The following is a 72,089-nucleotide window of genomic DNA, read 5'->3' as shown; positions in this document are numbered from 1 at the left end:
ATTATAGGGCTGGCTCTTGTGCTTATAACAGGATCAATTATTGTTCGGATCTTGCAAGGGCTGTTCAGGCGTCAGCCTAACACGCAAATGGTGGTTAAATAAGCCATGCTAACATTCAATAACCAGTACCCCATGCAAAATGGACAGATTCAGGTGTGGCTGAATCTGCTGGACTGGTAGTCAAAGACGGGTAAGTTCTGAGAGGTCTTCAAGGCAACCTAAGACAGGGCATGAACGCTCCCTCCACACCTCAAGTTCATGTGCCAATGACGGGAAAGCCCGATAGATGCTCTTGGTCACCTAAGACAGGCACAGTACCACTCCATTTTGCCAAGAAATAAGGGGGAGATGTCGGGGAATGGGACAGCCTGGCCAGCTGTGCCCCTCCCGACATGTACAAGCACAAGAAGTTTCGTGCTGGGCTTTTTCCACCCTGCCTGTTGCTAACCACAAGATCCTGTTTTGACTTTAAGCATCCTGTTATTGCATGTTTCCTACATTTACTAAGTTTTGTTTCTTGCTGATTTGGTAACATGTTTTCCATGAATCATATATAAACAGGTGGACAGTGGGAGGGGGATATATGAGGGTTGGAGGAGGCGAAGACAGTGGGCGTTCGTGACATGTAACCCGAGTCTGCTAAAAAATAAAGTGGAAGCTGAAAAGCCGATAAACGCGTCTGGTTTCTCCGAGGTCTCTCCGGCATTAACCTATCCGGAAGGTGCACGCCTGCAACTCATCTTTTTAAAAAAATTTTATTTCATGTTTCAGTTCTGATATTTCTGTCTTCTAACTCTGGGATTTTCTTGCTTTTTGCGGTCCTTGAGGTGCATTGTTGTGTTTGTTGCATTTCCATTTCTTAGGCCATCCTCTGCTACTTTCCCAGGTGCATCAGCAGGGAGCTGGATCAAAAGTGCAGCAGCTGGGATTTGAACTGGCACCCATATGGGATGCCGGTGGGGCAGGCAGAGGCTTAACTTGCTACACCATGGTTCTGGGCCCTCAAATCCATTTTTCAAAGTTCGTTCTGATGCGCCCTGACCTCTGCTGCTGCCTGGAGGTGCTCGCAGCCTGAGCCCTGAGGGGCTGTGTGGTGTCCTGGCCAGCCTCGAGCACCCTTGGTGTGGCTTTGGCTCACAGCTAGTTAAATGCCCTTGAACTTGTCCCCCATGTACATAGAAATTATCTAGGGGCTGGTGTTTGTGATGTAGCAGGTAATGCTGCTGCCTGTGATGCCAGCATCCCATATGGGCACCAGTTCAAGTCCTGGCTGCTCCACTTCCAGTCCAGCTCCTTGCTAATGCACCTGGCAAATTAGTGGAGGATGGCACAAGGGTTTGGGCCCCTGCAGCCATGTGAGATCTGGAAGAAGCTCCTGGCTCCTGGCTCTTGACTTTGGTCAGGGCCAGCTTCAGCCATGAGGCCATTTGGGTAGTGAACCAGTGGATAGAAGATCTGCCTCTCTCCCCCTCTCTCCCTGTAACTCTGCCTTTCAAATAAATAAAAATAAATCTCTAAAAGATTATCAAAAATATGTTGATACTGAGATCACATACAGCATCCTAAATATATAGCCCCTTAGTCTGAGTCGATGCCACCTACAATAGCATACACAAATTCTGCTCCTGTGTGCCTTGGTCCAATACTGCTTTTCTTGTTATTGATAACATAGTCATGCCTTGTGTGCACAAACTTGCCTGTGTATAATTAATTTTATGTAATTCCCTCCTAAGTGTTATAGGAGTAAAAGGTGGATTCCTGGGGCAGCAATAAGTCACCTCCTGGCGTCTACATCCCACATAGGATTTCCTGGGTTTACATCTGGTCCAGTCCTGATTTCAGCTTCCTCCTGATGTGCACTGTGGGAGACAGCAAGTCTCACAAGGGCCCAAAACGCAGCCCACAGTTCTTTGTGGGCTCCAGTGTTGGAGTGTGGGTGGGCGTGGATGATACGGGACTTTGCTTGTCATGGAATGGGAGCTGGAAACACATCTGCTTAGAAGCTGACAACCAAGGCACAGAGATGAGTCTGAATCCCATTGTTTCAAGCATGTGGGGGCAAAACCCCCAAGTTACTTCTGGGAATCTGTGCCACCACTGGGAGAAGTACTAGGCTAAGACTGTTGGGGGTGTGTTTGGGAATTTGTAATTTGCCAGAGGATACAGACATGCAGGCAGTTTACAATAGACCCTTTCCGGGCCATATTCAGGAGTGGGAGAGGTTAGTGATTTCCCACAGATGAGAGTGTGAGTTTTCTACATGAGTGCAGATTTGTGTTAGCCAATATAGTATATCTTCTCCTAGACAAGCCCTTGTTCACCCCTCATACACACTGCTCTGCACAAAGGTGCCTTGCCCAAGAACTCCTCACCACTATTCCTCCCTGTGAGAAGTAAACACTTGGTGCATTTTCAAAGTAAGAATGGTAGATTCTGTGCACCTGAGTTTTTAGGGACCCAGGAAGGTTGTGGCCAAACAGCTGAAGCAAATGCCAGGAAGATTGTCACGCTGTTGTTACTCAGCCAATGAGGAACTGGGGGAGGGATCTGCTTGCTAGGAAATAAATAGCTTTCTGGAACCTGCTCCTGGTGTGCTGGCACAAGGTGTTGCAAGATCGGAAGTCATGTCTCGCTCTTGTTGCACTCACTGAGTCGAGTCCATCGCTTGAGCGGATGGGTGAGGCTGTTTCTCACACAGACCAAGCTTTAGGAATCATCTGTCAGCCAATGGAGGGCTGCCCGTGGTGAGTGTGTGTGTTCCCTGAGAGGCAAACATGCGTGGCCTTGCCTTCATTACGTGCTTGTGGTTTCCTGGGCTGTTCTGAGCTTCAGAGACCCCCAGGGATGAGAGAAGGCAGGGACCTCAGTTTCCTTGCTGTGGGAACTGAGGTGCTGCCTGTGAAAGCATACACTTTGCCCACATGAGAGGGTTGTTTGGAGAAGGCTGTACATCTCTGCTAGCTGCTTCCTGAGTTCAGGAAACTTGGCCCTGGTTGCAGTGCTGGTCACGATGGGGTGAGGGTGAGGGACTGAGCTAGAGCTCAGGGCTCCACTTCAGGGGGCTGTGCTGTCTGAAGTTTTACTCTTTCTGCTGATGCCTTGTTTTTAATTAAAGATTTATTATGTATTTGAAAGAGTTACACAGAGAAGGAGAGGCAGAGAGAGGCAGAGACAGAGAGGCAGAGAGAGAGAGACAGAGACAGAGAGGCAGGCAGAGACAGAGAGGGAGATGTCAGTCTTCCATCCGCTGGTTCACTCCCCAGTTGGTCATAGTGGCCAGAACTGTGCTGATCTGAAGCCAGGAGTCAGGAGCTTCTTCTGAGTCTCCCATGCAGGTATAGGGGCCCAAGGACTTGGGCCAGCTTCTATTGCTTTCCCAGGCCTTAGCAGAGAGCTGGATAGGAAGTGGAGCAGCCAGGTCTTGAACTGGCACCCATATGGGATGCCGGCACTGCAGGTGGCGGCTTTACCTGCTATGCCACAGTGCTGTTCATCCTTATGACATTGTTGTGCCTTTTTTTTGAAGATTTATTTATTTGAAAGTCAGAGTTTTACACACACACACACACACACACACACAGGTCTTCCATCTGCAATTGGCCGCAACGGCTGGAGCTGTGCTGATCCTGAAGCCAGGAGCTTCCTCCAGGACTTGGGCCATCTTCCTCTGCTTTCCCAGGCCATAGCAGAGAGCTGGATTAGAAGTGGAGCAGGCGGGTCTTGAACCAGTGCCCATAGGGATGCTGGCTCTTCAGGCCAGGGCATTAAGCCGCTGCAGCACAGCGCTAGCCCCTGTCTTGTCTTCTGATTCCTGGTGTTTCCAAACTCTCCATCTTCCTGTCCTCCAGTGAGCCCCTCCCCTTGCCTGTTTTTTCACCCCTTCTCCCGTCCAGCCCTTCCTCCTCCTGTCTGCCTATGCATATCAACTGTTATGGCTGTGAATGTAAATGCCTGCCTTACTCCTGGTGTTTCATTTCATGTTTGATCCTAGTATGAAAGGTGATTTTATGTAATGACTGGACGGGGCCACCAAGTGCCCACACATTTGGCCAGGCATAAATTTGATGTTTCTGTGTGGGTACTTCTGGCTAGGTTTAACATCTGTAGACTTTGTCAGGGAAATCGCCCTTCCTGGTGAGGTTTGAGTGGAGCAAAAGGGCTACTCAGTCCGTGAGCAGGAGCAGACCCTCCTACCTTAGTGCCTTAGATAACTGACTAATACTCTGATAGTGTCCTAGAATTGAATGAATGGCTCTCCTGGGTCTCCAGATGGGGACATGGACATCTTGGTCCCTGGGATCCTCCCCAAATGACTCAGGAGTGTCAGCAGCTGTATAATGCATCTTTCTTTGCCAATACAGGCAAATGCCAGATACATAGAGGGATGAATGGATGGTTAAATAGATTCAACAGATGCATACCTGGAGATTTCTGCATTCTGTTGTGTCTACTTACATTGGCATTTCTGGTTAATTTCCACAGAAATCTTGAGGCTCTGAATTATGCTAAGGTGTCAGGCAGTGTGGTTTTGTAAAGATGAAAGAAACGGAAGTGTACCCTGAATGCACAAGCTTGCTGGGTAGATAAAGCAAACTCGCCTAAGAAGACAAAGAACAAATCAAAATAGAGCACAGGGAGATACTTTGTCTCACAGAACAGGAGCACAGTTGAAATGTGTGCCTGTGTAATCCACAATGGGGCCAATTGTGGTCAGAATGAAATTAACTCACCTGTTGCAGGGATCGGTAGGAGCAGTAAGACACCCTGGTTTTTCCTTAGATGAGCTGATTCCTCCACGTTGGCTGTCCATCAGCCACACCTGGGTAGACCCCTGAACGTGATGAGCCCAAGATCTCAACATGTTTCAGCCTTGCTTGAGCCTGTGGGTCTGGCCAGGCATTAGATTCCCTCCTTGCAAAATGCCCTGCACGGTGCTGAAATAGTTTGTCCAAGCTCTCTGTCTGATGGCTGAACTGCTAGTGGTGATGATGTACTAGTGTGTTCTCATCCCAGATTAGATCCATGGTCACAGCTTCAGTGACATACTCTTGGAATCGAGGAGCTAAATTGTTCATGCTCCCCTGGGACCTGTCTAACCAAATCTAGTTGCAAATGATACAGTAGCTTCTCTGGGGAAGGAAGATTGTTTCTTTGGTTTCTAGGAATAATCTATTGTTACACCTAGAAGAAGAGTCTTTGGGTGGAATCCAAAACTCCCCAGCCAGCTGTCTGGTGAGTGGCACACAGGGAGGTGCACAATGTACCATAGTGGTTCTTTTTTATGATTTAGTTATTTGATATAGGTAGAGACAGAGAGGTCTTCATCCACTGTCTCACCCCAAGATGGCCACAATAGCCAGAGCTGTGCTGATCTGAAGCCAGGAACCAGGAGCTTCCTTTGTGTCAGGATCTCCCCCTTCGGGAACTGGCCAGGTTACCACGAAGGAAGAGTCGAGGAGACTGAGGAAGGTCAAGCTAAACACACTTTATTTATACTCTAGGCGACTAGGAGAGATGGCTCAAGCCTACTCCTGTGGGCACTAGGCACTACGGACCAGGGAGAGAGGCTGAGCAACCTCTGGTTTACAGCGTCTGAGGGTTCCCTTATATACAGTTTCTAGAGGCTATCCCCGCCCACATTCCCACCCCCCAGGGTCCCATCATCATGGCAATGACAGTTTGTGGTTAGGCCCTCTAGGCCGTCCATTTTCAAATCTTACCAGCTAGGGTGGCTACTACTCTACTTTTCCTTCAAGCTGGGCGCGACTGCAACTGCTGTGGCTGTGCAGTTACTTTCTTTCAAAGGGTGCTACAGTTACTTTGTTTCAAACGGTGCTACAGTTACTTTCTCCATGAATGGTTCCCTAATAGTCCTCCCTTTTCTTTTCTTTAAATGCGCTCGTAGCCCTGCAAAGCCCATTGAGCCGCTGGGCCAAGGGGATGAACATTCTTGAGCATATTCCGAATTGATTTCCAGATTCGGGATCTTCCTTTTCCTCTTCTATTTCTGGTGGGCTGGGTTCCTTTCAGAGTGCTAGGTATCCCTTCGTGAAATTCTGTCCAATTGAGAAGAGGTGCTGTAAGGTAGGCAAGCATACAAGAACCATACAAAATATTGCTCCTATTTTAAACCATTTCCAGGATGAGAGCCGAGAGGAAACTGTGTCAGAGTATTTATTGTCTGTTCCACTGTTTTGACCTGACCTATCTTAAATGCCGCTATATGTTGAAGCTGTATTATCTGTAGAGCACTCTCAGTAATGTTAGCCTCAAGATGAGCTGTTGCATTTACCCACTCTAGCCAGGTAGAATGGTTGTGTTTGAACATATCAGCTAGTTGCGTTGCATTAGGAATGGATAGATTGTTCCATGGAATGGTCGTAATTTCAAACTCTTCCAATCACTTCACACTTGAGTTCTCTTTCCAAAGCTAGTATAGTAATTATCTGTTCTATTTGTACCATGCGTGCTTCGAGCATCTGGAGCCCCATAGCATGCGTCTTAAGCAGTGCTGACTGGTCACCTAGCTGAACCTGCTGCTCCTGAATTACCTTCAGGAGGGATTCCAAAGCATCTCCCTGTAGTTGGGTAGTGCTTAGAGCCAGTGCTCCAGTCACAGCGCCAGCTACTGCGGCTGCTGACACCGCTATAGTGACAATAGCTGCTGTTACTCCAAAGTCTCTTTTTTTGCGCATAGGTTTTATTGGTATAGTCAAATCAGACATATTTACTGGTACATATGTGAAGGGAGTTGCCTTTACCACCATATATGGAGCCAAGAATGTTATCATTCTCTCTTCCCATTTCAGGCCTCTTATATAGCAACCAAGCTCCTTTTTAGAATCTAATGAGTGTGTGCATCTAGCATACAATACTTCCCCTTCTGTTCTACCTGTCCAATTTCCTGGGTCTTCCCTTAGTGGAATTTTTACAAAATGTTTGTGAAACATTTCATATCCTGCCTGCCAAAAACAATGTGTTGACTGATTGCTACTTGGAGGTCTACCTATAATATATCTATGCTCTGAGCCATTTTTACAAATAAAAGCAAATTATTAATATCAGGGTATGTATAGGCTGGTGGGTTTTCTACTAGGCCTAACACTTGTTCTGTTTTATCCTTGGCAATATAATTAAGAAGATTCCCACAATCTCATTAAATTACCTAATATTTTAAATTGTTTAAGCGTTTGCTTACCTTCAATTAACTTACCTTTATCTGGGTCCCCTCTCCGTTTGCTGCTGCTGCTGCCATTTCTGGAGTTCTTTAGTTCTAGCTCTGGAATATGAAATCCCTAATTCTTTCTGTAAAAAGCTTCTTACAAACATATGAGTTCTTTTGACAGGATAATTGCAATTGATATTCCATTAGTGCCTAATTGGAAATTCCCAAGTCTTGAGGTCCTGGGGCTGGAACCATCCTAACATGTCTTTGGGGCAAGCTAATAATCCCCTTTTCAGGTGTGTCAATCACTACTGCTCCTTCTCCTTTCCAAAGGATGGTAGTGAGCCCTTTCCAGTCTTTACTGTTTGGTAATCTATAAAAGCAAGAGTTTTTTATCTTTAAATTTCTGGAGTTGGAGCGTTTGCTCTAGTTTTGCCATCTCTGATGAATATATCTTTCAGTAGGGGTATAGCCCCCTATTCCTCCCCTTTTCTTTTGATTAAGGGCGATAAGAGCCAATTGTAGCCGTGCTTCAACGGTTTGAACTACATCAGCAAATTTATCCATTTCTTGTTTTAAGGATTGATTGGCTCTCTCAACCATTCCTTGTGACTGTGGATTATAGGGTGTGCCTGTGGTATGATCAAAATTTAAATATCGGCACAATCCTGTGACCCTTTCTGCTGTGAAGTTAGGGCCATTATCTGTATGGAGTGCTTGGATATGAAATAGATTCTGTAGTTCTAATATTCCCCATACTGTTTCCTGAGCAGTCTCCTTAGGAATTAGCTTAGCCCATAGAAGGCCAGTAGATGTCTCAATGGCTACCAGAATTAGCTGGGCCTCACAGTGGGTCACATCCATTTGCCACAGTCCTAGCCCTGATCTACTAATATGAGGAGTAGTTCCTCTTTTATATACACACTTGGGGCAGTTCTTTATTATTTGTTCTGCTACAATTTTTGGTAAGCTGAATTGTTGTCTCAAGTATGACACATCACTATGCCATTTAGCATGATCATCCGTGGCTGTCTCAATATGTTCTAGAAAAAAGATGTTTGGTGCCTTACTATGTCATGGAGGACTGGCATTAAAAATAACTGAGCTACTGTTGTCCTGCTTTTACATATACTATTTTTGGGGATAGGTTAACCAATCTTATCTTTAAAGGATTTTGATCTCCTGGGCTGATGAAACCTCCAACTACCCTTACTTTGGCCTCAGTCATCTCTGATGTTTCTGTTATCCACCCCCACTGTCCTGGGATTATGGTAATTTGTGTTTGAAGGTTAAGGGTCTCTATTACCTTTGGCATAAGTACCAGATCTTTTGGGGGCACTTATGGAGTATCCAATCTGTTCTGGTTCTTTTTCCTTAATGTGGCCACCTTGTACTACCAGGTTTATTTGAGTTGTATTTATTTGTGAAACTAATTTGTCAATATTTTCTTTGCCTGGGATTCCCTTATGTCCAGGCACCCATTGGATATAAATTTCTTCTTTACTTTCTAAGCTTCTAGTATGGTTCTAAGCAAGTGTTCTTCAATAGTTACAGGTAGGAGTCTGGCCTCAATTAATGTATATACATATTGGGAATCCGTAACTATATTCATTATCGGGGGTCCTTCTTGAAGGGCTAGTAGCATGGCTCTTTTTTCTAATTCTTGATTACTTCCCTCACTCTCCTTAACTAGTTTAACTCCATCTGATCTCCAAAAGCCATATTTTCCTTGCCCCTGTTTGCTTCCTCCATCAACATAGTAAGTAGGTCCTGGCACGGGATGACCTTGAAGACTGCTTAGCACCCTTCTAAGCATTAAAGGCACATGGATACATCCAATCTGTGGTACCCAATGCAAGTAGGGGTCTTCCTGAATCATAACATCTAAATCCTCTTTTTTAATAGGTAACCTATATATAGGTTCTTGCCCTATTTGAATAATGCATTCTTGTCTGATTTTATGTAGACATTTTAGGGCTCTAGTTAGAGGAGATGCTGTCAATACCTTTGGAAATTCCTGTCTACCTACCCAAAGGATATCAGATCCTTGGTGCACTTTATAATTTATGGTGTTACCTCTCATCATAACTGTACAGTAAACTTCCTTGCTGGGGTACCAGTAGCTTAAAGGTTTGTGTTCTTGTAATAGCCTCCTTATAGTCCCTAACTCCTGTCTTGCTTTGGGGGTCCATTCCCTGATACTATTTAACTCTTGGTTTCCCTTCATCATAAGAGTACAAGGTTTTGTCTTAATTCCGGGAACAGCTTGGATCATCCAATTAAGGAGTCCTACTAACTTTTGTAGTTCATTTAGGGTGGGCTTCTCTGAAGTTCTGGCAACTCTAGTTTTTGCAATGTCCATTTATTTGGGTGCAACAAGTACCCCATCCATGAATAGGGATATTGTTCTTGTAATTTCTTATTTGGTGTCTCGAATCCCTTTTCTAAAAGTATTTTTCTGAGTTTTTCTATGGAATGATCGGACCTAATATATATATCATCCATATATTGATAAAGATCTACTTCTGGGTGTTGTTGTCTCCAGGGCTCTAGTATGTCCCTTAGTATACTTTGGTAAATCAAGGGACTTAATACAAAACCTTATGGGAGGCAATTCCAAACATACCTGGGCCTTGATTATTAACCTCTGGGATGGTAAAGGCAGTGCACTGCCTGAAGTCCTTATCCAGAGGGATGGTAAAATAAGCATCCCCTATATCCAAAAGAGTAACCTGGTTTCTTCTTTGTAATCCTCCAGGGTGTGGAATACCTAATTGAACTTCTCTTCCCTTATCTACTAATTTATTAAGTTCTCTAAAATCTATTAACATTCATCATTTGCCTGATTTCTTCCTTATCACAAATATTGGGGTGTTCCAGGGATTATCTGGGTCTGCTGGAGATAGCTTCCCTTCCTCTAGTAGTCTTTTTGTTATTTCCTTAATTCCTTCTAATTTTTCTTTGGTTAAAGGCCATTGGGGAATCAAGGGACCTTTATTAGGATCTTTCATTTTTATCTTTATTGGGGTGATTTGGGTAGAGAGTTGTGCCATAATTAGGGCTACCCCTAACTTCGTTAATATATCCCTTCCAAATATATTGATGGGAATATCTGGGGATATTAGAATGGATGTCTTTGTCTTCCTTCCTTTTTCGTCTTTCAGTGTAATCTGTGATATTTTTTGTAATTTAGAGCACCCTCCCACCCCCTCTATATTTTTCCATCCTTCTGTTATCCCTTCTTTTATTCCTTTAGCCTCTTGTTCCCTTATTATAGTTAAATCAGCCCCTGTGTCTAACAGTCCTATTATATCTTCCCCCCCTAGGTTTACCTTTAAGGTAGGTCTTTGTTTTAATTCTATTTTGGTAGTTTTGGGTAGATCCCTGTCGCAGGGGTTTCCATCTGTGCTTCCCCCAGGGGTGTCGCAGATGGTGGGATAGATGACTAGATATTCTGGGAAGATGCCATCATGGTCTTGGGGGCATTGCCCCCACTTTCCCATTTCTTGGCTGTCTGCATACTTCTGCCATATGTCCTGTTCTCCCACAATCATAGCATTTTAGCGGAGTTTTTTCTCCACTCCTACAATTTCTTGCCATATGCCCCTTTTTTCCACATCTGTAACAAGTTCCCTGAAAACTTCTTGACCCTTGCTGTCTATCTCCAGCCTTTAAGACCTCTGCCAGCATGGCCATCTTATAGGAGGTGGACCCAAATTCTCTACAGGCATACATTTTTTCTTCTAATGAATCTCCTGGTCTTAAATTTCTAAGCAACTTTTTACATTCTTCATTAGCATTTTGAATGCTCATGGTGTCCTTTAAATATGTTCTCAAATCCTCTCTAGATGTTTCCATATCAATCTGAGTAAATAATCAATTAATAAACTCAGGGTAGGGTTCTTTGGGCCCTTGTCTGATGCTAACTGCTTTAGGGGCCCCACTGATATTTCTCTGGCATTCTTGAAGTGCCTCAAGAACCCATATTCTATAGAGGGTTCTGGCATCAGCAAATCTAGGGCCAGCTGCTTCTTCTGGTGATAATCCAATTCCCCTAATCTGATCTGATGTTAGTGGCACTAATCCTGCCACGTCAGCTGGGGAAGGGGGATGCATCTCATCCCATAGCATCACCTTCTCTTTTATCTTATCTATGATTAGCTGTTTCTCTGCTGCAAAGCCAGGAGTTACATTCAGTAGCATATTGATGTCTATCGATGTAAAGTTCACTGAAATTACCACAAAATAAGTGATGGTAGCTGGGTGTGTGAGACTGTGTTCCTGAACTTGTTGAAGTCAAGCGGCTATGAGTCCAGGTCCCACAGGCTCATATTCTCGCCTACCACCTCTTAACATTATCGGGTAAGCTGACTGTTCTTTTGCTTTTTCTTCCTTGCTTAACTCTCTGGGAACAACCTGAGGTTTTTGCCTACATTCTACTATGGCATCATAGAGCTTACAGGCGTCTCCTGTATTTTTTGGATTTAATGCCTTGCCACAACAAATTAACACCTTAAGGGTGTCTACTGCACATTTGTATTCTTTCCCTGTTGTGGCGCCTTCTCCTTTTTGAAGAAATTCCTCCAGGAGGTTTTCTACCTCTTCCAAGGTCTGCAGATCATGGAGGTCCCATCCTGTACAAGCTGCTGCCAGCTTACAAGCCCATGTTATATTTCCTGGGGAGTAGCACTTCACTTGCTTGCCTCTTGATGCCTGGCCTGGAAGGACCTTCATCGTCTCTATACTCACTAGTGCCTGTCTATATTCTTTTGACTGGGACATCCCACCCATCGTGGTCTCTTTCAACCACCACTACTCACCCTTTTGACGATTCCTCAAGGGCTCGTCTCCTCACCACCATCTGACTTCAGGTCCCTGTTCAGGCGCCAGCTGTCAGGATCTCCCCTCTTCAGGAACTGGCCAGGTTACCATGAAGGAAGAGTCAAGGAGACTGAGGAAGGTCAAGCTAAACACACTTTATGGATACTCTAGGCGACTAGGAGGAGAGATCACTCAAGCCTACTCCTGAGGGCACTAGGCACTAGGGACCAGGAGCTTCTCCCCACGGGCACTAGGCACTATGGACCAGGGAGAGAGGCTGAGCAACCTCTGGTTTACAGCGTCTGAGGGTCTCCTTATATACAGTTTCTAGAGGCTATCCCTGCCCACATTCCCACCCCCCAGGGTCCCATCATCATGGCAATGACAGTTTGTGGTTAGGCCATCTAGTTAGGCCATCCGTTTTCAAATCTTACCAGCTAGGGTGGCTACTACTCTACTTTTCCTTCAAGCTGCGTGCCACTGTGACTGCGCAGTTACTTTCTTTCAAAGGGCGCTACAGTTACTTTGTTTCAAACCGTGCTACAATTACTTTCTCTGTGAATGGTTCCCTAACAATATAGGAGTTACTGAAAAAAGTAAAATTGTAAACTTTGAGATAAAATGAAATCATAACTTATCAACATCTATGGGATACAGCCAAAGCAGTTTTAAAGGGAAGTTGATAGCATTAACTTATATTAAAATACAGAATGGTCTCAAAGATCCAGTGATGCATCTCAAAGACACAGAAACACAGGAGGAAACCAAATGCAAAACCAGAAAGAGGTGAGAAATTGTGATGTCCAAAGCAGAAACAAATGAAATTGAAACTTAAAGCAAATGATCAATAAAACAAAAAGATATTTGAGCTGATTAATGTAATAGATTTTCCTTTAGCCAGACTTGCAAAGAAAAAAAAAGAAACATTCAAATAAAATTAGAGATGAAAAATCAGACATTTGAACTGAAACAGAGGATGCTAAGAAACTACTATGAACAAGCATGTGCACATAAACTGACAAACATCGAGAAAGTGGATAAATGAAGATTCTTAGAGCCTATCAAGATTAAATCAAGATGATATAAATCTAACTACAAGAATAAAAAGAAACAAGATTGCAGCAGTAATTAAACATCTGCCTTCCAGTAAAAATCCAAAACATTTTGGATTTGCTACTGAATTCTATTAAACATTTGAAGAGGAACTTATTCCAGTAATAGTCAAACCATTTCAAAATATTAAACGGGATGGAAGCCTGCTAAACTGACTTTACAAGGCCAGTGTCACTCTTATCAAAAACAAAAAAGACAAAACAATAAGAAAACAGACCTATATCCTTTTTGAACAAAGATGCAGAGATTCCCAAAAAACTTAATTAAAAAACCATATAAAAATCAGACATCATGATCAACTTCAATTTATCCCAAGAATCAAGAGTGTTTCAACAATAGCAAGTCAATAAACAACATAAATCACAAGAAGAAATTAAAAAATAAAAAAGCATATGGCCACCTCAATAGAGGCAAAGACAATGTTGTATAAGATTCAACACCCCTTCATGTTTAAGAAAATACACAAATTAGATATAGAAGAAACATAGGGTCTGCGCAAGTCCTTGGGCCCCTGACCAGATGGGAGACCTGGAAGAAGCTCTTGGCTCCTGACTTTGGATCGGCACAGCTCCAGCTGTTGCAGCCATCTGGGGAGTGAGCCAGCGGATGGAAGACCTCTCTCTCTCTGTCTTTACCTCTCTGTAACTCTGTTTTTCAAATAAATAAAATAAATCTTTTAAAAGTTGAAAACACTTCCCATCAGATCTGGACGAAGATGATAATGTCCACTTACACCACACTTCTTCAATAGGGTACAGGAAGTATTAGCAAGACCATTTAGGGAGGAGAAAGAAATTAGCTTTTTTTATACACTAAGGATGAACTCCTTGAAAGAGAATTCAAGAAAAAAGATCATTCACAATATCTACAAAAATCAAATGGATAAGAATAAATTTAACCAAAGAAGTGGAAGATTCCTACAATGCAAACTGCAGATCACTCATGAAGGCAATCAACAAGGAAACAAAAACCTGGGAAGTTACCTCTGCTTATGGATCAGAAGAGTCAATATCATTAAAATACTTACACTACATAAAGCAGTCTACAGATTCAACACAGTAACTATCAAAATATCAAGAACATTATTTACAGAATTAAAAAGTGATCCTGAAATTCATGAGATAAAAAAAAAAGACCCAGATTAGCCAAAGGTGAATAAGGGGATTTGGGGGGCAGGGTCAGTCTACCTGCAGGCATCACAAGACCTGCCTACAAAACATATTACAAAGCCATATATATTAAAATTACACAGTATTGGTAAAGAAAATATATATAGCTCAATGGAGTGGAATACAGATCCCAGAAATTAATTGATGAATATATAGCATCTGCTTTTAGACTAAGATGACCAGCATCCCAAGTCACTGACGATAAAGCTGCATGAAGAGCCTAGAGGGAACCCTTCTTGGAGCTCCATGGGGAATAATATACCTGCAAAACTAGAGGAGAGGAAGAAAAAGGGAGGGCACGTTTTTCTCTCCCCACCACACTGCAACTGTGTCCTGTACAAGATGATAGAGCAGGCACCATTTCAGACATACCCAATAGCTGCACCAGCTTTTCAATGCCAGAACCAGCCAAGTAGAGACTCCCGAGTCTGGTGGGGAGAGCTAACAAGGAGCTGGGTGTTCGTGACTGTGGGAGGCTTGTGTGCTGAGATGTGTGCATGAGAGGGCTCAGGGTGTGGCTGGGACTTTGGGATGTCACTGTGGGAGAACCCACAGGCTTAGGACTCCCTGGTTACCTGGTGAGGGACATGCTGCAGAATCTGAGCTTACTCTGAGGACTGCACAGATCCTTTGTGTGGTCACTGTGGCAGAGTGGATGAATATAATACTCCCAGGGGCTAGCGCTCAGACACCAGTCTCCTTTGAGGAGAGGAGTTCAGCTAAATAGAATAAACCTCTCTCCTGATAAAGAGCAAATTTACCATGTCAAATCTAGGTGTGTCACCATAGACATGCCCTTCACCATGGAGAACTGACAGAGTTCCGTGGTCACACCTACAACATGCCTCTAGCTATTCATTGAAAGCAGATACTCCACTAATCTACAGAGGCATAATACAAAGACAAAAGCCACCACAGTGAAAAAAAAAAAAAGAAACCACTGGGCATCTCCACAAATGCCATTTAACAAATGCACCAAAGGAAACAGTAAGGAAGAAAACAACACACCTAAATGAAACAACACTTGAATACTAGATTGTGAAGATGATAATACTGAAGAAATGCCAGAAATGGAATTCAAAAATTGATTACTCTGAAAGAATCAGAAGCAAATGCATAAACTACTGAAATTCATACATGACATGAAAGAAAATTTCTCCCATGAAATTGATACCTTAAAAGAGAAATCAAAATGAAATTAAGAATTCAATAGAGCCAGCGCCATGGCTCACTAGGCTAATCCTCTGCCTGCGGTGCCGGCACTCTGGGTTCTAGTCTTGGTTGCTCCTCTTCCAGTCGAGCTCTCTGCTGTGGCCTGGGAAGGCAGTGGAGGATGGGCCAAGTGCTTGGGCACTGCACCTGCATGGGAGACCAGGAGGAAGCACCTGGCTCCTGGCTTTGGATCAGTGCAGCGCATCAGCCGTAGTGGCCATTTAGGGGGTGAACCAACAGAAGGAAAACCTGTCTCTCTCTCACTGTCTAGCTCTGCCTGTCAAAAAAAAGGAATTCAATAGAACAAATAAAAATGCAGTGGAGAGCTTTAACAGAATTGGAAAAGCAGAAGTAACAATAGCCAACTTAGAAGACAAATCACAAGAAATTATACAGTCAGACAAAAAAACAAGATAAAGTTAGAAAACTAAAAGACACTGTTGGAAATCTACAGGATGCTATCAAATGACCCAAAATATGAGTCCTAGGAGTTCCTGAAGGCATAGAAAGAAAGGATTGAAGACCTGTTTAGTGAAATAGTAACAGAAAACGTCCCTAATTAGGAGAAAGAAAGGGACTTCCAAGTACAGGAAGCACACAGAACTAATGTACATGACCAGAAAAGATCCTTACCATGGCATTGTAATCAAACTTTCCACAGTAAAATAAAGAAAATGTACTAAAATGTGCAAGAGAAATGCCAATATTACTTTCAGAGGATCTCTAGTTAGACTCACAGTGGACTTCTCATCAGAAACCCCAAAGGATAAGAGACAATGACAAGATATATTCCAAGTAATAAGAAAGCTGTCAACCCAGAACACTATACTCAGCAAAACTCTCTCATTTATGAATGAAGGTGCAATAAAGACCTTCCATAACAAGCAGAAACTGAAAGAATTTGTCACCAACCATCCAGCCCTGCAAAAGATGCTTAACAATGCACTGCACACAGAAACACAGAAACACGGTCATCTCTACAAGAGAAAATATCCCAGTAAATGTACAAAAAAAAAATCCAAAGTAAAAAGCAGGAATATTTTTGGGAAAATAGCAGGGCAAAGTTGTTACCTATCCATAATCACCTTGAATGTAAATGGCCTCAACTCTCCAGTTAAAAGACACACACTGGCTGAATGGATTAAAAAACAAAACTCATCTATTTGCTGCCTACAAGAAATACATCTCACCAACAAAGAGGCATGCAGACTGAAAGTGAAAGGATAGAAAAAGATATTCCATGTTAACAGAAACCAAAAAAGAGCTTGTGTAGGCATCCTAATATCAGACAAAATAGACCTTAACAAAAAAACTTAAGAGACAAAAAAGGGCACTGTGTAATGATTAAGGGATCAATTCAATAGGAAGATGTGACTATTATAAACGTATATGCACCCAATTTCAGGGTAGCTGGCTATTTAAATAAATGTTAAGGAATCTAAATGAGACATAGACTCAAATGCAATATTAATGGGGCACTTCACACCACACTTAAGCAATGGATAGATGAACCAGACAGAAAATCAGCAAGGAAACAGAAGAGGTTATTGATACTATAGACCAATGGACCTAACAGATCTCTCTCTCCAGTGTATGAAACTTTCTCTAGTATCAGCCACATGCTAGGCAATAAAGCAAGTCTCACCAGTTCCAAAGAGTCATCATCATACCATGCATCTTCTCGGACCATCATGGAATGAAACTGGAATTCAGCAACTCAGTAATCTCTAGAACATATGCAATCACATGGAGACTGAACACCATGCTCCTGAATGAGCAGTGGATCACAGAAGAAATCAAGAGATTTTGACTGAGCACCAAAAAGGAAACCTGTTGAAGTGAAATGGACACTATGAGAAACAGTGACTTGATCAGCCCTTGTCCTGACTGTTGGGGAACAACTTAATACTTTATCCCTTTTAGTTTTTTTTTTTTGGTTCTACTTAATACTTAATACTATTGGTTGAACTCTTTAACACACAATTCTTCTTAAGTGTTGAAACTTAACTGAAAAGTCATCCCTGTAAAATATAAGAGTGGGAACAAGAGAGGGAGAAGATGTACAATTTGGGACATGCACAAGCTGGCTTGCCCCAAATGGTGGAGTTAGAAACGTGCCAAGGGATTTCAACTCAATCCCATCAAGGTGGCATGTACCAATGCCATCTCACTAGTCAAAGTGATCAGTTTCAGTTCACAATCAATCATAATGATAGGATTAGAGTCAAAATGATCACATAAACAAGCCTAGTGTCTGCTAATACTAACTGATAACATTAAAAAGGAGAGAACGATCCAACATGGGAAGCAGGATACACAGCAGACTCATAGAATGGCAGATGTCCTAAATAGCACTCTGGCCTCAGAATCAGCCGTTAAGGCATTCAGATCTGGCTGAAGAGCCCATGAGAGTATTTTAGGCATGGAAAGCCAAGACACTCTGGCAAAAAAAAAAAAAACACCTAAATGAAAGATCTCTGCAAGTGAGATCCCAGCGGAAAGAACGGGCCATCAAAGAAGGAGGTACCTTTCTCTGAAGGGAGGCGAGAACTTCCACTTGGACTACGACCTTGTTTAAATAAGATCGAAGTCGACGAACTCAAAAGGCTTCCATAGCCTTGGCAACTCATGACAAGAGCCTAGAGTGATTACTGACACTATAAACAAGAGTGTCAATTTGTTAAGTCAACAACAGGAGTCACTGTGTACTTACTCTTCATGTAGGATCTCTTTCCTTAATGTGTTGTACAATGTGAATTAATGCTATAACTAGTACTCAAACAGTACTTTACACTTTGTGTTTCTGTGTGGGTACAAACTGTTGAAATCTTTACTTAGTATATACTAAATTGATCTTCTGTATATAAAGAGAATTGAAAATGAATCTTGATGTGAATGGAATGGGAGAGGGAGCAGGGGATGGGAGGGTTGCAGGTGGGAGGGAAGTTATGGGGGGAAAAAGCCACTGTAATCCAAAAGCTGTACTTTGAAAATTTATATCTGTTAAATAAAAGTTTAAAAAATAAGAAGTAAAAAAAATTCTGAAAGCAAATGATGATGACAATACAACATACCAAAACTTATGGGATTTAGCAAAAGAAGTGTTAAGAGGAAAGTTTATAGCAATTGGTGTGTACACCAAATAAATGAGCTGTCAATGCATCTCAAGTACCTAGAAAAACAGCAGGAAACCAAACTCAAAACTAATAGGAAAAAAAAATTAAAGTGAGAGGAAATCAATAAAATTCAAACAAAAAATACAAAAGGTAAGCAAAACAAAGAGCTGTTTTTTCATGCAATAAACAAAATTGGCAAAACATTTTTCCCACTAGCCATCAAGAGAGAGAGAAGACCCAAATCAATAAAATTAGAAGTGAAAAAGGAAGTGCAACAACAGACACCACAGGAAAAAAAATCAGAAATTACTCCAGAGAGCTCTATGCCAACAAACTGAGAAACCTACAAGAAATGGACAGATTCCAGGCCACATACAACCTTCCTGAGTTGAGTCAAGAAGACATAGGAAACCTAAACAAACCAATTACCCAGTCAGAAATTGAATCAATAATAAAGAGCCTCGCAAAAAAGAACAGCCTGAGACCAGATGGCCTCACTGCTGAATTCTACCAGACATTTAAAGAACTAACTGCAATTCTTCTCATGTTATTCAAAACAATTGAAAGGGAGGGAATCCTCCCAAATTCTATGAAGCCAGCCATCACCTTAATCTCTAAACCTGAAAAAGATGCAACTGAAACAACGAATTACAGATCAATTCCCCTGATGAACATAGATGCAACAATACTGAACAAAATTCTAGCCAATCAAATTCAACAACATATTAGAAAGATCATCCACCCAGATGGACCAAGTGGAATTTATCCTTGGTAAGCAGGGATAGTTCAACATTTGCAAATCAATCAATATGATACGCCACATTAACAAACTGCAGAACAAAAACCATGTGATTGTCTCAATAGATGCAGAGAAAAATTTGATAAAATACAACACCCTTTCATGATGAAAACTCTAAGCAAACTGGGTATAGAAGGAACATTCCTCAGCATAATCAAGGCAATTTATGACACAACCACGGCCAGCATCCTATTGAATGGGGAAGACTTGGAAGCATTCCCACTGAGATCCAGAACTGGACTAGGATGCCCACTTTCACCATTGATGTTTAATATATTCCTGGATGTTTTAGCCAGAGCCATTAGGCAAGAAAAAGAAATCAAATGGATACAAACTGGGAAGAAGGAATTCAAACTATCCTTATTAGCAGAAAATATTTCTATATAGGGGATCCAAAAGTCTCTACCAAGAGACTATTAGAACTCATAGAAGAGTGTGGGAAAGTAGCAGGAAATAAAATTAATACAAAAAATAGCCTTTGTATACACAGAGAATGCCAATACTGAGAAACAACCTCAAAAATGAATCCCATTCACAATAACTACAAAAAATCAAATACCTTGGAATAAATGTAACCAAGGTAGTCAAAGATCTGCACAATGAGAATTAACAAATATTAAAGAAAGAAATAGAAGCAGATACCAAAAAAATTGGAAAAATCTTCCATGTCCATGGATTGGAATTATCAATATCATCAAATGTCCATTCTCCTGAAAGCAATTTTCAGATTCATTGTGATACCAATCAAAATACCAAGGACTTTTTTTCAGATATAGAAAATATGATGCTGAAATTCACATGGAATCACAGGGGACTTTGAATAGCTAAAGCAATCTTTATAACACAAAGTCAGAGGCATCACAATAAAAGATTAAGACATACTACAAGGCAGTTATAATCAAAATAGCCTGGTACTGATACAAAAACAGATGGATAGACCAATACAACAGAATAAAAATCTAGAAATCAACCCAAGCATCTACATCCACCTTGTATTTGACAAAGGAGTTAAAACAATTCTTTGGAGCAAGGACAGTCTCTACAACAAATGGTGCTTGGAAAACTGGATTTCCACACGCAGAAGTATGAAGACCCATACGTTTCACATTACACAAAGATCTACTCAACATGAATTAAAAGATCTAAATCTATGACCTGGCACCAAATTATTAGAGAACATTTTGTAAAACACTGCAAGACATTGGCACAGGCAAAATGTTTTTGGAAAAGACCCCAGAGGCACAGGCAATCAAAGCCAAAATTAACAAATGAGGTTACATCAAATCAAGAAGTTTCTATACCACAAAAGAAACACTCAGGAAAGTGAAGAGGCACTGACAGAGTGGGAGAAATTATTTGCAAACTATGCGACCAATTAAGGATTAATAACCAGAATATACAAATACATCAAGGGACTCAACAGCAAGAAAACAAACACCCATATTAAGAAATGGGCAAAGGACTTAGACATTTTTCAAAAGAGGAAACCCAAATGGCCAATAGACACATGAAAAAATATTTAGGCTCACTAGCCACCATGGAAATGCAGATCAAAACCACAATGAGGTTTTACCTCACCCGAGTTAGAATGGCTTTCATACAGAAATCAACAAACCACAAATGCTGGTGAGGGTGTGGGGAAAAAGGTATCCTAATTCACTGTTGGTGGGAGTGTAAACTGGTAAAACCACTATGGAATACAGTATGGAAATACCTCAGAAATCTGAATTGAGACCTGCCGTATGGCCCGGCCACCCCCACTCCTGGGAATGTAGCCAAGGTAAATGAAATCAGTAAATTAAAGAATTATCTGCACCCCCATGTTTATTGCAGCTCAATTCTCAATAGCTACAACATGGAGTCAACCTCAATGCCTGTCAACCAAAGACTGGATAAAGAAATCATGGGATATGTACACTATGGAATACTTTTCTTTTCTTTTTTGAAAATTTTATTTTATTTAATGAATATAAATTTCCAAAGTACAGCTTATGGATTACAATAGCTTCCCCCCCATAACTTCCCTCCCACCCACAACACTCCCCTCTCCCACTCCCTCTCCCTTCCATTCACATCAAGATTAATTTTCAATTATCTTTATATACAGAAGATCAATTTAGCATATATTAAGTAAAGATTTCAACAGTTTGCACCCACACAGAAACACAAAGTATAAAATACTATTTGAGTACTAGTTATAGCATTAATTAAACACCTAAGAGTAATTGTGTATTAATTACAGAGTTCAACCAATAGTTTTAAGTAGAACATAAAAAATACTAAAAGGGTAAAGTATTAAGTTTTTTTGTTATATAGTTTTTTTTTTAATTTAATAAATGTGAATTTACAAAGTGCAACTTTTGTATTGTTGTGGCTTCCCCCGCCCCACCTCCCTCCCTCCCTCCCGTGGCCCTCCCTTCTCCCACTCCCTCTCCCATCCCGCCCTTCATCACATTTCATTTTCAATTACCTTCATATACTGAAGATCAACTTAGTATATACTAAGCAGAGATTTCAACAGGTTGCACTCACACAACCGCACAAGGTATAGGGTATTGTTCGACTAGTAGTGTTGTTTTTGAGTTTCATAGTTAAACATATTAAGGACAGAGATCCTGTGTGGGGAGCATGAACCCAGTGACTCCTGTTGATTTAACAATTGGCACTCTTATTTATGATGTCAGCAATCACCTGAGACTCTTGCTATGAGCTGTCTAGGCTATGGAAGCCCCTTGAGTTCACCAACTCTGAATTTGTTTAGTCAAGCCATATCACAGTGGAGGTTCCTTCCTCCCTTCAGAGAAAGGTGCCTCTCTCCTTGGCCATCTTCTACTACTTTCTCAGGCCATAGCAGAGAGCTGGATTGGAAGAGGAGCAGCCAGATCTCAAACCAGTGCCCATATGGGATGCTGGCACTTCAGGCCAGGGTGTTAACCCGCTGCGCCACAGCGCCAGCCCCATGTGCAAGATTTCTAAATGAGGAGAGATTGTTGAATTGTATCAAGTGATTTCTCTGTCGAGGTGATCATATGAGCTTTCTCCTTCCTTCTATTGAAGTGATTTGTGATAGGCTTCTTGGTGTGCACAGGTTGAATGTACCTGAATCCCTGTGATAAACCCCACTTGATCAGTATGAATGATTTCTTATTAAGTTCATTTTGCTAGAGTTGGTTGAGGATTTTGCAGCTGTGTCCACTGGGGACACTGACTTGTAGTTTTATTTTTTTGGTTGTATCCTTGCCTGGTTTTGAAGTAGAGGTAATGCTGTCCTCCTAGATTGAATTTGGAAGGTTTCCCTACCTTTGAATTTTTAGGGGCTACTTTGAGATTAATCAGTTTGGTTCTTACTGAGAGTCTGCTAAAATGAAGCCACAAAGCCATCTGGTCCTGGGCTTTTCCTTGCTGGGAGCTTTTTTCTTACTGCTTCCAACTCTCAGCTTTTGTTGGTCTCTCTTCATGCTGCAGGTGTGGTAAGTCACACCTACAGAATTTTATCTTTTTTTTTTTGATGGGCAGAGTTAGACAGTGAGAGAGAGACAGAGAGAAAGGTCTTCCTTTTTCCGTTGTTTCACCCCCCAAATGGCTGCTACGGCCAGCTCGTTGTGGCCAGCATGCTGCGCCGATCCAAAGCCAGAAGCCAGCTGCTTCCTCCTGGTCTCCCATGCGGGTGCAGGGCCCAAGCACTTGGGCCATTCTCCACTGCCTTCCCGGGCCACAGCAGAGAGCTGGCCTGGAAGAGGGGCAACCGGGACAGAATCTGGTACCCCGACTGGGACTAGAACCCGATGTGCCGGCGCTGCAGGCGGAGGATTAGCCTAGTGAGCCATGACGCCAGCCCTTATCTTTCTCTTAATGGTTCTCAAATTTGTTGGCATGTGGTTTTCACAGTCTATAATGGGCAGTGATGTTTCTGTGTTATCATACACGTTGTCACATTTTCATGTCTGCTATTGACTTGAGTCTTCTCTGTTTTTATTGTCTACCTAAAAATTTGTTCACAAGTGTATTTTTAAAAATATTTATTTCATTTATTTGAAAGAGTTACAGAGAGACAGAGGCAGAGAGGTCTTCTATCTGCTGGTTCACTCCCCAGTTGGCCATAATGGCTGAAGCAGTGCTGATCCAAACCAGGAGCCTCTTCCAGGTCTCCCACGTGGGTAAAGGGGCCCAAGGATTTGGGCCATCTTCCACTGCCTTCCCAGGCCACAGCAGAGAGCCGGGTCAGAAGTGGAGCGGCTAGGACTTGAACCTGCACCCTTACAGGATGCCCGCAATGTAGACTGGGGCTTTAACCTGCTGTGCCACAGCACCAGCCCCCACAACAGTATTTTTTCCTTCATACTACCTGAACTCTTAGTGTAGAGTTACCCTTAGGAGTATAAAGTAAACTAAAAATAGATTTTTGTAAAAATTAATGGAAATAGGAGAGGGAGGAGGAAGAAGGGTTGGAGCGTGGGTGGGAGGGAGGGAAGGATAGGGAATATCACTATGTTCCTAGGTCTGTATATAGGAAATACATGAAACTTGTATACCTTAAATAAAATTTAGCCTCCGAAGCGGTCAGCTGCTTCAAAATGAAGCTGAATACCTCCTTCCCAGCCACTGGCTGCCAGAAACTCATCCAAGTGCACAATGAAAGTAAACTTTGTACTTTCTATGAGAAGCGTATGGCCACAGAAGTTGCTGCCAATGCTCTGGGTGAAGAATGGGAGGGTTATGTGGTCCAGATCAGTGGTGGGAATGACAAACAAGGTTTTCCCATGAAGCAAGGTGTCTTGACCCATGGGCGGGTCCACCTTCTGCTGAATAAGGGGCATTCCTGTTACTGACCAAGGAGAACTGGAGAAAGAAAGCTCAAATCAGTTCGGGGCTGCATTGTTGATGCCAATTTGAGTGTTCTCAACTTGGTCATTGTAAAAAAAAGAGAGAGAGAGAGAGATATTCCTGGATTGACAGATACCACGGTGCCTCGTCGCCTGGGTCCTAAAAGAGCCAGCAGAATTTGTAAGCTTTTCAGTTTCTCTAAAGAAGATGATGTATGCCAGTATGTTGTAAGAAAAGCCCTTAAACAGGGTAAGAAACCTAGGACCAAAGCACCCAAGATTCAGCGTCTAGTTACTCCACGTGAACTGTGACACAGACGCCGGTGAATTGCTCTGAAGAAACAGTGTACTAAGGAGAACAAGGAGGAGGCTGCAGAATATGTTAAACTCTCAGCCAAGAGAATGGAGGAGGCCAAAGAAAAATGCCAGGAACGGATTTCCGGGAGATGTGGGCTGTCTTCTCTGAGAGCGTCTACTGCTAAATCTGAGTCCAGTCAAAACTAAGGTTTAATAACAACAAATGAATAAGATTGTGTTTCAGACCTCAAAAAATAAAAATAAATACAAATTTTGTTCACCTTTTCAAAAAACCTAATCCACTCATTGTTGGGGAATGGGACAGCCTGGCCAGCTGTGCCCCTCCCGACATGTACAAGCACAAGAAGTTTAGTGCTGGGCTTTTTCCATCCTGCCCGTTGCTAACCGCAAGATCCTGTTTTGACTTTAAGCATCCTGTTATTGCATGTTTCCCACATTTACTAAGTTTTGTTTCTTGCTGATTTGGTAACATGTTTTCCATGAATCATATATAAACAGGTGGACGGTGGGAGGGGGATATATAAGAGGGTTGGAGGAGGCGAAGACAGCGGGCGTTCACCACATGTAACCCGAGTCTGCTAAAAAATAAAGTGGAAGCTGAAAAGCCGATAAACGTGTCTGGTGTCTCTGAGGTCTCGCCGGTGTTAACCTATCTGGAAGGTGCATGCCTGCAACTGGTGCCATGACTTGGATCGCTGCGATGCAGAAAGAAGGTAAGAAAAAAAAGTCTATAGACGGGAGTCTAGGGGAAAAAGCCTAGGAATACCGCGGTACAATGGGGAACACACAGTCCACCACGAAAACGCACCTATTGATTAGCCGCCTTTTAAAGGCAACAGGTACGCCTGTAAAGAGTGTAGCTGTGTGCAATTTTACTAGGATACTATATAAAACTTGTCCTTGGTTTGTTGAAGGAGATTTATCACAGGTTTGGTGGAGACGGGTGGGACGTGAATTGCGAAACGCTGGAGTCGAGGAGGGAGTGATCCGCTTGTGGTATCTGATAGATACTGCCTTACGGTCGGAGGATGACCAGGTCGGGGAACTCTTAGATGAAGGCTCTGAACTACTGGAGGAGCTCAGCGAAGACTCCTGTGATAGTAGTGAAAAAGGAGACAATATAGAGGAACAAAGGATGGAAGCAAGCAGAGGAGCCCGACCAAAAGTGAAACATCCACAGACGCTGGAATTGCCTCCACTTTACCCAGAGTTGCCCTTAATGCCCTCCACTCCTCCTTACGAACTGCCCCCTCATCCTATGTGCTGCTGCTGTTTTGCCGGCAATGCTTCAAGTGAGATGAGGCCCATAGTTCTAGAGTCTGGGCCGGAGAAACAGACTAGAAGGCAAATACTTGAAAACAAAAGTGCTCATAATGACGATGAAGCCACTTTTCTTATAAATACTGGGGAATCAACTCCCCACCCACCGCGGCACCCGAAACCAAATTGGGCAGAGTTCTTTAATCCCCATCAGATCTTTCCAGTGACTGAAGACTGCCAAGGAAATCGCGGGTGGACTCCGGTCAACTTTACAGCATTAAAAGAGCTGCAAAAGGCAGTGACTCTCTACGGGCCACATGCTAACTTCACCAAAGCTATCCTAGGAACCTTAGGCACTCAGGGCCTAGTCCCTGAAGATTGGAGAAATGTCTGCAAGGCAGTCCTTTCAGGGGGAGATTATCTCTTATGGTCAGCCGCTTATAGGGAACTAGCTCGTACTCAGGCGGTGCAAAACTGAGCTGATGGACAACCTGCCTGGAATGAGGACATGTTAAACGGAGAGGGAGCATTCCATGCAGAAGTGGTGCAAGCTTGGTGTCCCTGGGAGGTATTACAACAAATAAGAGATATAGCCTTGAGGGCCTGGAAGGTAGTGCCAAAAAAAGGGGAAGTTAAACACAGTCTTACTAAGATAATACAAGGACCGACCGAGCCTTATGCAGATTTTATTAACCGCCTTTATGAAGCTGCGGGCAATCTGTTTGAGTCTCCTGAAGAGGCTGCACCCTTGCTGAGATGACTGGCATATGAAAATGCTAATAAGACTTGTCGCTCCACGCTAAGGCCTTGGCAACATAAGGACATCCCTACCTTTATGAAAATTTGCAGAGATGTCATGGATGATGTTGCCTCTGGGGCTCATGCTGCTATGGCAATGGCTAAGGCCAATAGAGTGAGTGACCACAAATGTTTCGCTTGCGGCCAACCCGGACATGTAAAAAAGGAATGTAGACAACATAAGCCCAACAAACGACAGCCGGGATTATGCCCTAAATGTGGGAAAGGTAATCATTGGGTCAGTGATTGTTATTCTAAGACTGATAAAGCAGGAAACCCCATTCCCCAAGAGTCAAAAAATGGGAGAGGGGCCCCACCACACCGGGGCCCGAAGCAAAATTGGGTGCGCCAGCAATCAAAAAAAGGGGATCAGGATCAGTAAGCTGTTTTGAATTGCGGCCAACAGAGTCTCAAATATTAACTCCAGCTATGGGTCTTCAAATCATTGATGTAGTCCCTACTAAAAATTCTCTTCCCAATACTGGCTTCGGACTAGTGATTGGATGAGCCACCAATTTTCAGCGTGGACTCCAAATTCAGCCAGCAATAGTAACTTTCCCCACATGCTAACCTAAAGTTATCGTTCAAGCCACCTTAGGTGCAGCTATCATAGATAATGACAGACCCCTAGCACAATTACTATGCTGGGAAAAAATTAGAGATCAGAGAGCTAAACAAGGAAGTAATTTTGCAGCACTCTCCTTATCATTGGAAAACAGACCACTTTGGCCTCTTGTCATTCAGGGAAAAACAATACAAGGCTTGTTAGATACTGGGGCTGATGTAAGTATTATAGACGCAGATGACTGGCCTCCCTCCTGGCCAACACAAGAGTCAGAGAATACACTGGTAGGGTTGGGTACTACCCATGCTCCACCTAGGAGTGCCAGCATCCTCACTTGGACCGACAATGAAGGCCATTCTGGACAGATCCAACCATATATCTGTAAGCTGCCAGTTACCCTTTGGGGACGAGACGTCCTACGGGAACTAAGACTTACCTTGACTAATGAAAAGGGAAAACAACAAGGATCGCAGGCTGCGTGGAACATCATGACGCGAATGGGATATAAAGGTGGAGGCCTGGGAGCTAGGGAACAGGGTATTACAACGCCCATTAGTCCAAAAGGAGAAAAGGACAGGCATGGACTGGGTTTCCAGGAGGGGCCACTGCACCGCAGCCAATCCCTGTAACTTGGCTCTCCTCTAAGCCAGTGTGGATTTCGCAGTGGCCCCTTACAGAAGAAAAATTGGCTGCTGTAAAAACCTTAGTAGAGGAACAATTAGGGGCAGGACATCTTCAGCCATCTACTTCTCCTTGGAATACTCCTATCTTTGTGATTAAAAAGAAATCAGGTAAATATCACCTACTTCATGATTTAAGAGCTATAAATAAACAAATGCAACCTATGGGGGCCACCCAACCCGGCCTCCCCATTTTAACCATGCTACCTAGATAATGGAAACTAATAGTAGTTGATATAAAGGATTGTTTTTTCTCTATCCCCCTAGCCAAGGAAGATAGACAACGTTTTGCCTTTACAATTCCCTCTATAAATCATATAGGACCCAATGCTCATTTTGAATGGACGGTATTGCCACAAGGAATGACTAATAGTCCCACATTATGTCAAATATATGTTGCTAAGGCTATTGCACCTGTAAGAAAATTATTTCCACAAATGACAATAGTACACTACATGGGTGATAGTCTATTGGCTGCTCTCAACCAGGAAGAATTAGATAAAGCCTTTTTTGCATTAGAGCAATCCCTAAACAATTATAATCTTATCTTATCCCCTGAAAAGATTCAATGAGTTCTTGCAGTACAATATTTAGGACTATGGATTACCCCTACCACAGTAAAGCCTCTTGATTTTAATATCTCCACTCATCATGTTAAAACCTTAAATGACTTACAAAAATTGTGTGGAAGTTTAAACTGGATTTGGCCTTATTGTAAAATGACTACTAAAGAAATGCGCCCTTTGTTCTGACTTCTGGAAGGCGATGCATGCCTAAATTCACCCAGACAATTTACAAAGGAGGCAAAAGCAGTATTAAAAATTTTTGAACAGCGCCTTAAGAGCACCACTATGCAGCGGTGTGACTCCACTATGCCCTTAAGTATTTTGGTGTTCATGCAAAGTCATTATCCCTATGCTTTACTCTGGCAAGAAGGACCGTTGTTGTCTATATACCCACATAACCATATGCCCAGATCTATTACCTCCTATGCGGAGGCTATGGGAAATTTAGTTTTACAAGCCATCCACCGAGTCATAGAAATTGCAGGGAGAAGACCACAGTCCTGCATTCTTCCGTTAGAATCTGTAGTCATTCAGGAGTGGGCTAAGGAAACTTGGCAATGGTCCCACATCACCATCACCCTTGACATAAGTGTAGATAACCATTATCCCAATCATCCCTTTATTAGATTTTGCAACACGGTACCCTTACACTATTTTAAAAGAGTTTATTCTAATCCCATTCCCAAAGCACCCACAGCTTTTACTGATGGAGCAAAAGGAGCTACCAGGGTGGCTATTTTACAAGGTCAGGTGCATCATGCAGTTACTGCGTCTCCCTCACCTCAACATGCAGAGCTAGCTGTAGTGGCTAAGTTATTAAATATGGTTGAGGGTCCTCTTAATATCGTTTCTGATAGCTTATATGTTGTTAATGCTGTTAAGAGGCTAGGCTCCCCTTCGTTAATATCCAAAAGTTCTACAGTGTTTCCTTATTTTGAGCTTGTTCAGCACGCTTTATTTAGGAGATCAGATCCCATTTTGATCACCCATATTAGCACATACCTCTCTGCCAGGTCCTCTCACTGTGGGAAACGCCCTTGTCGATCAACATTGCCGCTTCCTTTTAGCTTGCACTGCCATGGAACAGGCAACGGAATATCACAAACTTTGGCATGTTAATAGTAAGACCTTAAGTATGAGATTTAATATCCCTATTTGTAAAGCTAAATCTATGTCCAAAATTGTGAAAAATGTGTTATTCATCAGCCTGTTACTATGCCCACTGGAGCTAATCCCCTGGGCCTCATCCATGTCACATTTGGCAAATGGATGTAATGCATATCCCTGCCTTTGGCAAGCTATCCTGTGTCCATGTTACGGTGGATACTTACTCAGGAGTAGTTATGGCTACTGCTGCTGCCAAAGAGTCCGCCTCCCATGTAATGCAACATATGTTGCAATGTTTTGCTCTTGGGGAATTCCTAATATAATAAAAACTGATAATGGACCTGCTTATACTTCTAAGGCTTTTGCTGAGTTTTTAGCAACTTTTCATATTTCTCATTTAACCGGCATCCCATATAACCCTACTGGACAAGCCGTTGTGGAACGCACTAATCTGTATCTGAAAAATTTTGTATTAAAACAAAAAGGGGGAATAGGGGCACTATCCCGTTCCCCTTAAAGACATTCTCAACCTCGTACTTACCATAAATTTTTTAAATAAAAAAACTGATGGTCTCACCCCGGCAGAATGTCATGTAATCTCGGAACAGACCCCCAGTAGTAATAAACCCCATGAACTGACAGAAGCTCAGCCACCCGTTAGAAAAATGATTATGTGGAAAGACCCACAAGATAACAAATAGAAAGGCCCATACCCATTAATAAGACGGGTACGAGGCGCTGTTTGTTTTCTCCCACAGGAAGAAAAAAATCCAATCTGGACTCCAGAAAGACGGACAAGAACAATAGAGTGGCAAGATGATCATGATTCTACTCCTACTAGTAGTGACGCAACTGTCACTGATGATGGCCAAGCTGGATGAGTATTGGGGTCTCTTGAGAGCCCTACCTCTCCTTCTACCTGTTTCTAATTCTTCTAACCTTCTGCCAGTTGTGTATTTGCATAACTCTACCATAGGTGAAAGATTCGGAGTGCCTTACAACAGTCTTGTCAATTCTTCCCATCAGGGCCAGGTTAACTTACCCATCCACCTTTCGGGAGCGCTATGCTTCCATAAGCCTAAGTTTGGTGCAGATCTTTGTGGTTATAATTATAGCGGCTTTCCTACACCATGTATTAATTTGGCCACTTATTCCATGGGAGATGTTATCAACTGGAATGAGTCAGGTAGTTCTTACACAGCCAATATTACAGGGGAACTTATAGCCTTTCGATCTGAGTCGCTACCTCTCAGGTGCCAGGAGTGTCACAGACCATTTGCTCCTTACCCTCCTACCAATCCACTTCCTTCTTGCACTCCTCAGGCACCCCCAATTCTCCAGATGCCTGTCCACCTCTGATTGATTCCCTGTTGCTCCTTAATGTTAATTTCTTTGCACCTTCTTGATTTGCCTTTTCTTTCTTTTTTTTTTTTTTGACAGGCAGAGAGTGGACAGTGAGAGAGAGAGACAGAGAGAAAGGTCTTCCTTTTGCCATTGGTTCACCCTCCAATGGCCGCCGCGGCCAGCATGCTGTGGCCAGTGCACCGCGCTGATCCAAAGGCAGGAGCCAGGTGCTTCTCCTGGTCTCCCATGGGGTGCAGGGCCCAAGCACTTGGGCCATCCTCCACTGCACTCCCTGGCCACAGCAGAGAGCTGGCCTGGAAGATGGGCCACCGGGACAAAATCCAGCGCCCTGTCCGGGACTAGAACCCGGTGTGCTGGCACCGCAAGGTGGAGGATTAGCCTAGTGAGCTGCGGCGCTGGCTATGATTTGCCTTTTCATCACCCAATGAAACCCATGTATCATCCCGTTTGCCTTCAGCCTCCCTTCTTTTGGTGTCGCTGTAATGCTACTAATAATACTTGCACTACAGGAGTTATTTCCTCATGTGTTAAAGGAAAATTAAATGAAGTGGAAACACTGGTGGTTGTGCGGATTCCCATTTGGGTTCCTGTACCAGTTGCGGTGTCTGAGAAGGACTTCTCAATGGCTGTTTGACACAGGAGAGACTTTGGGGTCACCGCAGTCGTCGTTGCAGTAATTGCGGCGTTATCAGCTGGTGTGGCCACTATTGGCATGGCCATGAGCCAAACCTCCACACTGTCCACACTTGATAGCATCACAAGATCTACTGCCCAGGCACTTGATGATATACTGCTATTCAGCTGTTAACTCAATGAATGGATTTATTGCAAGATCAGGCCTGGCTGGCATACCCTGTGTTATTCGATCTACTGCAGTTTGTGTTACCACCTACCTCTGCAACCACTTTTCATTTGCCGCTAATCAGTCCCATCTTTTGGGTAGCATGTTAAATGGTAGTTGGAATCCAATTAAACAATGAGCCGCTATTATAGGGTTGGCTCTTGTGCTTATAACAGGATCAATTATTGTTCGGATCTTGCAAGGGCTGTTCAGGCGTCAGCGTAATACGCAAATGGTGGTTAAATAAGCCATGCTAACATTCAATAACCAGTACCCCATGCAAAATGGACAGATTCAGGTGTGGCTGAATCTGCTGGACCGGTAGTCAAAGACGGGTAAGTTCTGAGAGATCTTCAAGGCAACCTAAGACAGGGCATGAACGCTCCCTCCACACCTCATGTTCATGTGCCAATGACGGGTAAGCCCGATAGATGCTGTTGGTCACCTAAGACAGGCACAGTACCACTCCATTTTGCAAAGCAATAAGGGGGAGATGTCAGGGAATGGGACAGCCTGGCCAGCTGTGCCCCTCCCAACATGTACAAGCACAAGAAGTTTCGTGCTGGGCTTTTTCCACCCTGCCCGTTGCTAACCGCAAGATGCTGTTTTGACTTTAAGCATCCTGTTATTGCATGTTTCCCACATTTACTAAGTTTTGCTTCTTGCTGATTTGGTAACATGTTTTCTGTGAATCATATATAAACAGGTGGACGGTGGGCGGGATATATAAGAGGGTTGGAGGAGGTGAAGACAGTGGGCATTCGCGACATGTAACCCGAGTCTGCTAAAAAATAAAGTGGAAGCTGAAAAGCTGATAAACGCGTCTGGTGTCTCCGAGGTCTCTCTGGCATTAACCTATCTGGAAGGTGCACGCCTGCAACTCATCTTTTTAAAAAAATTTTATTTCATGTTTCAGTTCTGATATTATTTCTGTCTTCTAACTCTGGGATTTTCTTGCTTTTTGCGGTCCTTGAGGTGCATTGTTGTGTTTGTTGCATTTCCATTTCTTAGGCCATCCTCTGCTGCTTTCCCAGGTGCATCAGCAGGGAGCTGGATCAAAAGTGCAGCAGCTGGGATTTGAACTGGCGCCCATATGGGATGCCGGTGCTGCAGGCAGTGGCTTAACTTGCCACACCATGGTACTGGCCCCTCAAGTCCGTTTTTCAAAGTTTGTTCTGATGCGCCCTGACCTCTGCTGCTGCCTGGAGGTGCTCGCAGCCTGAGCCCTGAGGGGCCGTGTGGCGTCCTGGCCAGCCTCGAGCACCCTTGGTGCGGCTTTGGCTCACAGCTAGTTAAATGCCCTTGAACTTGTCCCCCATGTACATAGAAATTATCTAGGCGCTGGTGTTTGTGATGTAGCAGGTAATGCTGCTGCCTGTGATGCCAGCATCCCATATGGGCACCAGTTCAAGTCCTGGCTGCTCCACTTCCAGTCCAGCTCCTTGCTAATGCACCTGGCAAATTAGTGGAGGATGGCACAAGGGTTTGGGCCCCTGCAGCCATGTGAGATCTGGAAGAAGCTCCTGGTTCCTGGCTCTTGACTTTGGTCAGGGCCAGCTTCAGCCATGAGGCCATTTGGGTAGTGAACCAGTGGATAGAAGATCTGCCTCTCTCCCCCTCTCTCCCTGTAACTCTGCCTTTCAAATAAGTAAAAATAAATCTCTAAAAGATTATCAAAAATATGTTGATACTGAGATCACATACAGCATCCTAAGTATATAGCCCCTTAGTCTGAGTCGATGCCACCTACAATAGCATACACAAATTCTGCTCCTGTGTGCCTTGGTCCAATACTGCTTTTCTTGTTATTGATAACATAGTCATGCCTTGTGTGCACAAACTTGCCTGTGTATAATTAATTTTATGTAATTCCCTCTTAAGTGTTATAGGAGTAAAAGGTGGATTCCTGGGGCAGCAATAAGTCACCTCCTGGCGTCTACATCCCACATAGGATTTCCTGGGTTTACATCTGGTCCAGTCCTGATTTCAGCTTCCTCCTGATGTGCACTGTGGGAGACAGCAAGTCTCAAAAGGGCCCAAAACGCAGCCCACAGTTCTTTGTGGGCTCCAGTGTTGGAGTGTGGGTGGGCGTGGATGATACGGGACTTTGCTTGTCATGGAATGGGAGCTGGAAACACATCTGCTTAGAAGCTGACAACCAAGGCACAGAGATGAGCCTGAATCCCATTGTTTCAAGCATGTGGGGGCAAAACCCCCAAGTTATTTCTGGGAATCTGTGCCACCACTGGGAGAAGTACTAGGCTAAGACTGTCGGGGCGTGTGTTTGGGAATTTGTAATTTGCCAGAGGATACAGACATGCAGGCAGTTTACAATAGACCCTTTCCGGGCCATATTCAGGAGTGGGAGATGATTTCCCTCAGATGAGAGTGTGAGTTTTCTACATGAGTGCAGATTTGTGTTAGCCAATATAGTATATCTTCTCCTAGACAAGCCCTTGTTCACCCCTCATACACACTGCTCTGCACAAAGGTGCCTTGCCCAAGAACTCCTCACCACTATTCCTCCCTGTGAGAAGTAAACACTTGGTGCATTTTCAAAGTAAGAATGGTAGATTCCGTGCACATGAGAGTGCTTAGGGACCCAGGAAGTTAGTGGCCAAACAGCTGAAGCAAATGCCAGGAAGATTGTCACGCTGTTGTTACTCAGCCAATGAGGAACTGGGGGAGGGATCTGCTTGCTAGGAAATAAATAGCTTTCTGGAACCTGCTCCTGGTGTGCTAGCAAAAGGCGTTGCAAGATCGGAAGTTGGGTCTCGCTCTTCTTGCACTCACTGAGTCGAGTCCATCGCTTGAGTGAATGAGTGAGGCTGTTTCTCACGCAGACCAAGCTTTAGGAATCATCTGTCAGCCAATGGAGGGCTGCCCATGGTGAGTGTGTGTGTTCCCTGAGAGGCAAACATGCGTGGCCTTGCCTTCATTACGTGCCTGTGGTTTCCTGGGCTGTTCTGAGCTTCAGAGACCCCCAGGGATGAGAGAAGGCAGGGACCTCAGTTTCCTTGCTGTGGGAACTGAGGTGCTGCCTGTGAAAGCATACACTTTGCCCACATGAGAGGGTTGTTTGGAGAAGGCTGTACATCTCTGCTAGCTGCTTCCTGAGTTCAGGAAACTTGGCCCTGGTTGCAGTGCTGGTCACAATGGGGTGAGGGTGAGGGACTGAGCTAGAGCTCAGGGCTCCACTTCAGGGGGCTGTGCTTAGTCTGAAGTTTTACTCTTTCTGCTGATGCCTTTTTTTTAATTAAAGATCTATTATGTATTTGAAAGAGTTACACAGAGAAGGAGAGGCAGAGAGAGGCAGAGACAGAGAGGCAGAGACAGGCAGAGACAGAGAGGGAGATGTCAGTCTTCCATCTGCTGGTTCACTCCCCAGTTGGCCATAATGGCCAGAACTGTGCTGATCTGAAGCCAGGAGTCAGGAGCTTCTTCTGAGTCTCCCATGCAGGTATAGGGGCCCAAGGACTTGGGCCAGCTTCTACTGCTTTCCCAGGCCTTAGTAGAGAGCTGGATCGGAAGTGGAGCAGCCAGGTCTTGAACTGGCACCCATATGGGATGCCGGCACTGCAGGTGGCGGCTTTACCTGCTATGCCACAGTGCTGTTCATCCTTATGACATTGTTGTGCCTTTTTTTTGAAGATTTATTTATTTGAAAGTCAGAGTTTTACACACACACACACACACACACACACACAGGTCTTCCATCTGCAATTGGCCGCAACGGCTGGAGCTGTGCTGATCCTGAAGCCAGGAGCTTCCTCCAAGACTTGGGCCATCTTCCTCTGCTTTCCCAGGCCATAGCAGAGAGCTGGATCAGAAGTGGAGCAGGCGGGTCTTGAACCAGTGCCCATAGGGATCTGGCTCTTCAGGCCAGGGCATTAAGCCGCTGCAGCACAGCGCTAGCCCCTGTCTTGTCTTCTAATTCCTGGTGTTTCCAAACTCTCCATCTTCCTGTCCTCCAGTGAGCCCCTCCCCTTGCCTGTTTTTTCACCCCTTCTCCCGTCCAGCCCTTCCTCCTCCTGTCTGCCTATGCATATCAACTGTTATGGCTGTGAATGCAAAGGCCTGCTTTACTCCTGGTGTTTCATTTCATGTTTGATCCTAGTATGAAAGGTGATTTTATGTAATGACTGTACGGGGCCACCAAGTGCCCACACATTTGGCCAGGCATAAATTTGATGTTTCTGTGTGGGTACTTCTGGCTAGGTTTAACATCTGTAGACTTTGTCAGGGAAATCGCCCTTCCTGGTGAGGTTTGAGTGGAGCAAAAGGGCTACTCAGTCCGTGAGCAGGAGCAGACCCTCCTACCTTAGTGCCTTAGATAACTGACTAATACTCTGATAGTGTCCTAGAATTGAATGAATGGCTCTCCTGGGTCTCCAGATGGGGACATGGACATGTTGGTCCCTGGGATCCTCCCCAAATGGCTCAGGAGTGTCAGCAGCTGTATAATGCATCTTTCTTTGCCAATACAGGCAAATGCCAGATACATAGAGGGATGAATGGATGGTTAAATAGATTCAACAGATGCACATACATGGAGACTTCTGCATTCTGTTGTTTCTACTTACATTGGCATTTCTGGTTAATTTCCACAGAAATCTTGAGGATCTGAATTATGCTAAGGTGTCAGGCAGTGTGGTTTTGTAAAGATGAAAGAAACGGAAGTATACCCTGAACGCACAAGCTTGGTGGGTAGATAAAGCAAACTCACCTAAGAAGACAAAGAACAAATCAAAGTAGAGCACAGGGAGATGCTTTGTCTCGCAGAACAGGAGCACAGTTGAAATGTGTGCCTTTGTAATCTGCAATGAGGCCAATTGTGGTCAGAATGAAATTAACTCACCTGTTTCGGGGATTGGTAGAAGGAACACCCTGGTTTTTCCTTAGATGAGCTGATTCCTCCACGTTGGATGTCCATCAGCCACACCTGGGTAGACCCCTGAGCTGTGATGAGCCCAAGATCTCAACACGTTTCAGCCTTGCCTGAGCCTGTGGGTCTGGCCAGGCATTAGATTCCCTCCTTGCAAAATGCCCTGCACGGTGCTGAGATAGTTTGTCCAAGCTCTCTCTCTGATGGCTGAACTGCTAGTGGTGATGATGTACTAGTGTGTTCTCATCCCAGATTAGATCCATGGTCACAGCTTCAGTGAGATACTCTTGGAATGGAGGAGCTAAATTGTTCATGCTCCCCAGGGACCTGTCTAACCAAATCTAGTTGCAAATGATACAGTAGCTTCTCTGGGGAAGGAAGATTGTTTCTTTGGTTTCTAGGAATAATCTATTGTTACACCTAGAAGAAGAGTCTTTGGGTGGAATCCAAAACTCCCCAGCCAGCTGTCTGGTGAGTGGCACACAGGGAGGTGCACAATGTACCATAGTGATTCTTTTTTATGATTTATTTTATTTATTTGAAATAGGTAGAGACAGAGAGGTCTTCATCCGCTGTCTGACCCCCAGATGGCCACAATGGCCAGAGCTGTGCTGATCTGAAGCCAGGAACCAGGAGCTTCCTTTGTGTCAGGATCTCCCCCTTCGGGAACTGGCCAGGTTACCACGAAGGAAGAGTCGAGGAGACTGAGGAAGGTCAAGCTAAACACACTTTATTGATCCTCTAGGCGACTAGGAGGAGAGATTGCTCAAGCCTACTCCTGCGGGCACTAGGCACTATGGACCAGGAGCTTCTCTCCGCGGGCATTAGGCACTATGGACCAGAGAGAGAGGCTGAGCAACCTCTGGTTTACAGCAGCTGAGGGTCCCCTTATATTACAGTTTCTAGAGGCTATCCCCGCCCACATTCCCACCCCCCAGGGTCCCATCATCATGGCAATGACAGTTTGTGGTTAGGCCCTCTAGGCCGTCCATTTTCAAATCTTACCAGCTAGGGTGGCTACTACTCTACTTTTCCTTCAAGCTGGGCGCGACTGCAACTGCGGCTGCGCAGTTACTTTCTTTCAAAGGGTGCTACAGTTACTTTGTTTCAAACAGTGCTACAATTACTTTCTCCATGAATGGTTCCCTAATAGTCCTCCCTTTTCTTTTCTTTAAATGTGCTCGTAGCCCTGCAAAGCCCATTGAGCCGCTGGGCCAAGGGGATGAACATTCTTGAGCATATTCCGGATTGATTTCCAGATTCGGGATCTTCCTTTTCCTCTTCTATTTCTGGCGGGCTGGGTTCCTTAAAGATGGCTAGGTATCCCTTCATATAATTCTGTCCAATTGAGAAGAGGTGCTGTAAGGTAGGCAAGCATACAAGAACCATACAAAATATTGCTCCTATTTTAAACCATTTCCAGGATGGGAGCCAAGAGGAAACTGTGTCAGAGTATTTCTTGTCTGTTCCACTGTTCTGACTTGACCTATCTTAAATGCCACTATATGTTGAAGCTGTATTATCTGTAGAGCTCTCTTAGTAATGTTAGCCTCAAGATGAGCTGTTGCGTTTACCCACTCTAGCCAGGTAGAATGGTTGTGTTTGAACATATCAGCTAGTTGCGTTGCATTAGGAATGGATAGATTGTTCCACGGAATGGTGGTAATGCAAACTCTTCCAATCACTTCACACTTGAGTTCTCTTTCCAAAGCTAGTATAGTAATTATCTGTTCTATTTGTACCATGCGTGCTTCGAGCATCTGGAGCCCCATAACATGTGTCTTAAGCAGTGCTGACGGGTCACCTACTGAGCCTGCTGCTCCTGAATTACCTTCAGGAGGGACTCCAAAGCATCTCTCTGTAGTTGGGTAGTGCTTAGAGCCAGTGCTCCAGTCACAGCGCCAGCTACTGCGGCTGCTGACACTGCTATAGCGACAATAGCTGCTGTTACTCCAAAGTCTCTTTTTTTGTGCATAGGTTTTATTGGTATAGTCAAATCAGACATATTTACTGGTACATATGTGAAGGGAGTTGCCTTTACCACCATATATGGAGCCAAGAATGTTATCATTCTCTCTTCCCATTTCAGGCCTCTTATATAGCAACCAAGCTCCTTTTTAGAATCTAATGAGTGTGTGCATCTAGCATACAATACTTCCCCTTCTGTTCTACCTGTCCAATTTCCTGGGTCTTCCCTTAGTGGAATTTTTACAAAATGTTTGTGAAACATTTCATATCCTGCCTGCCAAAAACAATGTGTTGACTGATTGCTACTTGGAGGTCTACCTATAATATATCTATGCTCTGAGCCATTTTTACAAATAAAAGCAAATTATTAATATCAGGGTATGTATAGGCTGGTGTGTTTTCTACTAGGCCTAACACTTGTTCTGTTTTTATCCTTGGCAATATAATTAAGAAGATTCCCACAATCTCATTAAATTACCTAATATTTTAAATCATTTAAGCATTTTCTTACCTTCAATTAACTTACCTTTATCTGGGCCCCATCTCCGTTTGCTGCTGCTGCTGCCATTTCTGGAGTTCTTTAGTCCTAGCTCTGGAATAGGAAATCCCTAATTCTTTCTGTAAAAAGCTTCTTACAAACATATGAGTTCTTTTGACAGGATAATTGCAATTGATATTCCATTAGTGCCTAATTGGAAATTCCCAAGTCTTGAGGTCCTGGGGCTGGAACCATCCTAACATGTCTTTGGGGCAAGCTAATAATCCCCTTTTCAGGTGTGTCAATCACTACTGCTCCTTCACCTTTCCAAAGGATGGTAGTGGGCCCTTTCCAGTCTTTACTGTTTGGTAATCTATAAAAGCAAGAGTTTTTTATCTTTAAATTTCTGGAGTTGGAGCGTTTGCTCTAGTTCTTGCCATCTCTGATGAATATATCTTTCAGTAGGGGTATAGCCCCCTATTCCTCCCCTTTTCTTTTGAGTAAGGGTGATAAGAGCCAATTGTAGCCGTGCTTCAACGGTTTGAACTACATCAGCAAATTTATCCATTTCTTGTTTTAAGGATTGATTGGCTCTCTCAACCATTCCTTGTGACTGTGGATTATAGGGTGTGCCTGTGGTATGATCAAAATTTAAATATCGGCACAATCCTGTGACCCTTTCTGCTGTGAAGTTAGGGCCATTATCTGTAGGGAGTGCTTGGAAATGAACTAGATTCTGTAGTTCTAATATTCCCCATACTGTTTCCTGAGCAGTCTCCTTAGGAATTAGCTTAGCCCATAGAAGGCCAGTAGATGTCTCAATGGCTACCAGAATTAGCCGGGCCTCATAGTGGGTCACATCCATTTGCCACAGTCCTGACCCTGATCTACTAATAGGAGTAGTAGTTCCTCTTTTATGTACACACCTGGGGTAGTTCTTTATTGTTTGTTCTGCTACAATTTTTGGTAAGCTGAATTGTTGTCTCAAGTATGACACATCACTATGCCATTTAGCATGATCATCCGTGGCTGTCTCAATATGTTCTAGAAAAAAGATGTTTGGTGCCTTACTATGTCATGGAGGACTGGCATTAAAAATAACTGAGCTACTGTTGTCCTGCTTTTACATATACTATTTTTGGGGATAGGTTAACCAATCTTATCTTTAAAGGATTTTGATCTCCTGGGCTGATGAAACCTCCAACTACCCTTACTTTGGCCTCAGTCATCTCTGATGTTTCTGTTATCCACCCCCACTGTCCTGGGATTATGGTAATTTGTGTTTGAAGGTTAAGGGTCTCTATTACCTTTGGCATAAGTACCAGATCTTTTGGGGGCACTTATGAAGTATCCAATCTGTTCTGGTTCTTTTTCCTTAATGTGGCCACCTTGTACTACCAGGTTTATTTGAGTTGTATTTATTTGTGAAACTAATTTGTCAATATTTTCTTTGCCTGGGATTCCCTTATGTCCAGGCACCCATTGGATATAAATTTCTTCTTTACTTTCTATAGCTTCTAGTATGGTTCTAAGCAAGGGTTCTTCAATATTTACAGGTAGGAGTCTGGCCTCAATTAATGTATATACATATTGGGAATCCGTAACTATATTCATTATCGGGGGTCCTTCTTGAAGGGCTAGTAACATGGCTCTTTTTTCTAATTCTTGATTACTTCCCTCACTCTCCTTAACTAGTTTAACTCCATCTGATCTCCAAAAGCCATATTTTCCTTGCCCCTGTTTGCTTCCTCCATCAACATAGTAAGTAGGTCCTGGCACGGGATGACCTTGAAGACTGCTTAGCACCCTTCTAAGCATTAAAGGCACATGGATACATCCAATCTGTGGTACCCAATGCAAGTAGGGGTCGTCCTGAATCATAACATCTATTTTTTATTTATTTATTTATTTATTTATTTATTTATTTATTTTTGACAGGCAGAGTGGACAGTGAGAGAGACAGACAGATAGAAAGGTCTTCCTTTGCTGTTGGTTCACCCTCCAATGGCCGCCGTGGCCGGCGTGCTGAAGCCGGTTCACCGCGTTGATCCGATGGCAGGAGCCAGGAGCCAAGTGCTTTTCCTGGTCTCCCATGGGGTGCAGGGCCCAAGCACTTGGGCCATCCTCCACTGCACTCCCTGGCCACAGCAGAGAGCTGGCCTGGAAGAGGGGCAACCGGGACAGAATCTGGCGCCCCAACCGGGACTAGAACCCGGTGTGCTGGCGCTGCTAGGTGGAGGATTAGCCTAGTGAGCTGTGGCACCGGTGAATCATAACATCTAAATCCTCTTTTTTAATAGGTAACCTATATATAGGTTCTTGCCCTATTTGAATAATGCATTCTTGTCTGATTTTATGTAGACATTTTAGGGCTCTAGTTAGAGGAGATGCTGTCAATACCTTTGGAAATTCCTGTCTACCTACCCAAAGGATATCAGATCCTTGGTGCACTTTATAATTTATGGTGTTACCTCTCATCATAACTGTACAGTAAACTTCCTTCCTGGGGTCCAGGAGCTTAAAGTTTTGTGTTCTTGTAATAGCCTCCTTATAGTCCCTAACTCCTGTCTTGCTTCGGGGGTCCATTCCCTGATACTATTTAACTCTTGGTTTCCCTTCATCATAAGAGTACAAGGTTTTGTCTTAATTCCGGGAACAGCTTGGGTCATCCAATTAAGGAGTCCTACTAACTTTTGTAGTTCATTTAGGGTGGGCTTCTCTGAAGTTCTGGCAACTCTAGTTTTTGCAATGTCCATTTATTTGGGTGCAACAAGTACCCCATCCATGAATAGGGATATTGTTCTTGTAATTTCTCATTTGGTGTCTCGAATCCCTTTTCTAAAAGCATTTTTCTGAGTTTTTCTATGGAATGATCAGACCTAATATATATATCATCCATATATTGATAAAGATCTACTTCTGGGTGTTGTTGTCTCCAGGGCTCTAGTATGTCCCTTAGTATACTTTGGTAAATCAAGGGACTTAATACAAAACCTTGTGGGAGGCAATTCCAAACATACCTATGGCCTGGACCTTGATTATTAACCTCTGGGATGGTAAAGGCAGTGCACTGCCTGAAGTCCTTATCCAGAGGGATGGTAAAATAAGCATCCCCTATATCCAAAAGAGTAACCTGGTTTCTTCTTTGTAATCCTCCAGGGTGTGGAATACCTAACTGAACTTCTCTTCCCTTATCTACTAATTTATTAAGTTCTCTAAAATCTATTAACATTCATCATTTGCCTGATTTCTTCCTTATCACAAATATTGGGGTGTTCCAGGGATTATCTGGGTCTGCTGGAGATAGCTTCCCTTCCTCTAGTAGTCTTTTTGTTATTTCCTTAATTCCTTCTAATTTTTCTTTGGTTAAAGGCCATTGGGGAATCAAGGGACCTTTATTAGGATCTTTCATTTTTATCTTTATTGGGGTGATTTGGGTAGAGAGTTGTGCCATAATTAGGGCTACCCCTAACTTCGTTAATATATCCCTTCCAAATATATTGATGGGAATATCTGGGGATATTAGAATGGATGTCTTTGTCTTCCTTCCTTTTTTGTCTTTCAGTGTAATCTGTGATATTTTTTGTAATTTAGAGCACCCTCCCACCCCCTCTATATTTTTCCATCCTTCTGTTATCCCTTCTTTTATTCCTTTAGCCTCTTGTTCCCTTATTATAGTTAAATCAGCCCCTGTGTCTAACAGTCCTATTATATCTTCCCCCCCTAGGTTTACCTTTAAGGTAGGTCTTTGTTTTAATTCTATTTTGGTAGTTTTGGGTAGATCCCTGTCGCAGGGGTTTCCATCTGTGCTTCCCCCAGGGGTGTCGCATATGGCGGGATAGATGACTGGATATTCTGGGAAGATGCCATCATGGTCTTGGGGGCATTGCCCCCCACTTTCCCATTTTTTGGCTGTCTGCATACTTTTGCCATATGTCCTGTTCTCCCACAATTATAGCATTTTAGCGGAGTTTTTTCTCCACTCCTACAATTTCTTGCCATATGCCCCTTTTTTCCACATCTGTAACAAGTTCCCTGAAAACTTCTTGACCCTTGCTGTCTATCTCCAGCCTTTAAGGCCTCTACCAGCATGGCCATCTTATAGGAGGTGGGCCCAAATTCCCTACAGGCATACATTTTTTCTTCTAACGAATCTCCTGGTCTTAAATTTCTAAGCAACTTTTTACATTCTTCATTAAAATTTTGAATGCTCATGGTGTCCTTTAAATATGTTCTCCAATCCTCTCTAGATGTTTCCATATCAATCTGAGTAAATAATCAATTAATAAACTCAGGGTAGGGTTCTTTGGGCCCTTGTCTGATGCTAACTGCTTTAGGGGCCCCACTGAGAGTTCTCTGGCATTCTTGAAGCACCTCAAGAACCCATATTCTATAGAGGGTTCTGGCATCAGCAAATCTAGGGCCAGCTGCTTCTTCTGGTGATAATCCAATTCCCCCAATCTGATCTGATGTTAGTGGCATTGGTCCAGCTGCGTCGGCTGGGGGAGGGGGATGCATCTCATCCCATAGCATCGCCTTCTCTTTTATCTTATCTATGATTAGCTGTTTCTCTGCTGCAAAGCCAGGAGTTACATTCAGTAGCATATTAATGTCTATCGATGTAAAGTTCACTGAAATTACCACAAAATAAGTGATGGTAGCTGGGTGTGTGAGACCATGTTCCTGAACTTGTTTAAGCCAAGCGGCTATGAGTCCAGGTCCCACAGGCTCATATTCTCGTCTACCACCTCTTAACATTATCGGGTAAGATGACTGTTCTTTTGCTTTTTCTTCCTTGCTTAACTCCCTGGGAAAAACCTGAGATTTTTGCCTACATTCTGCTATGGCATCATAGAGCTTACAGGCATCTCCTGTATTTTTTGGATTTAATGCCTTGCCACAACAAATTAACACCTTAAGGGTGTCTACTGCACATTTATAGTCTTTCCCTGTTGTGGCGCCTTCTTCTTTTTGTAGAAATTCCTCCAGGAGGTTTTCTACCTCTTCCAAGGTCTGCAGTTCTTGGAGGTCCCGTCCTTTACAAGCTGCTGCCAGCTTACAAGCCCATGTTACATTTCCTGGTGATTAGCACTTCACTTTCTTGCCTCTTGGTGCCTGGCCTGGAAGGACCTTCATCGTCTCTATACTCACTAGTGCCTGTCTATTCTTTTGACTGGGACGTCCCACCCATCGTGGTCTCTTTCAACCACCACTACTCACCCTTTTGACGATTCCTCAAGGGCTCGTCTCCTCACCACCATCTGACTTCAGGTCCCTGTTCAGGCGCCAGCTGTCAGGATCTCCCCTCTTCAGGAACTGGCCAGGTTACCATGAAGGAAGAGTCCAGGAGACTGAGGAAGGTCAAGCTAAACACACTTTATGGATACTCTAGGTGACTAGGAGGAGAGATCACTCAAGCCTACTACTGCGGGCACTAGGCACTATGGACCAGGAGCTTCTCCCCACGGGCACTAGGCAATATGGACCAGGGAGAGAGGCTGAGCAACCTCTGGTTTACAGCGTCTGAGGGTCTCCTTATATACAGTTTCTAGAGGCTATCCCCGCCCACATTCCCACCCCCCAGGGTCCCATCATCATGGCAATGACAGTTTGTGGTTAGGCCATCTAGTTAGGCCACCCGTTTTCAAATCTTACCAGCTAGGGTGGCTACTACTCTACTTTTCCTTCAAGCTGTGTGCCACTGTGACTGCGCAGTTATTTTCTTTCAAAGGGCACTACAGTTACTTTGTTTCAAACGGTGCTACAATTACTTTCTCTGTGAATGGTTCCCTAACAATATAGGAGTTACTGAAAAAAGTAAAATCATAAACTTTGAGATAAAATGAAATTATAACTTATCAACATCTATGGGATACAGCCAAAGCAGTTTTAAAGGGAAGTTGATAGCATTAACTTACATTAAAATACAGAATGGTCTCAAAGATCCAGTGATGCATCTCAAAGACACAGAAACACAGGAGGAAACCAAATGCAAAACCAGAAAGAGGTGAGAAATTGTGATGTCCAAAGCAGAAACAAATGAAATTGAAACTTAAAGCAAATGATCAATAAAACAAAAAGATATTTGAGCTGATTAATGTAATAGATTTTCCTTTAGCCAGACTTGCAAAGAAAAAAAAAGAAACATTCAAATAAAATTAGAGATGAAAAAGCAGGCATTTGAACTGAAACAGAGGATGCTAAGAAACTACTATGAACAAGCATGTGCACATAAACTGACAAACGTCGAGAAAGTGGATAAATGAAGCTTCTTAGGGCCTATCAAGATTAAATCAAGATGATATAAATCTAAATACAAGAGTAAAAAGAAACAAGATTGCAGCAGTAATTAAACATCTGCCTTCCAGTAAAAATCCAAAACATTTTGGATTTGCTACTGAATTCTATTAAACATTTGAAGAGGAACTTATTCCAGTAATAGTCAACCCATTTCAAAATATGAAACGGGATGGAACCCTGCTAAACTGACTTTACAAGGCCAGTGTCACTCTTATCAAAAACAAAAAAGACAAAACAATAAGAAAACAGACCTATATCCTTTTTGAACAAAGATGCAGAGATTCCCAAAAAACTTAATTAAAAAACCATATAAAAAATCAGACATCATGATCAACTTCAATTTATCCCAAGAATCAAGAGTGTTTCAACAATAGCAAGTCAATAAACAACATAAATCACAAGAAGAAATTAAAAGTAAAAAAGCATATGGCCACCTCAATAGAGGCAAAGACAATGTTGGATAAGATTCAACACCCCTTCATGTTTAAGAAAATACACAAATTAGATATAGAAGAAACATAGGGTCTGCGCAAGTCCTTGGGCCCCTGACCAGGTGGGAGACCTGGAAGAAGCTCTTGGCTCCTGACTTTGGATTGGCACAGCTCCAGCTGTTGCAGCCATCTGGGGAGTGAGCCAGTGGATGGAAGACCTCTCTCTCTCTGTCTTTACCTCTCTGTAACTCTGTTTTTCAAATAAATAAAATAAATCTTTTAAAAGTTGAAAACACTTCCCATCAGATCTGGACGAAGATGATAATGTCCACTTACACCACACTTCTTCAATAGGGTACAGGAAGTATTAGCAAGACCATTTAGGGAGGAGAAAGAAATTAGCTTTTTTTATACACTAAGGATGAACTCCTTGAAAGAGAATTCAAGAAAAAAGATCATTCACAATATCTACAAAAATCAAATGGATAAGAATAAATTTAACCAAAGAAGTGGAAGATTTCTACAATGCAAACTGCAGATCACTCATGAAGGCAATCAACAAGGAAACAAAAACCTGGGAAGTTACCTCTGCTTATGGATCAGAAGAGTCAATATCATTAAAATACTTACACTACATAAAGCAGTCTACAGATTCAACACAGTAACTATCAAAATATCAAGAACATTATTTACAGAATTAAAAAGTGATCCTGAAATTCATGAGATAAAAAAAAAAGACCCAGATTAGCCAAAGGTGAATAAGGGGATTTGGGGGGCAGGGTCAGTCTACCTGCAGGCATCACAAGACCTGCCTACAAAACATATTACAAAGCCATATATATTAAAATTACACAGTATTGGTAAAGAAAATATATATAGCTCAATGGAGTGGAATACAGATCCCAGAAATTAATTGATGAATATATAGCATCTGCTTTTAGACTAAGATGACCAGCATCCCAAGTCACTGACGATAAAGCTGCATGAAGAGCCTAGAGGGAACCCTTCTTGGAGCTCCATGGGGAATAATATACCTGCAAAACTAGAGGAGAGGAAGAAAAAGGGAGGGCACGTTTTTCTCTCCCCACCACACTGCAACTGTGTCCTGTACAAGATGATAGAGCAGGCACCATTTCAGACATACCCAATAGCTGCACCAGCTTTTCAATGCCAGAACCAGCCAAGTAGAGACTCCCGAGTCTGGTGGGGAGAGCTAACAAGGAGCTGGGTGTTCGTGACTGTGGGAGGCTTGTGTGCTGAGATGTGTGCATGAGAGGGCTCAGGGTGTGGCTGGGACTTTGGGATGTCACTGTGGGAGAACCCACAGGCTTAGGACTCCCTGGTTACCTGGTGAGGGACATGCTGCAGAATCTGAGCTTACTCTGAGGACTGCACAGATCCTTTGTGTGGTCACTGTGGCAGAGTGGATGAATATAATACTCCCAGGGGCTAGCGCTCAGACACCAGTCTCCTTTGAGGAGAGGAGTTCAGCTAAGTAGAATAAACCTCTCTCCTGATAAAGAGCAAATTTACCATGTCAAATCTAGGTGTGTCACCATAGACATGCCCTTCATCATGGAGAACTGACAGAGTTCCCTGGCCACACCTACCACATGCCTCTAGCTATTCATTGAAAGCAGATACTCCACTAATCTACAGAGGCATAATACAAAGACAAAAGCCACCACAGTGAAAAAAAAAAAAAGAAACCACTGGGCATCTCCACAAATGCCATTTAACAAATGCACCAAAGGAAACAGTAAGGAAGAAAACAACACACCTAAACGAAACAACACTTGAATACTAGATTGTGAAGATGATAATACTGAAGAAATGCCAGAAATGGAATTCAAAAATTGATTACTCTGAAATAATCAGAAGCAAATGCATAAACTACTGAAATGCATACATGACATGAAAGAAAATTTCTCCTCAGCCACACACGTTAGACCAACTTTTGTAATCAAAAGTACATTCATGGTAACATTACTAAAAATTCCCAAGCAGAGTGATCTAGTGCTCCATTGTGCCCCTGCAGCAACAAAACCTAGAAAATCCACAGGAATCAAGTTTCCAGAACCTGGGATGGATTTACCACCTTACAGCAGTCAGGGGAGGGAGGGGTTCATACAGAAAGCTGCAGCTTTAAGGAAGCGCTGCTGCAGTTTAAATCCCTGCCCCATGTTCCATTCTCAGGTGAGCGGCAGTGCTAATGGCAGCAATACAAACTCCGGACACAAGCTACTCAGACCAGAAGGGGCAATGCCGACATCAGTCTCAAAGACCACACTTCTCCACTGGACTGTGAGAAGGTCTCTGAGGTGTGGCACGGAGGCTGCTTGCCTCTGGTGTGCCCAGCTTGAAGCCTTTCCAAGGATGTGATAGCTTCTCAGGCGACACTTGCAGAAAGTCCATAAAGGCACAGCATTGGCCCCAGAAGGCCGAGGGACCAGAGATCAGATGGGATGAGCCACAGATACTCTGAAGAGGGGTAAGTGAGGGGACGGGTCAGGAGCTACTTGGGATAACAGGACATTTAAACTTCTTGTGTATGCCTTGTAATCACGGACACTACCACATCCGCGAGGTGGGCTGCGTGCACAGGAGATGGGAGAAGTGTCCCAAGATTTCAGCTCTGGCTGATGTGCAGGATGCACACAGGAGGTGTTGAGTGTGGCACAGAGGACAAGTTGCTAAAAAGCACTGAAGGAGTGGAGCAACCTGGAGTCAATCTGCAGGACTGGAAAAGGATTTTCTTTTCCTCAGTTTCCTTTGACTTAAAGAATTTTAGGAACAGAAACTCTGAACACTTCAGTAGACACAGAAAACATAAGGCAGACATTCCAAAAAGAGATGATAAAAGAAAATGAACACTTAGGCCACACAAAAAACGGGAACAATGAACCTGAGGTGGGGTTGGAGCAGAGATGACAAGAGCTATACGTCTTGGGTAAGAAATTGTGTGTCATGCAAAGAAACATGAAAGCAAGTCTCTTTTACAAGAAAGTGAAAACATAGAAATATTCTACAAGGACAAAAACAAGTCAATTTTATTTTGTGCAAAAAAAATCAAATCATAAAGATCTAGAGCAAATTGGGAAAACCACACATGACCAAAATAAGAATGTCTTCGAAGAAACAAATTTTAAACAGGAAGCAAACAAATTCTAGAGCTTCAAAGCAGAACTGAAATGAAAACAAAAACCACAACAAATCTTAAAAGTGGATTTGAGTGTGATGAAGAATAGTGAGCCTAAGTGCCAGATAATTGAGATGTCCCAGTGCAAGGAACAGAGGAAAAATAATGAAGAACAGAGTTTAAAAGCAGTGAAACTGTATCAAATGTACCATGTCTTGTACAAGATAAGCTGCATAAGAAAAGGAGACTTTAATAAGGAGAAACAATAATGACATAAACACTATCTGAAAAGTTACAGGTGGAGGAAAAGCTTGAGCCTACACCTTGAAGACACACAACAAATCCATGGCAGAATAAACCTCAAAGACATCTAAATTGAGATATTTTATACTCAAATTATAAAAAAAAATTGGGGAACCATATCTGCCCATCTCCATAAGATGCCAATGAGCACACCCCCATCCCACATCAGAGCATGTCTTCAGCTTGCTCTGACACTTAGTCTTTGACCTTGATGCTTCTAGGTAGATTCCTGGAATTCACAAATGTGAATTCTCCCAATTGAAAACGTCAACATGAAGTAGGGGAGAGATAGTAATTCCCTTACCTGCTTTGTTTTATCCAGGACTAAACAACCAGAGTCAAACACTAGGAAGTATTCCAGATGACACCCTGAGGCAAACTGCCTTCTAGTGGAGACCTTAGATCAGCACTCAGAAGGATGCCCTACTGCTGTCCCTGAAGGGTGCCCCATTTAGCATGAAGCCATCAGTATGGTAGCAGTCCCCGTATCCCTAACTGCAGTTAGGGTCCATTCTTCTGGGTGGGGAGGGGGTGGTAATGTGAGGAGGTATTTGAAAGAACAGTTAGGTCAGTTCCCCACTGAAATGGGGAAAGAGGATGTCCCTTTAAGCATGGACAAGACCGTTAGCAAAACTGATGAAATCTTTACTTAATATATACTAAATTGATCTTCTGTATATAATTAAAAATGAATCTTGATGTGAATAGAATGGGAGAGGGAGTGGGAGATGGGAGGGTTGTGGGAGGCAGGGAAGTTATGGTGGGGAAAAAGCCATTGTAATCCATAAACTGTACTTTGGAAATTTATATTTACTAAATAAAAGTTTAAAAAAAAGAAAAAGACCATTAGCAAGAAAAAAGTGCCAATTCCATGATTCTGGGTCTCTAGTTTTTTTTTTTTTTAATTTATTTGACAGTTAGCAAGAGAGACAGGGAGAAAGGTCTTCCTTCTGTTGGTTCACCCCTCAAATGGCCGCGATGGCTGGAGCTACACTGAAGCCAGGATCCAGGTGCTTCTCCTGGTCTCCCATGCAGGTGTAGGGGCCCAAGCACTTGGGCCATCCTCCTCTGCCTTCCCAGGCCACAGCAGAGAGCTGGACTGGAAGAGGAGCAACCGGGACTAGTACCTGGCGCCCATATGGATGCCAGCACTGCAGGCAGAGAATTAACCAAGTGAGCCATGGCACCGGCCCCCTGGGTCTCTAGTTTTATCATGAGAATATAAGTTTACTATTGCATACTTCTGACGGCTTTTGTATTTTATCATGAGCAGTCTATAGGGGACTGCATTTCCAGGCTTGAGTTGGGCCCTTACCATCTGTTACCTGAAATCCTGTACCTCAACTCAATTGTACTAAAGGACCCTGTCTGTCATTTCCAGAATTTTCTTCTCTCTTGGAGACCCCTCCTGATCTCTGTGGAAAGAGCATCCTGACTTAAATACATCTTGCTTGCCACAGGTATGGAAGTGCACACACACACATACACACAGTAGGTTAACAAAGATCTCAAAAAGAGATTGAGAAACACTTAGAATTTTAATTGCAGTGAAACAAAATACAATCACCTAATGGATGAAGTGAAATCAGGGCCTAGAAGAAAATTTATACCTACAAGCAACTACAATAAAAAACAAATATCTGAAATCAATCAATTCTTTGAACATATTTAAGAATAAGCAAAAAAGAACCTAAATCCATCAAAAACTAGCAGAAGAAACAAAAGTAGAGACACATAAAGTGCCACACAGTAAAACAACATTAAGAAATCATTACCAAGACAGAAACTGAATCAGTAATAAAGACCCTTCCAGCAAAGAGTAGCCCATGACTGGATGGCTTTACTGAATTCTAACAGGAATTTGAAGAAGGTCCAATCCTTCTCAAGCTATTCAGAAACAATTGAAAGGGGGGGGATCCTCCCGAATTCATTCTATGAAGCCAGCATCACCTTAATTCATAAACCTGAAAAAGATGCAACAGAAAAAGAGAACCACAGACCAATTTCCCTGATGAACATAGACACAAAAATCCTCAAAAAAAATGTTAGCCAATTGAATCCAACAGCACATCAGAAAGACCATTCAGCTTGACCAAGTGGGATTTATTCCTGATATGCAGGAATAGGTCAACATTCACAAAGCAAACAATGTCAAACATCAGAAAGACCATTCAGCTTGACCAAGTGGGATTTATTCCTGATATGCAGGAATAGGTCAACATTCACAAAGCAAACAATGTCAAACATCACATTACCAACCTGAAGAACAAAAACCATGTGATCCAATGGCTGCAGAGAAGCCATTGGATAAAATACAACACCCTTTCATGATGAATACTCTAAGAAAATTGGGTAAAGAATCAACATTCCTCAATACAATCAAGGCATTTTATGACAAACCCACAGCCAGCATCCTATTGAATGAGGAAAAGTTGGAACCATTCCCACTGAGATATGGAACCAGACAAGGATGCCCACTCTCAACATTTCTATTTAAAACATTCCTGGAAGTTTTAGCCAGAGCCATTAGGCAAGAAAAATAAGGTAAAGGGATACAAAATGGGAAGGGGGAAGTCAAATTATTCCTATTTGCACATGACATGATTCTATATAGAGAATCCAAAAGACTCCACTAAAAGACTATTGGACCTCATAGAAAAGTTAGGTAAAGTAGCAGGATATAAGGTCAATTCAGAAAAATCAACAGCCTTTGAATACACAAAGCCAAGGCTGAGAAAGAACTTTTAAGATCAATTCCATTCATAATAGCTGCAAAAAAAATCATACCTTGGAATAAATTTTACCAAGGATGTCAAGGATCTCTATGATGAGAATTATAAATATTAAAGAAATAGAAGATACCAAAAAAATGGAAAAATCTGCCATGTTCATGGATTAGAAGCATTAACATCAAAATGTCCATTCTTCCAAAGTTAATTTACAATTTCAATGCAAGTCCAATATAATACCAAGGATAAAGAGTAAGGCTGAAATTCATATGGAAACACTGGAGACCTCAAATAGCTAAAACAATCTTATACAACAAAAACCAAGCTGAAGGCATCACAATACCAGATTTCAAGACATACTACAAGGCAGTTGTAAGCAAAATAGCCTGGTTCTGGTACAAAAACAGATGGATAGACCAATGGAACAGAGTAGAATTGCCAGAATTCATTCCAAGCATCTACAACCAACTTATATTTGACCTAGGATCTAAAACCAATCCCTGGAGCAAGGACAGTCTCTTCAACAAATGGTGTTAGGAAAATTGGATTTCCACATTCAGAAGTAGGAAGCAGGATCCCTACCTTACATCTTAACCATCCACTCAACATAGATTAAGGACTTAAATCTGTGACCCGATACCATCAAATTATTAGAGAACATTGGGGAAACCCTGTAAGACTTTGGAACACGCAAACCATTCTTGGAAAAGACCCCAGAGGCACAAGCAATCAAAGCCAAATTAAGAAATTGGATTATATCCAATTCGGAAGTTATGCAGTGCAATAGAAACATTCAACTATTTGAAGAGCAAATGACTGCATGGGAGAAATTATTTGCAAACTATACAACTTATAAAGGTTTAATAACCAAAATATATAAAAAGATCAAGAAACTCCACAACAACAAAGCAAGCAACCCAGTGAAGAAATGGGCAAAGGTCTTAGACATTGTTTTAAAAGAGGAGATCCAAATGGCCAACAGACACAGAAAAAAGGCTCAGGATCACTAGCCACCAGAGAAATGCAAATCAAAACCACAATGAGGTTTCACCTCACCCCAGTAAGAATGGCTTCCATACAGAAATCAACAAATGCTGGGGAGGATGTGAGGATAAAGGTACCCTAACCCACTGTCGGTGAGAATGTAAACTGATAAAACCACTGTGGAGGACAGTATGGAGATAGCTCAGAAATCTGAATATAGATGTACCATATGTCCCAGCCATCCCATTCCTGGGGATTTTCCCAAGGGAAATGAAATCAGCATATGAGAGTTATCTGCACCCCCCATGTTTATTGCAACTCAGTTTACACTAGCTAAGTCATGGAAGCAACTCAAATGCCCATCAACTGAAGACTGGATAAAGAAATTATGGGATATGTACACCTTGGAATACCACACAGGGGTTATAAAAATGAAATCCGATCATTTGTAACAAAATGAATGAATGTGGAAATCATACTTACTGAAAAAAGCCAGTCCCAAAGGGACAACTACCATATGTTCTCCCTGATCTGTGATAATAGAACACCTAAAAAGAAATCTGTAGAAGAGAGGCAATGACTCTAACAGCCCTTGTCTTGTTGAGGAATTTTTTTTATACTATTTGTCAAACTCTTAACAGTTTAACATATGTGTATATAGTCAATTGAAAATAGATCTCAGTAAAAAGTAAGAGTAGGAATAAGAGGAGGAGGAAGAGGGGTGGGAGTATGGGCATGAGGGTGGGCACAGTGGGAAGAATCACATGTTTCTAAAGTTGTAATTATGAAGCATGTGGAGTTTCTAACTCTAAAGCTGTATAGTTCTGCATACTTTCCTACGGACTTACTTGCAGTTTAAATACTTGCCATGGGATCTCAAATACCATTAAACTGGGTGGTAAATATATCATCTTAAATGTTAAATTGATCATATGGGTAGGATTAGGGGTCTGGTAATAATTAAAAAGGAATGGATGTTCCAACATGATTAGCAGTTCACACAGCAGACTCAGAATCTGAGTAGCTTCTGATAGACAATCCCTTTAAGTAGCACTCTGACCTCAGAATCAGCCCTTTAAGTCTTCTTGGTCTGTCTGAAAAATCCATGAGAGCATTTGGCATCAAAAGCCAGAGACTGTTCAAAAAATATCTGAGAAGAAGGACCTTCATGGGCGAGAGCTCAGTGGAAAGAAGTGGTCATCAAAGAAGGAGGTACTTTTCTCTGAAGGCAAGAGAGGACTTCCACTTTGCTTATGGCCTTGTCTAAATGCTGATGGAGTTTGTGGATTCAAAAGGCTTCCATAGCCTAGGGAGCTCATGTCAAGGTCCTTGGGTGGTTACTGACATTATACATAAGAGTTTTAACTGTTTTTTTTTTTTTTGACTGGCAGAGTTAGACAGTGAGTGTGAGAGTGAGAGACAGACAGAAAGGTCTTCCTTCCATTGGTTCACCCCCCAAATGGCCACCATGGCCTGCATGCTGCACTGATATGAAGCCAGGAGCTTCCTCCTGGTCTCCCATGCCAGTACAGGGCCCAAGGATTTGGGCCATCCTCCATTGCCTTCCCGGGCCGCAGCAGAGAGGTGGACTGGAAGAGGGGCAACCGGGACTAGAACCCTGGGTACCGGCGCTGCAGGCAGAGGATTAGTCAAGTGAGCCGCGGTGCTGGTCAAGAGTTTTAACTGTTAACACAGGAGTTGCTGTGCACTAACTTCTCATGAAGTACCTCTAAGTGTTGTATTATGTCTAGGTGCTCGCAAAATGATGTATCATTCTTCAGTGCTTCTTTAAAGTTAATTAAGTTTCTAAAAAAATGAAGTGAAACTAACTTCAAGATGAAAGGACTTTGAACAGTCCTTGTCTCAACTGTTGAGGAACAGTTTTTTGGTGTAAACTGTGGAACTCTGCTTAGTAAAGAGCTGGTCTTCTGTGTATAAAGTTAACTCAAAAGGCCTCCATAGCCTTGGCAACTCATGACAAGAGCCTAGGGTGATTACTGATGCCATAAACAAGAGTGTCAATTTGTTAAGTCAACAACAGGAATCACAGTGCACTTACTCCTCATGTAGGATCTCTTTCCTTAATGTGCTGTACATTGTGATTTAATGCTATAACTAGTACTCAAACAGTATTTTTCACTTTGTGTTTCTGTGTGGGTGCAAACTGTTGAAATCTTTACTAATATATACTAAATTGATCTTCTGTATATAAAGAGAATTGAAAATGAATCTTGATGTGAATGGAAGGGGAGAGGGAGCGGGAGAGGAGAGGGTTGTGGGTGGGAGGGAAGTTATGGGGGGAAGCCATTGTAATCCATAAGCTGTACTTTGGAAATTTATATTCATTAAATAAAAGTTTAAAAAAAGAAAAAAGTTAATTGAAAATGGACCTTAGTAGAAAATAGGACTGGCAATGGGTCAGGGAGCAGGAGGTGGGATGAGAGAGTGGTGGGAGGGTGGGTATGGTGGGAACAATCACTATATTCCTAAAGCCGTACTTATGAAATGCATGAAGTTTGTATTCCTTAAATGAAAGTCTTCTTTGTGAAAAAAGAAATCATGGATGGGACTGGTGCTGTAGCATAATGTTGCCACTTGGGCAGTTCAAGTTCCAGCTGCTCCACTTCCAATCCAGCTCCACAATGCACCTGGGAAAGTCAGAGAATCTCAAGTATTTACGTCCTTGCACCCTTGTGGGAGACACACAAGAATCTCCTGTCATCAGAGTGGCCTAGCTCCAATCACTGCAGTCACTCAGGGAGGGCACCAGCAGATGGAAGATCTTCTTTGTCTCTGAATCAATCAGTCAGTCAGTCACTCTCTCCTTCAAATAAAGCTTTACAAAAAAATCAGAGTGGGTGTTGTGGCACAGCAAGTTAGGCTTCTGCTGCTCAGCTGACATCAGAATGGCAGACCAAGTCCCAGATGCTCTGTTTCCAAGCATCTCCATGTTAACATCCCTAGGAGGCTGCAGACCATGGTTCAAGGACTTGAGTCTCTGGCTCCCACCTCGGAGATCCACATGGAGTTCCTGAATTCTGGATTCTACCTGTCCAGCGCTGGTTGAACCTGTGGGTTGAAGACTTCCCTCATTCCCTCCCTTTCTCTCTCTCCCTCTTCCCCTCCCCCTCCCTCTCTTTCCCTCCCTTTACACCCCCACTTCATGTGTTTGTGTGTGTGTTCCTTTGTCTCTGTCATGGTCACTTTTAAATTAATAAATCTTTAAAAAATAATCAGTGGAAGCAGACAATGTGGGATGTTGTTCTTGGTATCATGATGTGATACCATAGATCCATTTGTGTCAAAATATTTCAACTCATTTTCTTCACCCCCTCTCCTTTTGCAGTGCATAGCTAGTTCATGAAGAGGGTCATCTGCTAAGAGCAAAGTGAGTTGTTTTTTTCCTGTCCATCCCAGAGCCATGAGGAGACTGAAGCAAGAGAGAGATGAGGTGCCTGGGGGCCCAGAATCTTGGAGGATGCCTCTCCACAATTCAGAACAGCTTAAACATGTCATGCAATATTCTACACCTTCTACTTCTCTCCCCAACCTCTACTTCCCTCTGCTCAAGACAACCAGAGACAGCATGAGGCCCCTACTCAAAGGTCTCCATCCGCAGATCTGCTTGGTACTATCGCAAACCATGCAAACAGAAGCTTCTCAGGCCCATCCACCATGAGTAGACTCTGGGAGACAGATCTGCGTTGCTGCCTTGGCATGCCCTCCACAGCTCATCCTGAGATTTTACAAGGAGGTGACTTCAAGCTGGACAGACCTCCAGAGTATAAGACAAGTTTCCCAATTTCCCTGCACATGAGAAGTGAGTTGCAATATTGGGTCAGTGATAATGGCTTGCTGGACACAACTGCTCTCATGATCCCCACCGTTGGCCTCTTCCTCAGGTGAGGAGAGACTGGAGGGCAATCTGAGAATGTGGGCTACCTGCTACACCATTTAAATGAATACATATACATGAATCAACATGCAAAAGTAACAAGTGTAGTTTATATACATTCTGTGAGGATGCCTTTAGCAGATGCCTTGTTTTCCTTTTTGGTTTGAGAAGGTTTCACATTGCTCACTTGATTAGGCCATGCTCAAGTTCAAATCTGCCTCCTATTAAGAGTCAGGAAACACTTCTCTGTCACCTGCATTGAGCTTCTCAGGAGACTGAAGAGGGAAGATAGTAAAAAACAAAATACAGGCCTCAGAGTACGAAGGTGTAAGAAGAAGCTATAATTTTATTTCCTCATGTGTACTCCAGTTCATATCACCCCTTCCAGAAAGAGGCTCAGAAATAGTAGGCACAATCTAGACTCTGTAAACTCAATACACGGACTTGAGAATCTGATGGGATTATCAGATGGCGCATACTAAGGACAGCCTGACAAGGCAGACCACAAATGCAGGCTGGGAGGCTGAATGCATCCCATCAGGTACGTGTATGACACAGTCCTTATCGCTCACTGCATTTTCTGCAGTCTAGGACAGACAATGGCCCAGGTATACAAATAATGTGTCTCAGGGCCAGTGCTGTGGCATAGTGAGTAAAGGCAACCCCTGAGTGCCAGTATCCCCTAGGGGCACTGGTTTTAGCCCCAGCTGCTCCTCTTCTGATCCAACTCTCTGCTATGTACTGGGAAAGCAGTAGAATATGGCCCAAGTCCTTGGGCCCCTGCACCCTCATGGGAGACCTGGAAGAAGCTCCTGGCTCCTGGCTTCAGATTGGCCCAGCTCCAGCCATTGCAGCCAACTAGAGAGTGAACCAGCAGATGGAAGACCTCTCTCTCTCTCTCTGCCTCTCCTTCTCTCTGTGTAACTCTTTCAAGTAAATAAATAAATCTTTAGAAGAAGAATGTCTCTCATTTGTACCCATTTTTGAAAGGACAGAGATGTCCCTGGCACTACAGATGCTGTGGTTAATAAAATAGGGCTCCTCTTTTGCATGAGCTTAGGCTACTGGTAACTTTAGAGATGTACATTTTTGTTAGCATTTGAAAAGCAAAGTAACAGAGAAAGAAGACAGGGAGAGAGCTTGAGAGACAGACAGACATCTTCTATCCTCTGGTTCATTGTCCAAATGGCCACCGCAGCAGTGGTTGGGCCAGGCCACAGCCAGGACATGGAGCTCCATCTGGGTCTCCTACATGGGAGGCATGCACCCAAGGAATGGGACAATTTTTTGCTGTCTTTCCAGCCATTATACAAGGGAGCCTAGATAGGAAGTGGGGTTACAGGTACTAACATTCATGACCTATGGGTGCTGACTTTGCAAGCAGCTGCTTAGCCTGCTGCTCCACAACACAACACCCTAGTTATGTTGTTTTAAATGCTTGATAGAGCAAGTTAATTCTAATCCCATTAAGTCTGAAGTCCTGAGGCATGTCTACACAGTCAGAGGTGGAATGAGGTAAAGGGGACCAGGGCATTGTTTTAGGGGAACAAAAATGAGAACTCAAGGGCAGGAAGGTAAGGGATCAAAGCCAGAACAAGGCAAGCAGGGAGAAGGAAATACTCATGTTTGGAAGCACCGGATGACAGGATGTTTGTCTAATGACAAGTGTGCTCACAGGAGGTTAGGCGCATGCATCTCACTGAGGCACACTGCAGGGTCCTGCACCTACTTGCAGAAGAAGCTAGACCACAGCTTCTTTCCTGTAAATGCAGGAATAGAGTTTGCAACTGGCAGACAAGAAAGCAAAAGTGAAGGGGCTGGGCAGGGTCAGACAGCTAAGCTCCAGTCAGATCACAAAGACTAGAAAGGATGGCTTCAGGTGCCTGGACCCAGCCCTGCCCCGTCTTCCTTAGACCCACCTGCTTTGGTCCAGGGACCAATGGGAGAGTATGAACGGAAGCAGCTCTGCTTTGCTGAGCTTGATGCCCAGAGATGACCCACCAGGCTTACGCTGGGTGTCTGAGCTGTATCTTGGGGAGCCTTGGAGTGGCATACAAGAGCCCTTCAGCTGTGGGAAGATCCCCATTGCCATTGGCCCCAGGAATTATGCCCATGACACATCAGAGTACAGGACCTTGGAAATATTTCTTGGTAATACGTGCACAAATCCTGTCACTGTGCCTTGGGCCAACTCTTACTAAGGCCATGCACAGTCCTTTAACCCTGTGGGGAATGCCAAGGATCCCTCAGCACCTCAGGGGTTCCAGCATGGAGGCAGCACTGAGGAGAGCAGGGAGTGAAATGTGCACTGAGTTTGCAGCAGGTTCATGTTGGCACCATCAAGAGGAGGACGGAGCATCTGCCACCAAGCCAAGGATGGTGGCAGGGATGCAGCAGAGGAGTTTAGCACAGCTTCCCGCCACTCAGCTGCCAAAGGCTGCTGGCCAGACAGCAGCGGCAGCTGTGCTGGAAGTGGTGTGGTGGAATCACTGTTCTCCACCCTGCACTGGGGCTCGGCCATGGCGATGTCCTCAGCTGCCTTGAGCAGCATGGAGGAGGAAAAGGACAGGCTGGAGCACTAGCAATTCTGGAAGATCACAAATGCTCTCAGCCACTATGGCCCCAGAATGTAAGAGTTGGCACATTGAATAGAAAGAGAATTTTGATCACTTCCAGTTAATCAGCAGAAACTGCTTCCTCAATATCTTAACTTTGACAAGATCTCAAACTGCATTGATCCTAATCAAGACATGCTACTGACCATTGTGAACGACTTTATAAATATGTTTGGAAATAAAGGATATGGAGAATATGGAAAGAATGGAAAGATTTCGACAGCATCTACACTTCACATGAAAGTTAAAATCCCATACTGAGACACTTTGTGAGACTGTAGTGAAACTGGCGAAGCAGGATGGGATTCCTGCTACCAGCCAATCATTATAAAAATGTTTTTTAAATTTTCCGAGATATGGGATCCTTCAAAAACAAATATTCCGGTACATGGTGCTAGACTAGAAAGATTGGTCTGGAAAATATCTCTGCTAGGTTGTGAGTGCCAAGGAAAGGAATGGACACTTTTGTGCTTTTCCCCAAGGTTTATACTAGAAAGATGCTCTGAAATTAACAAACTTTATCCCTTGCCCTTAGTTCCCTCAAATGTTCTATGAAGAAAGTACATAATCTGCATGCATCTAGACTGTTAATTTTTCCAGATGAAAGTTTCAGAAAAAGTCTGCAATGTCACAGCTGGTGTGCATGTGGGAAGGACAGAGGCCGACATTGAAAGCCCCTGAAACTGGCACCTGAGCCACCTCCCAAAGGCATTGAAACAAGTGTGGTATGTGGAAGACACCCAGGACTAGAGCATATTCACATAGAGGTGGAGGCAGAGGTCCTGTGAAGGAAAGATCAAACATTACTGCAGAAACCTTCGTGTGTGCCCATTTCCCAATCTGGATACCCAGGAGAGTCATTCATCAAATTCTAGAACACTATCCAGAATATTCTGACGTCAATTATCTAAGACAGTGAAGGAAGGAGTGTGACCTCTTGATTACAGACTGCTGTCCTTTTGCTCTATTCAAGCCTCACCAGGAAGGGCCATTTTCTTTGCACACTGTAGCTGTTCAGATGTTAAACCAAGCCAGAAATACCCACATAGACACATCAAGAATGAGGCTAGGCCAAATGTATGGGCACTCGGTAGCCCAATCCAGTCATTATGTAAAATTAACTATCATACTATGACCACACAGAAAATAAAAAAAAATAAAAACAAGATTAAGGCAGGGTTTTTGCACTCATAGCCATAATCCTTGATATGCATAGTTAGGCAGGAAGAAGGAGGCTGGAAAGGGAGAAGAGGTAAAAAAGGAGCCAAGAGAAGGGGATACTAGAGGGCAGGAAAATGATGAGACTGAAAAGGCAAATGACCAAAGAGAAAACAGTTCCTGAGGGGTGAGCAGAAGGAGTAAAACTCTGGAGTGAGAGCTGTATCTGAAGCCTGAGCCCCCAAGTTTACCTCAATCCCTCCTCCCTCACCCCAAGCTGACCAAAAATATCACTGGGCCAACCAGGGCCCATTTCCCCAAATACAGGAAGAAGGTATCAGAGTAGACATGGGCAGCCATCTCCAAACAACTCTCACTCTCACAAAAGGTTCATCCACAGGCAGCTCCTCAGGACCCACAGCAGTGAAATGGGGGCTCCTGCCTGCCCTCATTTCTGGGCATCTTTGGAATTCAGTTTAGTATAGGAAACCACATCCAAGTAATGAAGGCCAACACATGTGTGTTTGTCTCTCTAGGGACACATACTCACCTTGGATGGCCCTGCATTTGTTGACTGATGCTTCATAGACTGGTCTGTATGATGAACAACCTCACTCATCCAGTCAAACGATGGGTTCAGGAAGTGCATGTACCAACATCGAAACTTGGTTAACAATCTTGCAAGATTTCCAGCTTGGTAGGTCAGCATACCTGGGGTGGTTAGAGCCGACAATTGATTTCCTAGCATGGAGTTCCCTCCCTTCTTCTTCTTCTTTTTTTTTGACAGGCAGAGTGGACAGTGAGAGAGAGAGACAGAAAGGTCTTCCTTTTGCAGTTGGTTCACCCTCCAGTGGCAATTGAACTGCGCTGATCTGAAGCCAGGAGCCAGGTGCTTCCTCCTGGTCTCCCATGCGGGTTCAGGGCCCAAGGACTTGGGCCATCCTCCACTGCACTCCCAGGCCATAGCAGAGAGCTGGCCTGGAAGAGGGGCAACCGGGACAGAATCCAGCGCCCCGACTGGGACTAGAACCCGGTGTGCCAGTGCTGCAGGTGGAGGATTAGCCTATTGAGCTGTGGCACTGGCTATTTCCCCTGCTTCCTCACAGGCTGAAACACTGGGGTTACAAGCTTTCCTGCCTTCTCATCACCTGTTCTTGCCACTATACTCTTGTTTATCTTGTTTGCCTAAAAGCTTTCAGGTGCTTGTAACCTAGCAGTCTTACTTTAAAACATAAATCAAGTTTCATTTCAGTAGCCTGGGCAGAATCAGGCTAATGCCAGGAGCCCAGAACTCCATCTGGGTCCTAAAAATGGTGGTAAATACTCAGTGTTTGAACCATCATCTGCTGCATCCTGGTTGCACAGCAGTGAGCTGAATTGAGAGCAGGGCAAATGGAGTGTTCACATCTCAAATATTCAAAAGAGTCAGGTCCCAGCCAGGCCATAGTTTGGAACCAGGTGGACACCTCCCACTTTTGTGGCAGGGACCCAGGTTCTTCAGCCATCACATGCTGCTGTCTGTGAGCTACATCAGCATGAAAAGCAATCTGTAGCCCTAGCTGTGACTAGAGCCAAATCCCTCAGCTGCAGGGAGGTGCTTGGTGTCATGACATTGGCTTTGAGCCCTTCCCAGAAGAACAGACCCAGATGGGAATTTCTGCTAAGGGAAAAGACCTATCACTTCAACCCATTCACCTGGCTTCTGCTCAGAAGAAATACAGTGAGAAGGGATTGCAAGCCCTTCTGGCGTGTCCACCTGACCTTCCAAGCAAAGCAATGCAGAGCCTTCTTGCCAAAACTGTTGGCATAAGCTACACAATGGAGATGAAGCCAAACATGGACAGGAGTGCACCTTAAATGAATCATGAGTATCTGACTATGCAGTCAATACAAACCAAACTGAAAACAATGTTGCTCCCTCATGTATCTCTCCTATTAATCTGGCTTTGTGGTAAAGAACTCTCAGAGAAGCATCTTATTCCTTTGGTCAAGAGGTCCCCAACATACACAGCTGTATGGTAAAATCGCCAGTGTGAGAATATGCTTTTTCATAGGATTAATAAGGATGGGAAGCTAGAAATCCCGGGAGATATGTTGGTGCTTTTCACAACTATGACTAGCCCCTGCCTGGATCATGCAAGTCAGATCAAGGTTGTGTTGTTTATGTGACTTTGATATCCCCAAGGTTTTCCAGACCTCACACATTTCATGTAACCAGATGCATTGTTAACTGTTCGTCATCATCTACCAGGCTGCGAGGGTCCACTAACTTAAGTGACATTCTCATGGGCCTCCGTCAACAGTCCCCAGTTAATCACCCCATGAATCCACTTGGTGTTTGAGACTGACATCAGCCCTTTATATTATCTGTGGCGTACAATCAATGTGTGGGAAAGTATTAATTGTATACACGTCTCCTATCCCTTGGTTTAGAGGTATCACAAAAGTCACCCAGGACACTATTCTACCAAAAAAAAAAAAAAAAACCTGATAGGGTTTAAATAGCACTGTGGTTTCAAAGTGTCCATTAAAAGTTCATGGTTTGGGCCGGCACCACAGCTTAATAGCTTAATCCTCTATCTGCAGCACTGGCATGCTGGTTTCTAGTCCTGGTCGGGGCGCCAGATTCTGCCCCAGTTGCCCCTCTTCCAGTCCAGCTCTCTATTGTGGCCCAGGAAGGCCGTGAAGGATGTCCCAAGTGCTTGGGCCCTGCACCCGCATGGGAGACCAGGAGGAAGCACCTGGCTCCTGGCTTCAGATCAGCGCTGTGCACCGACTGCAGTGGCCATTGGAGGGTGAACCAATGGAAAAAGGAAGACCTTTCTCTCTGTCTCTCTCTCTCACTGTCCACTTTGCCTGTCAAACAAAAAAAAAAAGAGTTTCCAACTTACACTTTTATGAAATGGTGTTCTTACATTCTGGGAAAAAGAAAAAAAAGTTCATGGCTTGGAACTTTAATTATTCAATGGGACAGTTTTTTTTTCCCAAGAACCATTTTTTAAATTTATTTTTTTAACTTTTATTTAATGAATATAAATTTCCAAATTACAGCTTATGGATTACAATGGCTTCCTCCTCATAACGTCCCTCCCACCCGCAACCCTCCCCTTTCCCACTCCCTCTCCCATTCCATTCACATCAAGATTCATTTTCAATTCTCTTTATATATAGAAGATCAGTTTAGCATACATTAAGTAAATATTTCAACAGTTTTTGGACATGGCACCTAGTAGGAAGTGTGTCAGTTATAGAGCTGGAGCCTTGATAAATGAATTAAGGTCTTTTCCCCAAGAGGGAGCTCTTGTTCTTCCAGAACTAAATTTGTTATCACAAGAGTCCCTTGGGATAAAGCCAGGCTGCTTCCTCTGACTTGCCCCTTCTTTTCCTTCTGCTGATCATCTGCTTTCTGCCATAACATGCAGCAGCCTCGGAGCCTCCCAGCTGTAACTGCCAGATCTTGGAACTCCTGGCTTCCAGCACCATGATTCCCAATAAATGTCTATAAATTATCCAGTCTCAGCTAAAACAGCTTATAGCAATAGAAAGTGCAGCACAACAAATAGAAAGGCTGGGGAAATGAAGAATTTATGTTTTTCAGCTGACTTCAGATAATAACAATCCCTAGAGAAGCACGGAAAGCATTTTCAAGAGCCCAGGAATCCTCCTGCATGGCACTTAGCATGCCACTCTAGTGAAAGTCACTGGGGAAGTAACTAGATTCTCCAAGCCAGAGAGCCAACATACACAGACCTGCATGTGAAATAAGGAACTTTCCCCACTTGGTTCTCAAATTTCAAAATGTTAAACATTGTAAGGAATGAAAATCTCTGACTTGCTTATCCCTAGACTTGGATAATTCATCTTAAAAGCACTTAATGCAATTAAAAGCTCAACAAAAGAGAGTTGTTTACTTGCTGAGTAGCCACTAAATGAGGAAAACATCCTGAAGGAAGTGAATTTCAAGATAGAATGGAAGGAGGAAAAGTCCTTGAGTTGGCAGAGGAAGAGCAAAGCATTCTAAGATGCAGACTCAGATGTGCAGAGATATGTAAAGAAATCTAATTCATTGGCCCAGCTGAAACAGCGGCAGTCTCAGCTGCTGTAGATTTTATCCTGCAAGCCATGGGATCCCTGAGGGCTCTGACACCAGAAACAGCAAGGTGAAAGCTTTATCCCAGCTAAATGGGGTAAGGCCATTGTAGCCACCCAGATGTCTATAAAGGTGAGGAAGGATCCCTTCTGGGAAAAACTAGACACCAAGCACTGAACAGATCTTGGAGACAGACTTGTGGTCAGGTGTGAGGAGGAGAGAGGTTTGCAAGTGTGAGCCAGGCGTGACGAGCCTGCTTCACACCAGCAGAAGCCAATTCATCCAGAAGTTGTTAAAGATATTTGAGAAGCATCACCAGCAACAGCAGACAGACAACTTTGTGTTGGTTATTTGCTTGAGTGGTACTATATTTATTTCCTGTGTGCTCTATTCAAAATCCCTCCTTTTTTAAAGATTTATTTATTTATTTGAAATTCAGAGTTACATAGAGGGAGGAGAGGTAGAGAGAGAGAGAGAGAGAGAGAGAGGTTTTCCATCTGCTGGTTCACTCCCCAATTGGCCGCAATGGCCAGAGCTGCACTGATCCAAAGCCATGAGCCAGGAGCTTCTTCCTGGTTTCCCACATGGGTGCAGGGGCCCAAACACTTGGACCATCTTCTACTGCTTTCCCAGGCCATAGCAGAGAGCTGGATCAGAAATGGAGCAGCTGGGTCTTGAACTGGTGCCCTTAAGGGATGCCAGTGCTTCAGGCCAGGACGTTAACCCACTGCGTCACAGTGCCAGCCCCTCCAAAATCTCTTTACACTCTGTTGATTGAACCAGTTGTAGAAGTGTCTCATTTTAATTAAATTTGAGCTTAGAAAACTAATTTGATGACAATGCAATTTCTGCCTGCCGAGTATATTTTCTTTTTTTTTTTTTTTTTTTTTTTGACAGGCAGAGTGGACAGTGAGAGAGAGAGACAGAGAGAAAGGTCTTCCTTTGCCGTTGGTTCACCCTCCAATGGCCGCCGCGGCCGGCGCGCTGCTGCCGGCGCACCGCGCTGATCCGATGGCAGGAGCCAGGAGCCAGGTGCTTTTCCTGGTCTCCCATGGGGTGCAGGGCCCAAGCACCTGGGCCATCCTCCACTGCACTCCCTGGCCACAGCAGAGGGCTGGCCTGGAAGAGGGGCAACCGGGACAGAATCCGGCGCCCCGACCGGGACTAGAACCCGGTGTGCCGGCGCCGCTAGGCGGAGGATTAGCCTAGTGAGCCGCGGCGCCGGCCTGCCGAGTATATTTTCATAAATTTCTTAGAAAGATAAGCTTAAATCCTCTCCTCTGTTTCAAACATAATATTCTTATTTGACTTTAATGTCAACCGCTGCTATAGCAGCAGTGCCCAAATCATTTTCATAAACAAGGAAAACAGAAAGATGCTGAAATGATGGGCTTGTTGTGATGTAATCTGGTTTAAAAAACATTCTTGGCTGGCGCTGCGGCTCAATAGGCTAATCCTCCACCTGCGGTGCCAGCACACCGGGTTCTAGTCCTGGACAGAGTGCCGGATTCTGTCCTGGTTGCTCCTCTTCCAGTCCAGTTCTCTGCTGTGGCCCAGGAGTGCAGAGAAGGATGGCCCAGGTCCTTGGGCCCTGCACCCACATGGGAGACCAGGAGAAGCACCTGGCTTCTGGCTTCAGATCAGCGCAGTGTGCCAGCCACAGCATGCCAGCCGCAGCTGCCATTGGAGGGTGAACCAATGAAAAAAGGAAGACCTTTCTCTGTCTCTCTCTCTCTCTCACTGTCCACTCTGCCTGTCCAAAAAAAAATTCTTAAAATCAAGCCTATTCCTTTGTACTTTGACAAGATTATGTTAAGAATTACTACATCTATATTCCCTTCTGGATTCAAGATGGTATTCAGAATGCATTAAAATTCATAAATCTCAGGCAGAATTTTAGAGTTTGAAAGAACCTCAGGGTTTTCTATTATCAGTACATCAGCATCTTCGGGACAAATTACAAAGCTTCAGAGAAATGGCTGTGACTTGCTCAGGGTTCCCCAGCAGTAATGGAAGCATGGCAGGGACAAGGCTAGAACAAGATCTTGTGGGTGTTTTGGGTATTTTTTTATGTATTTTTTGAGAGGCAGAGAAAACAAGCTCCTATCTGCTAATCCAACTTCTCAAATGCCAGAAATTACCAGGTCTGGCCCAGGCTGAAACTGAGAGCCGAGAACTCCATCCAGGTCCTCCCTGTGGGTAGCAGGAACCTAACTACTTGACCCATGACCTGCTGCCTCCAAGGGTGCACATTAGCAGGAAGCTAGAATCTGAAGCTGTGCCTGGACTTGAACCCAGATGTTCCAATATGAAATATGGGCATCCCAACCACGGTGTTAACCAGTAGACTTGTCCTGGAGCAAGGCTTGCTAGTTCCACACTCTGTTTGCTCCATCTCCAGTGTCTGGATTGCAGTCACAGCCTTCTATGCCATTGCTCTATGCTCCAGTTTATTTCTACCTTTGCAAATCCTTTATAAATGCTACCAGCCAGCTCTTCTATGTGTTTTCATCAAAGTGTTCTTTGGTTGAGAAACCTAAAAGGATGGTGTAGATTTGCAGCATTACAAATTTTCTATATCAAGTCTATATCAGCTCATGTGCAAATGTGACACATATCCTTTCTTGGGATTATTTTTCCTCCCAGTGTATATGCCAACTGACTCTGGTGTGATGACTTTTGGTGAAGGAGGAAAGAAGACAATGGTTCACATTTTATAAGATGAGAAACAAAATGTTGTGAGGATCTGACCATCTAGAGAACACCATGCCTGCCAGCTGTGTCACTTGTGGCCATGGCTTTCACCACCCTGACCTGTAGTTCCCTCAAATGTTGCATGAAGCAGGTACATGATCTGGATTCACCTTGACTGTTCATTGTTCCAGAGAAAAAGTTTCAGAAGCTTGTAATGACACATTGTTCTGCATGAGGAAGGGATTCGGGCTGGCCATTGGGAACCCCTGAAATTGGCACTCTGGCTACCTCCCAAAGCATTTTTAAAAAGTGTGATGTATGAAGAACCCCAGGACCAGTGCACATTCAAGCATAGTGGCCATGTGTTTATTGTTAGAAGGAAAGTTGGAGAATCCAGATGACTGAGAACAAAGACAAAAGATCAAGGTAACTCTGGGAAATACCTGTTGCTCTGAAGGTGTTTCCTGAATGTAGAGAGGGAACAAAATTTAATGCCACCATGAAAACCAACTACACCACGACCCTCCTCAGCTCCTGCTCTATTTGAGAGGATGGTGAATTGAGGATGGTTTTATAGTTGTCCATCCTTTCCTTTTATTTCTTATTACAATTAAAAGAGAAATACATAAACATAATTAGAAATAAGCATGTTAGTGCACAGAAGTTATAATAATGGTATCTTTGACCAAGAAAAAAAAAGGGTTGGACTGAGGTGTATAGGAACATTGTCTTTGTGTGCTATTGCAGGTGGCATCAACTCAGGCTAAGTGGCTATGTATTCAGAATGTTATATATAATATACATTTGAGATTTTTTACATATTTGGGGCATGCATCCTTACTGGTGCATTAACTAACAGGCCCAATTCCAACCCCATATTGTCTTCTTGACCCAGTAATTTTCCTCAAAATAATGCTCTTCTTTGTCTCCTATATTAATCTTGCCAAGGTAAGTATTGGTAATAAGAACAAAAGTATCCTAAACATGTACAAATAGGAAAATGAGAAGGGAATCAAAAGTGTCCACTACAAAATTCAAGGAAATGAAGAAAATGCTGTGTGGGTTGAAATGAGATAAAAATAGTCTAAGAGAGAACAAAAAGCGAATGTAAAATTTCAGAAGTAATGTCATAATTATTCCAATATAAATAGTGTCAACACTCTAATGAAAAAGCAGATATCAGAATGCTTTAAAACTAAACCCAACCATACACTGTCTACATAAAATCACTATAGATTCAATAGAAAGGAGGTTCAAAGTGATGGACAGAAAAGGAAATGTAGAATTGTATCATAGGTAAAAAATCCAACTGGTGTGGTTATACTACCATCAGACAATTATATGAGAGACAAAAATCATTGCAGGAGACAAAAAGGACATTACATATTGATACAAATTACTGTGTTAAGAACATATAGGTTCTGGGGGAAGATGGTGGAATAGGGAGGGAGCACATCAAAGGTCCAGTAAGGGAAGGTTCAAAGAGGGGTGAGAATTTGTAGTTTTTAAGGAACGAGAAGCCCTTCCTGAAACTGGGGAGATAGGGTGGACACATGAGGAGGACGTGGACACCTGAGGCGCAGGACATCAGCAGGAGTGTGTACACACCAGCGCTGGAAGCCGAGGTGAGACGGGGCGCTCGCCCAGCACCGTGGCACAGCCACCGCCACCCCTCCCCCAACCCACCCTGGGATGGACACTGAGACACACACGACTGAGTGGGGGAGGAAATAGAAAACAGAACAGAGTGGCGCCTGCAGAAAGAGTGTGCAATCCAGGGGTACTAATTGAGAGACTGAGTAAGCCAGTATCTCTTGGCGCCTCCTCGGAGCTGCAGTGGGTGGAAAGCAGCCATTTTGTCTGTTTACATTTGGGCTTAAAGGAGAACTGTCTTTGCCTCCACACTAACCTTCGTGGAGCAGAGCAACAGGACACTTCTTGCTCGAGGGAGGGCAGCTCAAAGCCCTGACGCCCACCTACTCAAGTTACAATAAAAAAAAACTGAGTAGCGCCTGAAGGGGGAAAAAGGGCAGCATCCAGAGCTGCAGCGGGCAGAGAGCAGTCATCCTGTCTGTTTACATTCGGGCTGTGTAGAGCAGCCTGCTTACACTGGATATTGGTACAGACTCACAGCAGCCTATAGCAGAGGGAAATCAACCTGAAAAACCACCCAGATGGAATGCCAAAAAACAAAACAAAAACCCGCAACAAGAATATAGAAGAACATATAAACTTGCCAATGGAGCAGGCTAAACCAACCATAACAGAGGCAGAAGAATAAGAAGTTGAAAACATGCCAGAAAAAGAATTCAGAAAATTAATAATCAGAATACTTAGAATTAATGAGAAACAGTGTCAAGAGCTGAATGAAAAACAAGCCCAAGGATTAGAGATCCTAAAGAGAAGCCAGAATGAGATTCTAGAACTGAAAAACTCAATTGACCATATAAAAAACACTGGAATCCCTCAGAAATCGAACAGATGAAATAGAAGACTGAATATCAGAATTCGAAGACAAACTTCCAGAAATAATACAGTCAGTTCAAACGCAGGAAGAAGAAATTAAAAAATTAAAAAATATGGTCAGAGACCTACAAGATTCCAACAGTGTAATGTTCCGATAATAGGAGTCCCTGAGGGGGTGGAAAGAGAGAATGGATTGGAAGGTGTCTTCAACAAAATAATATCAGAAAACTTCAAACAAAGGCAGCTGGATAACAACACACAAATACAACAGATAGCTAGGACTCCGAACAGAGTAGACCAGAAGAGAAATTCACCACGACACATTGTGGCAACACTCAGTTCAGTGACACACAAAAAACAAATCCTAAAATGTGCCAGAGAAAAGCGACAAATCACATTCAGGGGTAAGTCAATCAGACTCACCCCAGACTTCTCATCGCAAACACTACAGGCAAGGAGACAATGGCGTGATATATTTCAAGTTTTAAAAGACAAACAATGCCAACCTAGAATACTATATCCTGCAAAGCTATCATTTATGAATGAAGGGGAAATAAAGATCTTCCACGACAAACAGAAACTGAAAGAATTTGTATCCATGCGTCCAATCCTACAACACTTGCTCAAAACGTGCTGCACACAGAAATACAAAAACAAGAACTTCACTACAAAAAAAAGCGAATGTAGAGTAACCCACAAACAAAGTTCAAAATACATAAACAGCTCGTTTCAGGAAACATGAAGGGGAAAAGACAGTACTTAACAGTAATCACATTGAATGTGAATGGTCTTAATTCCACAACAATGAGACATACATAGACTAGCTGATTGGATAAAGAAAGAGAATCCATCTATATGCTGCCTTCAGGAGACACACCTTATCAGCAAAGATGCATGAAGACTGAAAGTGAAAGGATGGAAAAAGATACTCCAAGCTAACGGAAATCAAAAAACAGCTGGTGTGGCCATCAGACAAATATCAGACAAAATAGACTTTAACATAAAAACTATTAAAAGAGACAGAGAAGGGCACTATATAGTGATTAAAGGATCTATCCATTAGGAAGACATTACTATTATAAATATATACGCACCTAATTACAGGGCGCCTGGCTACCTGAAAGAATTACTAAAGGATTTAAAGGGAGATATAGACTCAAATACAATAGTAACAGGGGACTTCAACACCCCACTCTCACCAATGGACAGATCAGCCAGACAGAAATTCAACAAGGAAACAACTGAGCTAATTGATGCCATAGACCAAATAGACCTAAGAGATATCTTCAGAACCTTCCACCCCACAGACACAGAGTTCACGTATTTCTCCCCAGTACATGGAACATTCTCTAGGATTGACCATATACTAGGCCATAAAGGGAGCCTCAACAAATTAAAAAAAATTGAAACTATACCATGTAGCTTCTCAGACCATAGCACAGTGAAACTTCAAATCAACAACCCAAGAATCTCTACACCATATGCAAATACATGGTGAATGGACAACATGATCCTAAATGAACAGTGGGTCATTGAAGAAATTAAAAGAGAAATCAAAAGATTTCCAGAAACAAATGAAAATGATAACACAACCTATCAAAACCTGTGGGACACAGCAAAAGCAGTGCTAAGAGGAAAGTTTATAGCAATTAGTGCCTACATCAAGAAGCTGGAAAGGAACCAAACAAATGAACTCTCCATGCACCTCAAGGATTTAGAAAAACAGCAGCAAATCAAGCCCAAATCCAAAAGGAGGAAAGAAATACTAAAGATCAGAGAAGAAATAAACAGAATTGAAACCAAAAAAAAATACAAAAGATCAACAAAACCAGGAGCTGGTTCTTTGAAAAAAATAAACAAAATCGACACACCATTGGCCCAACTAACCAAAAAAAGGAGAGAGAAGACCCAAATCTGTAAAATCAAAGATAGTAATGGAAATGTAACAACAGACACAACAAAAATTAAAAGAATCATCAGAAACTACTACAAAGAGATGTATGTTAACAAATTGGGGAACCTGGAAGAAATGGATAGATTCCTGGACAAATACAACCTTCCTAAACTGAGCTGTGAAGATATAGAAAATCTAAACAGACCCACAACCATGGAAGAAATTGAATCAGTAATAAACGCACTACCGAAAAAGAAGAGCCCAGGACCGGATGGCTTCACTGCCGAATTTTACCAGACATTTAGAGAACAACTAACCCCAGTTCTTCTCAAATTATTCAAA

The 72,089-nt window shown here is 43.2% G+C and overlaps 1 long non-coding RNA gene and 2 pseudogenes across 1 annotated transcript; all 3 read left to right on the top strand.

Moving 5' to 3' along the window:
• The first annotated feature begins 23,969 nt into the window (after positions 1–23,969).
• Positions 23,970–24,722, top strand: LOC127489090 (small ribosomal subunit protein eS6 pseudogene; annotated as a pseudogene).
• Positions 24,723–34,456: 9,734 nt separating this feature from the next.
• LOC149120293 (uncharacterized) lies at positions 34,457–56,163 on the top strand. Its single transcript, XR_016225640.1, has 3 exons — positions 34,457–34,607; positions 44,027–44,130; positions 55,900–56,163. It is a non-coding gene; the product is annotated as an uncharacterized LOC149120293 (long non-coding RNA).
• Positions 56,164–59,157: 2,994 nt separating this feature from the next.
• Positions 59,158–60,223, top strand: LOC149120292 (protein-L-histidine N-pros-methyltransferase CARNMT1 pseudogene; annotated as a pseudogene).
• Positions 60,224–72,089: the final 11,866 nt, after the last annotated feature.

The sequence above is a fragment of the Oryctolagus cuniculus genome, chromosome 19, assembly GCF_051225735.1.
Source record: "Oryctolagus cuniculus isolate XC-2025 breed Fujian yellow rabbit chromosome 19, ASM5122573v1, whole genome shotgun sequence".
NCBI lineage: Eukaryota > Metazoa > Chordata > Mammalia > Lagomorpha > Leporidae > Oryctolagus > Oryctolagus cuniculus.
Note: the sequence above shows the minus strand (reverse complement) of the source record. Positions and strands in the feature narration are given on the sequence as shown.